General features: G+C 43.0%; 3 protein-coding genes and 1 non-coding gene across 15 annotated transcripts; 2 read left to right on the forward strand and 2 right to left on the reverse strand.

Moving 5' to 3' along the window:
- Positions 1–1,998: 1,998 nt before the first annotated feature.
- ZMYM3 (zinc finger MYM-type containing 3) lies at positions 1,999–17,336 on the reverse strand. Of its 9 annotated transcripts, none has more exons than XM_070291782.1 (25): positions 17,221–17,336; positions 14,743–15,428; positions 13,772–13,815; positions 13,379–13,445; positions 12,653–12,947; positions 12,242–12,419; positions 11,668–11,886; positions 11,226–11,376; positions 10,887–11,002; positions 10,639–10,725; positions 10,361–10,511; positions 9,981–10,153; positions 9,615–9,780; positions 8,837–8,934; positions 8,591–8,756; positions 8,204–8,316; positions 7,886–8,060; positions 7,555–7,701; positions 7,004–7,107; positions 6,360–6,528; positions 5,945–6,096; positions 5,251–5,365; positions 4,460–4,714; positions 3,579–3,696; positions 1,999–3,468 (listed from the first exon to the last, which is right to left on the reverse strand). In XM_070291782.1, the coding sequence occupies exons 2-25, from the start codon at positions 15,407–15,409 to the stop codon at positions 3,276–3,278; spliced, it is 4,119 nt and encodes a 1,372-aa protein (XP_070147883.1). In that variant the 5' UTR covers positions 15,410–15,428; positions 17,221–17,336; the 3' UTR covers positions 1,999–3,275. The 9 variants fall into 9 exon arrangements, with proteins under 9 accessions (XP_070147883.1, XP_070147879.1, XP_070147884.1 ...); XM_070291778.1 differs by having other exon boundaries at positions 13,379–13,451; positions 17,221–17,328; XM_070291783.1 differs by lacking the exon at positions 17,221–17,336 and adding an exon at positions 16,803–16,880.
- On the forward strand, positions 16,564–44,424 carry NONO (non-POU domain containing octamer binding). 3 transcript variants are annotated; one of them, XM_070291787.1, is made up of 11 exons: positions 16,564–17,146; positions 36,493–36,652; positions 37,646–37,839; positions 39,132–39,433; positions 40,218–40,313; positions 40,512–40,708; positions 41,053–41,137; positions 41,569–41,671; positions 42,185–42,224; positions 42,446–42,555; positions 43,212–44,424. In XM_070291787.1, the coding sequence occupies exons 2-11, from the start codon at positions 36,502–36,504 to the stop codon at positions 43,344–43,346; spliced, it is 1,413 nt and encodes a 470-aa protein (XP_070147888.1). In that variant the 5' UTR covers positions 16,564–17,146; positions 36,493–36,501; the 3' UTR covers positions 43,347–44,424. The 3 variants fall into 3 exon arrangements, with proteins under 3 accessions (XP_070147888.1, XP_070147886.1, XP_070147887.1); XM_070291785.1 differs by lacking the exon at positions 16,564–17,146 and adding an exon at positions 30,879–31,402; XM_070291786.1 differs by lacking the exon at positions 16,564–17,146 and adding an exon at positions 30,882–31,402 and having other exon boundaries at positions 36,482–36,652.
- LOC138931299 (U6 spliceosomal RNA) lies at positions 21,512–21,618 on the reverse strand. The gene has a single exon (XR_011446541.1). It is a non-coding gene; the product is annotated as a U6 spliceosomal RNA (small nuclear RNA).
- Positions 44,425–44,766: 342 nt separating the features above from the next.
- Positions 44,767–48,530, forward strand: ITGB1BP2 (integrin subunit beta 1 binding protein 2). Of its 2 annotated transcripts, none has more exons than XM_070291788.1 (11): positions 44,767–45,102; positions 45,353–45,402; positions 45,493–45,549; positions 45,627–45,757; positions 46,455–46,549; positions 46,657–46,715; positions 46,858–46,928; positions 47,043–47,142; positions 47,398–47,511; positions 47,710–47,772; positions 48,129–48,530. In XM_070291788.1, exons 1-11 carry the CDS (start codon positions 45,039–45,041, stop codon positions 48,351–48,353), a joined length of 1,029 nt encoding a protein of 342 aa, XP_070147889.1. In that variant the 5' UTR covers positions 44,767–45,038; the 3' UTR covers positions 48,354–48,530. The 2 variants fall into 2 exon arrangements, with proteins under 2 accessions (XP_070147889.1, XP_070147890.1); XM_070291789.1 differs by having other exon boundaries at positions 44,965–45,102; positions 45,627–45,768.
- Positions 48,531–70,411: the final 21,881 nt, after the last annotated feature.

A 70,411-nucleotide genomic window follows, 5' to 3' on the forward strand; every position in this document is an offset into this window, starting at 1 on the left:
GCTAGGGTGTGGGGGAAAATTGAGAGATGTTGGTCAAAGGGTATATACTTCCAGTTCTAATATGAGTAAGTTCTGAGGATCTAATGTGCAGCATGGTGACTATAGTTAACAACACTGTATTATATACTAAAGAGTTACTATGAGAGAGCTTAAAACTTCTCACTACACATACACACAAAAAAAATGGTAAATAAATGACAGGATGGAGGTTTTGGCTAATGCAATGGTGGTAACCATTTTGCAATATATAAGTGTACCAAATCAACACTGTACACCTCAAACTTATGCAGTATTATATGTCAATTATATCTCAATAAAGCTAGAACAAAGTAAGACACTTTATCTCTTTTTTAAGCCTCAGACTCACATTTCCAACTGCCTAGTATATATAATAGCATCTAGCATCATCATTATTGCTCTTCCATACCCATTTTGTCATCTGACCTTTGCAATAATTCTGTGAGCAAGTCAGGGCATTTTTTAGAGGAGACTCAAAAAGTAGGCTTGCCCAAGTTTTAGTTGCAGAACTATGATTAAACTCAAGTTTGGGTATTTTCTTTTATGCCATGTTGCACAGCCCACCACATGGATGTGTCAATGGAGTCTCAAACCAACTGTGATCAAAACCTCAACTTGTTACAACCTCCCCCTACCCTAACTCCCCTGAAAAAACCAACCAACCAACCCCCAAGATAAAACAACAAAACCCTGCCTCTGTTTCCCAACTTGGTTAAAGGAGTGTCACTTTCACTGTTTCAGCCATCTAGGAGCCTGTGGAGGCCTGCTGGGAAAAAGACTTCTAAAAGGACAAACATGTCTGGAAGGCTATGGTCCAAGGCCATTTTTTTTTTTTTTTCCTGCTTGCTATAAGCAGGGTGTCCGGAACCAGAAGGAGCACACAGCCCTTTTTAAAATTGAAAGTCTTTATGCTCAAGGTGAAATTGAACTCTATGTAGGCAAGAGATGTGCTTACGTGTTGAAAGCAAAGAATAACACAGCAACTCCTGGTGAAAAACCTAACAAAACCAGAGGAATCTGGGGAAATGTAATTCGTCCTAATGAACAGCAGCAGGGCTTGTGTCGAATTCCGAAGCAAACTTCATGCTAAGGCCATTGGACACAGAATCTGTGTGAAACTGTATTAAGTAAATAAAAGTGTGGATTTGTTCTGTTTAAAAAAAAAAAAAAAAGATGTCTCACTTTTCCAGTCATCAAGGCCAGAAATGTGGGTTTCATGTTTGATTCTTCCCTCTCTTCCATAGCCTACAGACTTGACCTTCAAAATGTCTGAAACTCATTTTGAATTCATGCTCTTTTTCTTCTCTGTCCCCATTGAAGCTCATAGAATTTTAGCTACAGTCCTTCCACTGATGTCCTGGCCTTCTGATCTACCCTACCTCCGACCCTCCATATTGTCCTGGAGATCTCCTCCCTAAAGCAGCACATCTGATCCCTTCACCCCCTCATCGGAAATCACAGCCTTTGATTGTGCTGGTCCCCAACCCCTCCTACTTCCTGAGACCTGAGTCAACTGCCACCTCCCTCAGTGAACTTACACACAAGCCCCCTGTAAACCTGAAATGATTCCTTATTCCTGGCTCTCCCATAGTACTAGGTATTGTATTTCATTCTGCTAGTCTCACAGCTAACTGTTCACTGTTCTCTCCCCCGTCTAGCCTGGGAACCTGCTGGGGATAGGATCCCAGTCTAGTTCATCTGTCTTCTTTGAAATGTATAATCTGAAACTAGGTCCTTAAACGTAGTAGGTCCTTAATAGATAGCTGCTGCATAAATCTTTCTCTTGAGTGTTTGTAAACTTGTTATAACAAGGACCATATTCCTAGTGGATTCATTCAATGAGATGGGTAAAAATGATTCTCAGCCTGCAGTGGGACACCTCACTTTACACCTTGAGAGATCTGAAGTGGTCCAGCATTGCTCCACTATATCCTTCACCCCTCAAAACATTGCTCTCCCTCCCCAAGAGAAGGCAAAAGACAATTTTAACTCTTTATTTGAAACAAACAATTTCAGAGACAGAAGGTTAGTCGTGACAACAGCTTCTCACTACAACACAAGGTGGGCATGGCTCACTGAAGGGACAGGCCAGGTGCCTCAGAACAATATATACAATTTAAACAGTGGCTAAACTGGTGACAGTTATAAAAACACAAAAAGGAGGCTGGGGAACAGCAAAGCCAACAGGGAAAGAACTAGGTACCCCCTTTGCCAGACGCTAAGAGTTTTCTGCAACTACAGAGGCAAGATGGGGAAGAGAAAAGATGGAGGCAGTGGGGGCAGGACCCATGCCCACAGTTCTTCACCTATCCTTTGACCACAGATCCCATCCTGCATGACTCAGGGCCCCCACAGGCTTGGCCTGGCTCTTACAATGGGGGAAGAACAAGAGTGGGGAACCCAGCCCCAACCTAAGTCAGAAGGTGGTTTTTGCCTTCAGAACTCTGTCCACTGAACTAAAGGGAGGCAGTTACAGAAAGCCGCTAAGCATGTTGACACCATGGCTCATGCCAACCTAAGATGGCAGAGAGAGACAAACACATAAACCAAGGGGACAGGCGTCTTCTCCCCATACTTAAGAGTCATTCTCTGCCTTTGAAGGAAAAAAAAGCATTTAGATTTTTTAAATTGCAGCACCAAGGGTTGGTGCTTGCTGGGGTGGGGAGGAGGAACAAGGTAGTGAGGGGCTTCCAACCACCAATTATCTTGTGGGAGGCAAGAGTGCCTAAGCTCTGTGTTTTAGGTAAATGGTCTCTTCATTACTTTCATAGTTTCTTTTGTATCTTTCATACAAGACCCTTTAGTTTGTGACCAGGGAAGAGTAGAGAAGTGAGTGGGCACAAGGTTGAGAAGGCAGCTGGGTTCTTCCCTCGGCCAAACCTAGGAACAAGGGCCTTGACCTATGTGGGATGGGTCAGGAAACCCAAAGCCAACAGGATCACCAGAGCTATGAACACTTCACTCAGAGTTTGGCCCCAGGAGTTTACTCTGAAACATGAAGAAAATGGCCTAGCTGGTTTTTGCCCACCACTGGGAGACCAGTCTCTCAGTACAGAGGACTGGGGCCTTGTGGTCGTCAAGTGGTTTGGGAGAAGGTAAAAGCCAGGGATTCCTAGGGAAGGCAGGGAATGGATGAGTAGAAAAGGGCAGTCAGGGCCCTTCAAAATGAGTAGCATCGGTTCCTGGGCCTGTCACCCTGTGGGACATGGCCGTGGGACAGACGTTGTGTGGAAGATGGATATGGGAAGCATGTGGGCTCAGTCCAGGTCTTCCTCCCCGGGACGACCCAGCTCCTCATAAATCTCACGCACAGCCAGAATGCGATTGAGCATGCTCTCCAACATGCTGCGGTCCATGGGGATCACAGAATACCAGAGAGGTGACTCAGCGATGCAGGACCGCTCAGGTTGCAGGTAGAACACATCGTTGCGTGTCCGGAGGCTTTCAGGACTGCAATGGTGGGGATGGGAGGGGGGCAGGTGGACAGAGATCAGTAACTGGAAGAAGTAGAGCCCGTGGGTCCCCAGCCTAATGCCATTCCTGTGAACCTGCCAACTCACCATTTTGAGAGATAGAATTCATAGAACTTGACGGGGCAGCGGAGGGGATTCATGCGGTTCTCACGCTGCTCTAAGATGGGGGCTTCATCATCTCTCTTCCGTTTCCCAGGACCTGTGTCTGTGGAGGAGGCAAATGACCTGGACTCATTAAAAGTACAGTCTCAACAAAGGACCTCCAAGAGCACAGTCCAGGGCACAGGTTGAAGGCCTCAGGACACAAAATGGGCTCATGGAGAAATAAAGGCAGCAGAGTCGGTCAGTCTCTCTGCACCAACTCAACATTCTACAGTGTGCTGCTCTGAAGGGCGCCCTGGTTCTCACTGTTAAACACTATCTATCATCTTCCCAAAGTTGATTTCCTAAAGAGGTGATCTCAGAAGTCACATGGACAAACTGACAAAACAGACCCTACTGTAAAATCGGGGCTGCTTTCTGGGATAAATAGTCATGGCTCCAGCACCCCACACATTAGTCCTGGTAGAGTCTCAGGTCCAGAAGGGACCTTGGGAACTGACTCAAGGGCCAGAATAGAAACCAAGGTACTGTGGCAGTTACGCCCAGCAGCAGAGCCATGGAAAGCCTGTCATTCACTCTTGTCAACTCCCCCTTCAGCCAAACACACTCAACAGATTCTCACCTGTCCACCACACCTCCTAAAAAGTAAATTGCCCTGAAATGAGGAAAGGCGACTGGGTGACCTATATGCAACAATCACTTCCCACCAGACTGAAGGACTGGGTGTTGTTCCTTTTTTCTGGAAACCCAGGAATGAAAGGATAGGGAAGCTAGAGATAATGGAGAGGGCCAACCTGGTGGTATGATGGGGCAGGGAAGGGGAAAGCAGAGGGGGAGGAAAAGCAAAGGCGGGGGCAGCATCATACCTCGCCCTTTCCTCTGGCGGACAGGAGCATAGTAGCGGATGCTCACCACCTTGGTGGTGCCCCGAGGGGTGGTACACTTGCGGGACTGCCGCACCACATTGGTGAAGGAGAGCTGCATGTGCTCCTCGGCTGTCTGAAGCCCAAAAAACTTAGTGTTGAAGAACATGAGGGTGTTGAGAAGGACAAAGGGTGAGTAGACCCCCAGCTGCTTACACTCCCAGAGGTGCTCTTCCTCTACTCGAGAGAACACCGTATCTGCAAAGGCAAGGGGGAGAGGCTGTCAGGAGGAACTGGCTACCCACACCTATCCCCTTTACTCCCACACATGCCACTCACAAGCACTGAGCACACCAGACTCGTTTGGTCACTAAAGGACCACCACGTGCAAAATCCTGACACCTTGCTATACTGCACAGGAGGACTGGATTTGTTTGTTGGCTTTTGGTGGGGTTTGGGGGGGATTTTTTTCCCACAGTTTCCACCTGCATTAGAAGCTTCACTCATGTAAACCTTCAGGAGTCCAACTTCTTTCTTTCTTCACTTACCACTCAAACCCTGGTCACTTTTTTGGTCCCAGAGATAGCTCTTCAGACCTAAGTCTTGATCCCCTCCTCATGTTCAAGGACAGGGGCTCTGATTCCCTTAGCTCTAAACCCCAAGGCACCCAACTACATGCTCCTGTACTCAGACCCTTTTGTGAAGAGTGGCAGACCCAAGAGTCCAGGGCTCGGAGTGGTACACTGGAAGAATAGAGCAAAGGGCAGAGGGGTTGCCAAGTCCCTGGCCCTTACTGTTAGGGAGGAGGGTGGGCTGCCAGGTACTCAGAGACTTGTTGAGTTCTTGAACAAAAGTCAGGTAGTAAAGGTCCGTGAAAATGTTCACCATTCGGTTATTTTCCAACAAGTACTGGAAAAAGAAAAACAGACACACATACAGCTAGACTCTGGGCCCTAGAGAAAAGACAATGATGTCAACGGCCTCAGGCATGGCGACCTTGACAGTTAGGAGACCATGGGAAACAGTTGCTCGATTAAGTGATCCAGAGTGGTTTTCCCCAGGTAAACCTACAGCTCTCAAGTGCTGAGGCCCTGCTAGAGGAGAAGAAAGTTTAGAAGAGATGTATCACAGCTGCTTCTTCACAAGCCCAGACCCCCTTGTCAGCTAAGGCATGTTTGGCTTCTCCCCATGGAAACCAAACATTACCCCACCATTCAGGAGACCCCGCTCTGCCCATCCGTCCCCTCTGAGCATGGGTTTGAGGACAAAGCAACCCAGACAGCAATGAATATTGCTCCTTGGTCAACAGTCTTAAAGTGCAGCTCTGATTTTGGTAGAGTATTGTCATTTCTTGTCCTGTCTGGAGTAGGAGATGCCTGCTCAAGGCAGCAGATGAGGTGAGGAACAGGAAGTGGGACAGAATCATTTCAGGTAGGACCCTGCCTACTGTGCTGAGTTACGACATGTGAGGCAGCATGTCAGTGGTACCTGTTGGATGCCAAGACACAGATAATAGATGCTATCAGGTTCGTATCGTTCACCGTTGGGTCGAGTAATTTCTCTCACAAACTGGGCTAAACCGTAGTTGAGTTCAGCAGCTGAGCAGGCCAGAATATCCTCCTTGATACGCATAGGTTTGGCTGCAGAGATACACAGTGGAGGCAGCTGGCATTAAGACAGCTCCACATGGAGAATTTCCCTTAGCTCCATCATTAACCCCTTCATCCCTTAGTCATGTCCAGCTCCAGAACAAACCCAATAATCACACAAAGAGCCTTCAGCCTTGAAACCTAGATGGCATCTCCCCTTATTCTGCAACTCCTCCACATCTGCACAGGATGCCCCATGGACACCTTCAGCTGAATCACAGCCCTGCTCCCTCTCCCCTTCCCCTGGTACTTACGGCCAAAGCGCAGCTCATCACCCTTGCTGGTTTCTCCATTGGCATATTTTGACTGCACCCAGCACTTCCAAGCATTGACACCATAGGAATAGTTGAGTCCAGTACAACTAGGCTGGCTGCTCATGGAGTCCCGGGAACAGCTCTCTGAAAGCACCAGCCGCTTTTGACCCTAGAGAGGAAGAGAGAGGAGTGGGTAGCAGAGGTAAGGCCGGGAGCACTGTGGAAGCAAGTCAGGACAGTGTTCACCACCAGGGCGGGGTGGGACCAATGTAAGAACGCAGCAAGCTTCCACAGCACAGGACCCCAGGAACAGCTCTAATGAGCTCTGATGAACTGGGGAGAAACTAGAGTTTGGCTGTACCTTAATGTACACAGTCCCTGGAGAACGGAATGGCAACCCACTCCAGTATTCTTGCCTGGAGAATTCTAAGGACAGAGGAGCCTGGTGGGCTACAGTCCATGGGGTTGCAAAGAGTCGGACATGATTGAGCGAATAACACAACACAATGCACACAGTGGTAGAGAAAGGAGGCTAGGGAAGGGGAAACTAAGGCTTCTGATTTGGCTATGAAAGCCCCACACCCACCCCACTACCCTTCATGCCTCCATCCCTCTTCTGTGGATACAGCAGCTCCAGTCCTCACCTTCCTCATGGCTCGGGGAAGGTCTTGCTCAGTAGACACGTCCTCAGGCCCTACCAGGCCACAATCAAAGAGGAAGTCCACACTGGGGTTAATGTCCAAAGGATCTAGAGGGGAAAGGAAGAAGAAATCGATTTTTTAAGACCTCAACCCTGTAGTCCTCCCACCTCACTCCCACTACTTGTCCACGTGACTTGAGATGAGCCTCCCAGACATCTTCATTGTAGTCAATAGGACAAAGCTATACACAAAGAACGTGCTCACAGGCATGTACACACAAAATTCACAACATTGAGAACATTCCTAACACTACTGAATTATAAACTTAAACATGGTTAAGTTGGTAAATTTTATGTTATGTGTTTTATAACAACTACAAAAAAAAAAAAAAAAAAACAACAAGAGTCAAGTGTAGGAAAGTGTCCTGATATCTCTGGCACTGCTCTCTGTGAGAGTCTTCTGTTTAGGGTCATTCTTGGGGTCACAAGCAACACTTCTTTCCTGACGGTGCACATGCTACTATATGCAGTGGGCACACCCTAAATCCTACTCACTCTTGGGGAAGTCTGCCTCCAAGTCTTGTCCAGGCTCATCCAACACATTGGCCATCTTGACGGCCATGGCCAGGACATCATCCCGAGCTGGCCCAAACAGGTCACAATCTTCCAGAAGTCCCTCTGCACTCTGGTTGCTCACAAGATCTGGGTGGCAGGGAGGTTGGCTCAGTCTCTGCAGCTCCCCCTTGGTGCCCCCAAAAGGCTTTCAGGGGCTGATCCCAACTGTTCCCCAATCCCACCAGGCAACAAGATCACCATTCTCCACCCCCTTAGGCAGACACAGACTGGCAGCACCCTGTCTCCCTCACCACCGCTGCCCATGGCATACCACAAAGGTCAGATGAGGCCTTGTCTAACTCCTCGGCCTCTGCGATCATCTCTGCCATAGCCAGGATATCAGCCTCCAAGGGGTTGGACGGGATCTTCACCTTCAGCTCCTCAATGGTCTCCACAATTTTGTCTGTGCTCTCCAAGGTAGTGGGCAGGAACATGGGCACAGGCACCTGGAGGCATGAATCCCAACTAAATGCCAAGAACCACACTAGTACATGAGATGAACGGCTACTGAGAGGGAGGGAGTGGGGGTGGTGGCCTCCAGCCTGGAAAAGTGAAAGAGGCCCCCAGCAGGAAAGGCAGGAACACTCACCGGGATAGGCATTGAGAAAGGCACCGGGACTTTCTGGCAGTACAGATGCATAGGCACTGGCACAAAGATGGGCACTGGGATGGGCAGCACAATCACCTGTGGCTTCCACTCTTCTGTTGACAGGAAAGGGGTCTTCTCAGAGGCCCTGGCAGATGAGTCACATCCACCCCAGGAACTGATATTTGTTCATCACCCCTAAAAGCTCTAACATGTGCCCAGTATCACAAAGCTGCCCTTGAAACAAATGTTGACAGATGACCCTGGGATTCCAAGACAATATGCAGGACACTTTAGCCATCTAAGAAACTCCCTTGTCCAGCTCCCAGGCACAGGAGGAGGCCTAAGACCATGAAATACAGCCTGTGGCGCCTTGGTACCCTCACTCACCTGTCTGACTCCCTTTGGACTTCATCTCCACCTTGCAGGAGACCCCCCGATTCTGCATCAGTGGTTTACACATGGCAGCTTTGTTTTTGCGGGGTGCTGCTGGGGGTGGCGGCGGTGGTGGTGGAGGAGTAGGAGCAGCGGGGGCTGGTCGGGTCTTCACAGGGATCTGCAAACACAAAGGAACATGAGTACCACTTCTACAGTAACCCCTTTGAGACCATCTTCCCCCTTGGCTCTTGCCTTGACCTTGCCCAGATTTCCATTTTCCTGTAGGGTCTTTATGGTGTTTCTGTTCTCCACTTTGGTTTGAGAGGGTGTCTGGGGCTTTGCCTCAGAAGACTGACCTGTAGATCAAAACAAATGAATGCTCTCATCTGAGGCACTAGCTCTCTGTTTTCCTCACCCCTGCTCCAGGAGGGCTTTGTTAAGAGAACTCCGAATGTGAATGGTAAGTCTAGAATTTTCCCTTCACTCCACCCCAGCTCTAATCTTCTCTAGGTCCCAGCAATAGTGGCCAAAAAGATTCTTTGCTCCTGGCTTCCAAGAAGGATTAAAAACATTGTTTCCCCAATAACCCATAATTTGAGACCTTCCATTAAATGGCCATCAGTTTAGTACCCCTGGAGTGTGGAGGGTCCATGGTGATATTCTAGAAATGACAATAGTCTTCATTCTCCCTAAAGATGTTTACGTTGAGCTTGTGTTGACATTTCCTTCTCTCTGAAAACTAACCACAACCCCTATATGCCCCACTCTACCAGGGCAGGTACCCATTCCTTACAATATATCCCTTATAGAAAATCAGTAGGATCTACCTCTCAGAACCCCTTTTTTAAAGCTCTCAGAACCTTTAAATGAGACTTCTCTAGTACCTGCACAGTTCAGAAGCTAAAAAACAACACAGAAACAGGAGCTCTGGCCAGGGATGAGGTGAAAGCAGGAGAGGAAGAAGAAAGTGGCTGGGCCCAGGGTCAGAGGAGTCCAGGCCAGTTCTAACAGACTGTGCCCCCTGCCCAGGACTCACTGTTCAGGAGGCTCTCAGGCCCACTCTGGGTATCCAGGTTGGGTTGGTTCTGCTGGCTGTAGAAGCGCAGCAGACACTGTTGGTTGCAGAAATGACGGATCTGCCCACGCCAGTGGATGGTCTCCAGCAGCTTCCCCTGGCGCTTACAGGCATGGCACCGGGCAGCCTGAGGGTGTTGACAAAGTGGTCAGACCTGCCTCCCTAAAATGTGCTGGGTCCTTTGCCCTGGGATAATCCATGCCACTCTACAGAAGCTGGGCTAGTCGGAATCCCCTCCCTGGAGATGGACCCACAGCCTGATGGTGGCACAACAGCCCGTGCTCCTTGCTGCCCTTGCCTTCCTTTGTGACATGCAGCCCCCCTTACCTTGCAGTACCACAGCAGGTACTTGCTCTTACAGTCCTCGCTGCAGAAGTCCCAGGTGCTGCCATCCAGCTGCTCAGTGACTCCGCGCTGGCAGGTCTGGGAGCAATAAGTACAAGTGATACAGCATAATCCCAGCTTCTTAGTGAAGTCCTGTTTGTATAGCAGCACACAGCCTGGAAAGGGGGCAACAGAGTCCAGAGACATGAGATCTCCATGTGGCCATGAGACCCAACTTTCTCAAGGCAGTGCACCCAAAACGTCTAACAGCCTCCAGAGTGTCCTAAGCAGAACGGACCACCCTGCAAGCCTACCTTACTTAAATCTGCTGTTCTTCCCAGTTGCAAGGTACAGGACTCTCTGGCCCTTCCCCATCTCCTTACCTTCGCTGCAGAAGCTCTTCTCCACCCCACTGAATCGGAGCTTCTCATGCAGGAGTTTCTCCTGCCGGCAATGCTCACACTGGGACACCACACCCCGGAGGCGCTTAAAGTCCTCACAGCAATCACGACAGCAGAACTGGAACACCTGGTCCTAGGATGGGGCATGGGGTGGGGAAACAGGGCTGCTACATCTGGACCCATCGAGAGCCAAGTGGAAGGACCCCTTCAGACAGACGTCTGGTCATGTAGCAAAATATGGGTGGGGGTGGGGATCTTACCTGCCAGTCCAAGACCTCAGGCTTGCCACTGAAGAGGCTGTGGCAGTAGTGACAGCTCAGGTGAATGCCCCCCTCGGGGCTCGTGCGCTGGAGGGAAGACAAACAAGGGAGGGGCAAGATGTGTGCAGTGGGCTGGCGGAGGGAGGGGAAGTCAGGCTTGCTCTTTGCTCTGCCCAGGCCTACCTACCCCAGATCTCATACCCTCTCTATTGCCACACCCATTATCCCTCGTCCAGGGTCTGGAGTACCTGGAACTTGGTCCAGCAGCTGGGGCTGCAGAATTGGTAGACTGTGCGATCAACCTTGTTGTAGTAACAGGGGTCAGAGAGGCTGCGGCGGCAGAAGCTGCAGGGTCGGGGAGGGCCTGGGGCACAGAGAGAAAAGGAGAGAGAGAGAAGGAGAGGAAGAGAAAGAGAGAGAGAAAGAGAGAACACACAGCAGGTGTAAGGCAGTGCAGAGATGGAACAGGAAATCCATGGGAGAGTGTGGTTGGGGCCGAAGTTGGGCAGCAGGGGTTACTATAGAAGGAGTATGGGAGGTAGAAGGAAGGCCAGCAGGGGTCTCAGAGAAGAGGGCTTTGCACCTACCAGTGAGCCCTGCCTGCTTCACTTTGTAAGAGGTGGTACAGCACAGGGAACAGAACAAGCTGGTCTTGCCATTACGGTCCACATGGGATAGCATCTCAAAGTTCTTACACAGGGTCTTGCACCAGACACATGGGTACACCCGTGTGTTTTTCTGTGAGGATGGGGAAGGAGAGGCTGAGGCTGGATTTGTCCCTTTACTTTTATTTTTAAAATTTTTAAAACATGAGATATTTCAGGCATACAAAAAAAGTATAGATGATGAGATAACAAACACCTGTGTGTCCACCAGCCAGCTTCAAAAATAAAACATAACAGATACAATTGAAACCCCCTTTATTTGTTTTATTTCTCCCAGCCCTCGACCCGTCAGGCACCTTTATTTCTCACCCAAGGACCGCACCCCCTTCCACAGCCCTCTAATGCACTACTCCCTCGGCCCCACCTTCTTGTATGCCCCCAAGCAGGTTGTGTTGCAGAACCGCTTTTGTTGGCCCTCGTGGAAGAGGAGCTCGGGGCCAGGGCTCCCAGTCTTGGCGTAGATGTAAGCCCCGCACTGGTCACAACAGTTGGTTTTCAGTCCCTTGTTGGCCCGGAATTTGGAGAAGCAAGAATCGCTGCAGAGCCGGTGCACCACGCTGCCATTGCTGACCTCATGCAGGACCTGCCACACACACACACACACACACCCTGAGCTGGGGCCTGGCCACCACCACCCACCCTGGTGCAAGGATGGCCCACCCCACCTCACCCTAGACCTTTACAGCAGACAGCGGGCCCAGGGACCCCCCAACCTGCACATCAGGATGTTGACTTGATGCTGAGGTCCTGGGAGGCAAGGACGGCCAGCCGCACACAATCCTGGAGAAGCTCTAGCCTTGAATCCACTCCCTCACAATGGCTGCTTCCCCCTCCCTACATCCCTCATCCACAGGGCCTGGCCCCTGCAGCCCCAGGATTGCAGGGGTGGCTCAGGGCTGGCCAGGCTCTGCAAGTCAGCCCCCATCCAGCTTCCTCACCTCTCCAGTCTTCTGGCATATGCTGCAGCGAGTGGCATCAGCAGGATCCCCAGACTGGGGAATTGGGCGCTGCTGCTGGGCCTCATACAGGGAGAGACAGACGGATGTGCAGAACTCATGGAAGGAGCCTCCCGAACCGGTCTGCGCCACAACTGAGTCCTTGGTGTTCCAGATCTCCCTGGAGGTGGGAACAGGTTTGTACATTTAGTTGATACCACCCCCTCATTTCACGAGCCTCCACCTTCCTCCTCTGGGATCAATGACCACAGAATCAAAAACATTCTCAGACACCCTTCCTATTAGTGAACTGCTCTATCCCATATGGTGCTAGGGTCTTGCCAACAGAATCTGTCTCACCCTTTACTCCCAGCCTGATCCCTGCTCTCCCCATAGCCCCAGACCCTCACGTACTTCTTGCAGAAGGTGCAGGTCTTCTTGCCAGAGGGCTTCTTGGAGAAAGTGGTGAGGCAGGATGAAGAGCAGAAGAGCTGTGGCAGCCCCTTGCGCTGGTAGGCCGTCTGGCCCTTCTGCAGCGGTGTCCGGCAGTGGGCACACGTCATCTTGGTGCCTACTGAAGAGCGCCCAGCCCTCTGTGCCACGCTTGAGCGTAGAGACATGCGAGGAGAGCGCCGGGGCCGGAATGGCACGAAGTCCTCATCGTTTGGGTCATCTACCATGGCATCAGAATCCTCATCTGACACTGGAACTGGGCAGGGGAGGGGGGGGGGTTGCGTGGGGAGAAAAGGCTAAGGGACCAGGCCTCCAGCCATCACCTGACCTGCAGGTAGTTCAGCTGATCCTGGGATCCCCAATCCCCATGGTTCTTGGCTTTCCACTCTGCCCCTATTACACTGGAATCTCAAGCTACTGGTGTCACCATCCCTTAGTTACTCTGCAATGTCCTAGGGAGGGGAAGGTAGGGATCCAAGTGAGAAGATTCGGGGACAGGGATGGCAGAGCTGAAACAGGAAACTCCATTCTCACTGCTCGTTTTCAATTTCCCCCACTGCCCCAGGTTCCCATGCCAATCCAGGGCAGAGATAGGCGCTTCACATTCTGCATGGTGCACAGCACCACAGGAGCTGGGAGATCCATTCCGGCTACATCCCACCCGGTCACACTTCAAGTCCTACTCACTGCTCTCAGTGGAATCCACAACCTCAGGTTTTGGAGGCTCTACTCTTCTAACGCGCTCGCTTCTCTTCTGTACCTTGGAAACATGGGGAGGGAGGAAAGCTGACACCAGGGGCAGGCTAAAGGGCCAGCTGCACTAGTACAGGGTTTGGGGGGTGTACAGAGATGGGAGGGGGAAGAGAGAGTAGGGACCCTGGGCCCAGCCCTTAGGAGTAGGGGAGAAAAGGAGGCTGGACTTTCTCCTTAAGAAGCAATAGACACAAGTGCTCCCTCCCTCCTCCTAACTCTCCTCACACACACTCTCCACAGAACAACATCTGGGAGGGAAAATGAAGGGTCTGCCCTTCCCAGAGCTATAGGGGGAACCAGACTCCTTCCAATCCCCTCCCCCCTCACCCTCTCAGGCGGCTTCTCACTCGCCTTCCCAGTCAGGCCATCTCCTGCAAAGGAAGCAGAAAGCAGCCTAATTCTTGAGCCTGCCCTCACCACCCCCTCCCCGGCTCAACCCCCGCCTCCATTCCTGGGGAAGAACTTACTCAAAACTGAAAGGGAAAACTCACGTGCCTGTGGCTTCTTGAGGCCCCTCTCAGGGTTACCTCGAGCTCTGCACTAAGGGTGGGGGGGGCGGGCTGCAGCTATTCTCCATGAAAAAACAATCCTACCTTCCCACCAGCTTTCTATCCCAATGGTTGGGAGTTAAGGAAATATAGGTAACATCCCTTTCAAGAATTTATAGTTTATCAACAAAAACAAATGCAACCACCTAAAGGTAGCAAGGGGAAAAGAAAGCAATAACGTATGGGGAGGTTCCCCTGCACTCGGGTAGTTATATAAGCCCTAAGACCCTGGTCACAACCTAGGAGAGGCACAGTGCTAGGTAGAACTGGGAAGAAATGCAAGCCTCTTAAGTCTCTATCAGAGACACAATCCTAGGCCCTGCATGTCTACCATTCCTCTGAAAGCACTCTGCACTTGGCTCCAGAACCTAGCATCATTCATCAAACCCAGAAACCCCACTCTCATCTAGAACAAAACAGAAAGATCTTAGAACCAAGAAGCCTGGTGTCCTCCCCCAGTCCTGAAGCAGGACCCTGGTACCAAAAGCCCATCGGGAGAAGAAAAAGGGACTCTCTCCCACAAAATTCAGCCTTCTCAACCCACCCCCTGAAACCTTGCCCCTATTTTTCCTCCAGAGCGTCTCCCTCCCTACTTTCCTTCATCTTCTTCACCACATCTCCATTCCTCCTTTCCAAACCCCTAACTCCTCCATACACATCCCTACTCTCCAACCCCACTTCTTCCCCAAACACACAGCCACCTCCTTACCATCCCCCAGCCTTGATTTTCCAGCTGATCAGGCAACCTACCTGGCAAGGAAGGGTGTGCAGGGGGGCTAGGGCTCCCAGGTTTGGTCTGAGAACTGTTGATTCCATCCCCCAGAGTCTCTCCCACTGAAGGGCTGGGGGGGCCATTTGGGCTCTGTGGTTGCCCTTGGGGAAGCTCCTCCTCCTGCCCAGGGGAGCCCCTTCTCCCTGTAGCTATGGAGGTGGTCTCCTCCTCTTCAATATGTGGGGATTGCAGAGTTATTGGAGAATCTGGAGCCAAAGGCTCTAGTAGCCCCTCAGGTGAAGAGGGATTTGCCCCAGCCCCTGGGTCAGGTGGCACCACCTCAGGGGTCCTGCCCCCTGGTCCAGGCTCTAGGGTCTGATCGCTTGTATCCCATGCAAGGGTCCCCTCAGGACCATGGTCCACCTCTGGGGGAGAAGGGGCTTTATAGAGCAGCCCCCCCAGCCCCAGCAGCTCAGTGGCTCCATCCAGGACTCCAGGGTCTTTTTCCAGGCCAGCAGGGTTATCAAGCAGGTCCAGGGCTCCTGAGGATGGAGAAGGGCCAGGGGGGGCCCATCCTCGAGTTGGGGCAGTCTGAGATTCCAGTAGATCCTCTCCAAATTCCATGTCTACTGGAAGGTCTCCAGCCAAGGGCTTCTCTGGCAGGGTCAATGGGTCAAACGGACTGGGGAAATCACTGGGATCCATGAGGATGACTGGATGTGGGCTGTAGATTAAGGGTAGAAAAGGGGGCAGAAGAGGTGGTCTTCGCCAGAATTCCTTCTTATATAGGCTCTGGGACACACCCCACCATCCACTTGGATTTCTCTTGAACCGCCCCCACCACTATCGACAAGCATTACCACAGGTTTTAGTGCGAATGACCACTCCTCCCCCCAGTACGGCGCCCCCTGTGGGAAGAAGCGTTCCCCGCCTTGGCCCTGTACCCCCACTCTTCAGGCGCTCCACCCGCCCGCCTAGCCCCCGCCACCCCATTTCAACTCCCAGTTCCCCTCCCCCTTCACCTTTCACTCCCCCCGCTCAACTCCGGCTGAACGCCCCCTTAGAGTCTCCCAGGGCCGTAGCCACCAGGAGCCTTTCCCGCCCCCGCGGTCTCAGTTTCTATCTCCCCTCCCCTCTCTCCTAGAGCCCCCCAGTTCCCCAGTCTTTACCCACCCTGTCTGGCCCCACCCCCCCTCCCCGCGTTGCCTAGTCGTCCCTCAGCCCCTTCCCCGCCCCCCCAACAGCCTTTCCTAACCCCTCCCCCCAGTTACCTTTCAGGGTCGCCCACTTCCTCAAGCCCAGTCCCCCTTTCCTATAGCTCCCCTGGTCCTTCTTCTCCTGTTGCCCACCCCCCACCGCAGGCATTTACAGGAAGACATTTTGGAGCTACGGTCTCTCTTCAGACCCCCCTCCCGGCTACTGCGAGCTCTTGCCTGCAGGTTCGGTTCGGCTTAGTCAGGCCCGACCCCTACCTGCGGCAGGGTTAGTGTAACCGCTACAAGCCTAGAACTGCAGTCAGCGACGGCCCCGCGCTCCTTCTCCACCTCCCTCCCTAGCAGCCGGGACAGGGGTCGCGGCCCCTTTAAATGGCAGCGCCGCTCGCGGAGCCCAGCGCTATGCACCAGGCGGGCGGGCGGCGTCAGCAACCAACCCCATTGGCTGGCTCAAGGAGGGGGCTCGCGAGACAGCGCCGGCCCCCGGCGCGAGACTCCCAGCCCAACGGACGCCTGGAAATTGCGGAGTGGAACGTCGGCACTGGAGATGGAGCTCGAGCCCCCGCCCGGGGCCCCGTTAGTTGAGGAAAAGCTAGCCTCCGGAGCTTGGAAGCCTGCCCCTGGGGAAGGAGGCACCCCCTTTTCCACCAAAGGGCCGAGTACACTAACCCACAAAAAACAAATCTACGCACCTGCTTCCCTTACCTGGCTCGAGTCTGGCCCCTCGTCAACACCCGCGCCCGCCCTACCTCCTGGAGCCCACTCTACCCGTGATCCCCTCCTCTCATTCAAATGGTTCCCGGTCCCCTCCCCCTCCTCGTGTCTCTCTCCCCTTCCCACTCGTGTTCAACCCCCCGGCGTCCGCCCCCCTCAACAGTCCCTACCTACGCCATGCAGCAGGCGCCTGCCAAGATTACCCTCCCCCCAACCCCACCTCTCCGGAGCCCGCCCCCTGGGCGACTGTTGGGGTAATGAGTGACAGCGGAGGGTGGGGGGAGGCAGGGACCCAGCCCTCACGTGCCCCTCCTCCTCTTGTCTGCAGCCTCGGGCCCTCCTAACCATTCTGAGACTCAGAGTTGTGGGGTGTCTTAAGCCTGCTCTCCAGCCACCCAGGGCGGGTTAAATGGCTCTGGCTCAATGACAACTCCTATGCAGTAACCGTTACTGCCTGGTGACCCCAAAACCAGGTCCTGCAAAGACACTCCCCCACTCCTTCCACGGTCTTAGGGTAAGTTCTGGGATCTTCTCCCTAAGTCTTCCCCCAAGAGCCCCCTGAGTTATCTCTTCAGTAGTTTTCCTCACCAAGGCCGACAGATTTTCTTCCTCCTTTCTCTGTTTCTCCCTCCTTTCTGTCCTTGTCCCCCACCCCCCACCCCCACCGCGCGCACTCTCTCCCCCAGTCTCTTTTTTGTCTCTGTCTCTCTGTCTCTCTTAGGCACGAGCACGCACGCGCGCGCGCACACACACACAACACACACTCCCCCTCCTGGATGGTCCTTAGCATGTGGGTGTGGCTGGGGTTGAAGCTAGAGAAGTAGGGTAGGGGGAGGGGGTATTAGCATTAGGCCTACTGGCTTTAAAAAAAAAAAATGCGTGCCAGGATCCATTCCCAGACCTCTTTAGAGTTAGAGCACTTTACAATCCCCGCTCTCCACTTCCCCTCTAAGGGCTGGAGAGTATTTAGTATCCTGAGATACTAGAAGAGGCTTGGGCTGGAAGAGAGTCCTGACACATTTTTAGGTTTGATGTCCAGTTCCTGCTCTGGCCTGCCTCTTTGCTCTGGGCCTTTCTTCCTTCCCACACTAAGCCTCTCCTAGCCTTGTAGTCCTTGAGAGTCTTATCCTGCCTTGCCTTGTTCACTTTCTCAGAAACCTTATCCTTCCTGGCTCCCCTCATGGCCTTGAGGTTATCTTTGCTCTCTCCTGTACACAGAGATAAAAGTTAGAATTTTCCCCCTTAGGTTTCCCAAACCCAGCTTTCTCTTTATCTTAACCAGTATACTGTGTAACCATCTCTCACTTTCTTATTTCTCTGTCCCTGTACCTCCTTTTTGCATTTTCAGTTTGTTCCATCTCAGTTGGGCCACCTTGTTCTTTTGTATTGCCAGCCCTTCTCAACACATGCTTGGATCTTTGGCTGCTCTGGTTGTGATCCTTGTGCCTGGTTTCAAGTTGAGGGGAGACAATCTAAAGGGGGTTGATGGTGTATTCAGAAGTATAGTGTGTGGGTTCTGGAGACAGACCAGAACTCTAATCTCAACTCTGTCTTCTTTTTAGCCAGTTGCCTTTGAATACATCACTTGTCAAGTCACTAGGTCTTATTTTTCTCATCTTTTAAACAGAGATAAGAAAACCATCTAAATCTACAATAGGGGACTGGTCAAATCAACTTTGGTTATATTCATACAATAAATGTAATCATTAACAAACACATTTTTGAAAAAACTAATGATGTAGAGCATAGGATTTTTAAGGCAGTGAAACTATTCTGCATGATTCTGTAATGGTGAATACATGTTTGTGACATGGTAGAACTCATAGAATATACAACAAAAGTGAACTCTTACCTGAAGTATGGGTTTTGAATGATATTAATGTGTCATCTTCTGCCGCCCTTTTCTTCTTTTGCCTTTAATGTTTCCCAGCATGAGGGTCTTTTCCAATGGGTGGCAGAGGATGAATGGTTAGATAGCATCACTGACTCAATGGACATGAACTTGATCAAACTCTAGGAGATAGTAGAGGACAGGAAAGCCTGGCGTGCTGCAGTTGATGGGGTGGCAAAGAGTTGGACACGACTTAGGAACTGAACAACAACAACAACAAATGCCTCAGTGTAGGTTCATCAGTTGCAACAGATGTACCACGCTGATGGGGGAGGTTGATAGTTAAGGGAGGCTGTGGAGCTGGGAGGCAGGGAGGGCAGGGAGTATATGGGAACTCTGTACTTTCAGCTCTATTTTGCTGCAAACCTAAAACTACTCTAAAAATAGTCTATTAAAAAAACAAATGATACATGAAAACACTTCTGATATTACATTTTTTACAAAAGGAGTTAAAATATGATGCTAACTTTTAGAAAAATTCTATATATAGGTGTGCTTAGAAAATTACTGCAAAGGGGTTCCCTGATGGCTCAGTGGTAGAGAATCTGCTTGCCAATGCAGGAAACACGGGTTCAATCCCTGATCCAAGATGATCCCACCTGTTGCGGACCAACTAAGTCCTAAACCCGTGGGCCACAGCTGTTGAGCCTGTACTCTAGAGCCCAGGAGCCGCAACTACTGAGGCTTGAGTGCTATAGAGCCCATGCTCTGCAAGAAGAGAAGCCAGCAGAATGAGAAGCCCGAGCACTGCAAGTAGAGAGTAGCCCCTGCTTGCCACAAGGGAAGAAAAGCCCAAGCAGCAGTGAAGACCCAGCACAGCCAAAAATAAATAAATAAATACAATTATATAGAAAAGAAAATGACTGGAAAGAAATAGTGAATCTAATGATACCTCATATAGCAATGCTACTAAGATTAAGTGAGATGTACACTTGCCTGACATATAGCAGGTGTTTAATAGATACTTGTTAGTATTATAAGAGAAACAGCTGATTTCATGAATGATTTGGGACTTCATACACTCGAGCCTTCATGTTGTTAAAATATATGTGTATATATGTATATATATTTCTCTTTGAGTAAGTGAAGATTGCCTGTATTTAATAGGTTTGAGTATGTATTAGCCACAGATGAAGGGCTCTAACATAGAATGAGCTGATGGGGGACAATAGAGCAGGTGTTGAGTAAGACTGTGGCCTGCAATTCAACACTTGTTTCAGCCTTGTTACAGTTATGACATAGTACTGAGTACTATTACTTGTTATTCACCGTTTATAAAGCAGTCCTAAAGTTCTGTAAACACCATAACAGGTAAAAACTCAGTCCCTGTCTTAATGAGAGTTCTTTCATTTTAGTTATATATATACTTTTCTGATTATAAAAATATAAATGTTCACTGTAAAAACATTGAAAAGCATAGAAAGTTTGAAGAAGAAAGCAATGATCACTTTTATCCTACTCATGATACCTGGAGATACAACTACTCTTTTTGATGTATATCCTTCCAGTCCTTTGTTTTCTTTTCACATATGTCTTTTTTCAAAGTAGGAGTTATCTTGTACAGTGTGTTCTACAACATAATTATAATAGCTGTAGATTATTCCATCATTTGCATGTGTCATGCTTTACTTAACTAACTACTGCTGGATGTCAAACTTTTATTATTTTTTCATGACAGGCAAGGCTGCATATAACTTGATTAAACAAATGGTGATACTTCCCTTGTGGCTCAGCTGGTAAAGAATCTGCCTGCAGTTTGGGAGACCTGGGTTCCATCCCAGGCTGGGAAGATCTCCTGGAGAAGGGAACAGCTACCCACTCCAGTATTCTGGCCTGGAGAATTCCATGGACTATTTACATGGGTCACAAAGAGTCAGACACGACTGAGCAACTTTCACTTTCGCTTGGCAGCCCTTTGATTAGAGTCATGTTCACTCTTTTTTTTAAAAAAAATATAAATTTATTTATTTTAATTGGAGGTTAATTACTTTACAATATTGTATTGGTTTTGCCATACATCAACATGAATCCGCCACAGGTATACACGTGTTCCCCATCCTGAACCCCCCTCCCTCCTCCCTCCCCGTACCATCCCTCTGGGTCGTCTCAGTGCACCAGCCCCAAGCATCCAGTATCATGCATCAAACCTGGACTGGCGATTCATTTCATATATGATGTTATACATGTTTTAATGCCATTCTCCCAAATCATCCCACCTCTCCCTCTCCCACAGAGTCCAAAAGACTGTTCTATACATCTGTGTCTCTTTTGCTGTCTCACATACAGGGTTATCATTACCATCTTTCTAAATTTCATATATATGCATTAGTATACTGTATTGGTATTTTTCTTTTTGGCTTACTTCACTCTGTATAATAGGCTCCAGTTTCATCCACCTCATTAGAACTGATTCAAATGTATTCTTTTTAATGGCTGAGTAATACTCCGTTGTGTATATGTACCACAGCTTTCTTATCCATTCATCTGCTGATGGACATCTAGGTTGCTTCCATGTCCTGGCTATTATAAACAGTGCTGCGATGAACATTGGGGTACACACATCTCTTTCAATTCTGGTTTCCTCGGTGTGTATGCCCAGCAGTGGGATTGCTGGGCATATGGCAGTTCTATTTCCAGTTTTTAAAGGAATCTCCCCACTGTTCTCCATAGTGGCTGTACTAGTTTGCATTCCCACCAACAGTATAAGAGGGTTCCCTTTTCTCCATACCCTCTCCAGCATTTATTGCTTGTAGACTTTTGGATTGCAGCCATTCTGACTGGCGTGAAATGGTACCTCAGTGTGGTTTGATTTGCATTTCTCTGATAATGAGTGATGTTGAGCATCTTTTCATGTGTTTGTTAGCCATCTGTATGTCTTCTTTGGAGAAATGTCTCTTTAGTTCTTTGGCCCATATTTTGATTGGGTCGTTTATTTTTCTGGAATTGAGCTGCAGGAGCTGCTTGTATATTTTTGAGATTACTTGTTTGAAAAATATGGAACGCTTCATGAATTTACGTGTCATCCTTGCGCAGGGGCCATGCTAATCTTCTCTGTATTGTTCCAATTTTAGTATATGTGCTGCCGAAGCGAGCGCTAGAGTGATGTTCACTCTTTAGAACCGACTCTGGAAACATGTATTTTTATGTAATGTTCTATACCATTCTAAAGTACCCTTGGGCTTCCCTGGTGGTGCAGATGTCAAAGAGTCCGTCTGCAATGCAGGAGTGAAAGTGAAAATGAAGTCGCTTAGTCGTGTCCCACTCTTTGGGACCCCATGGACTGTAGCCTACCAGGCTCCTCTGTCCGTGGGATTTTCCAGGCAATAGTACTGGAGTGGATTGCCATTTCCTTCTCCAGGGGATCTTCCCAACCCAGGCATCAAACCCAGGCTTCCTGCATTGTAGACAGACGCTTTACCGTCTGAGCCACCAGGGAAGTAACGAGAGTTCAATTCCTGGGTCAGGAAGATCCCCTGGAGAAGGAAATAGCAACCCACTCCAGTATTCTTGCCTGGAGAATCCCATAGACAGAGAAGCCTGGTGGGCTACAATCCATGGGGTCGCAACGAGTCAGATATGACTGAATGACTAAGTGTGTGCGCACACACACACACACACACACACACACACATAAACAAAGTACCCTGGAATGAAGAAAAGGAAATATGCATTTAGGGAGACAATGGGGAAATGCTAGACTGTGAGCTCCTCAACAATAGGGGCCGGTTCTTACTCATCTCTATCTCCAACCTCTAGCATAGTCCCTGGTATGTTTATTGGATGAATTGCTGGACAAATGAGTTACGGAGAAAGGGGGAAAGCCTCAGTGAACTCAAATTGCAGTAACATTTCTATAATATAAGGTTAATAAGGAAAGAAATAAGAGTGAAACAAGAGGGGAGAAAAGGCAGACAGTCAAAGATAAGGAATCTTCATCTTCATCTTTAAAAAGAAGAATACTACTTAGCCATAAAAAAGAATGAAGTAATGCCTTTTGTAGCACCATGGATGGACCTAAAGATTATCATACTAAGTGAAGTAAGTTAGAGAAAGGCAAATACCATGTGATACCACTTATATGTTGAATCTAAAATATGATGCAAATGAACTTATGTATGAAACAGAAGCAAACTCATAGACATAAAGAACAGACTTGTGGTTGCCAAGGGGAGAGAGCTGGAGAAGGGATGGAGTGGGAGTTTTGGGGTTAGCAGATACAAACTATTATACATAGTTAGAATAAACAACAAGGTCATACATACTGTATAGCACAGAGAACTATATTCAATATCCTGTAATAAACCATCATGGAAAAGAATATAAAAAAGAGTGTATATTTACCTATAACTGAATCACTTTGCTGTAAGGAGAAATCAATACAAATTGTAAATCAACTATACTTCAATTTTAAAAAGTAAGCAGAGTCAATAACATTGCTTCAGTGAAAATTAAGAAAAAAATATTCTATTGAGAGCAAAATTCTTTTGTATTGTTAAGAAATTTTAAAAATACAAATTATTTGAATATTTTTTAGAAAAAGAAGGAGAGAAATGTAGCAAAAGGGCACCTATTCCTCCTAATCAGAAAGTCCAATGGTGGCAGTCTTGACTACACTCTTTTTTAATATTAATTAATTTATTTTATATGTGGCTGTGCTGGGTCTTCATTGCTATGGGCAGGCTTTCTCTAGTTGCACCAAGTGCAGGACACTCTCTAGTTATGGCTTCTCTTTGCAGTGACTTCTCTTGTTGCAGAGCATGGGCTCTGGGGCTTGAAGGCTTAATTGCCCCACAGCATGTGGTATCTTCCCAGATCAAGGATCAAACCCCTGTCCCCTGTATTGACAGGCAGATTCTTAACCACTGGACCATTAGGGAAGTCCTACACTCCACTCTTTAACATTCACTCTGACCTGTCCAAACATCTCTCCCAGGTTGGGAAGCAACATATCCTAATTTACTCCACAAAGGGTCAGCTGACTTTATGAGACACACACTCTCAGGTCTATATGGGTCCCAAGATTTCTACAGGGCTTTCTGCTATGGTGCTGTCCCTTGAGAAATCAACTTAGGTTAATATTACTTCTTTGGGTCCAACATATACTTCTTTTTTTTAAAATAGGAGCTTTATTGAGGTGGAATTTATATACTATACAATCTGGCCATTTAAAGTGTATAACTTAATGGATTTTAGTATATTCAGGGATATGTGCAACCATTAATAATCAGTCAATTTTACATTTTCATCATTTTAAAAAGAAATCTTGTATCCTTTAGCTATCTTCCCCCATCTCTCTATCTCCCAAAGCCTTATCCAAGCACTATTCTACTTTTTTGCTCCATAGACTCCCCTATTCTGAACATTGCATGTAAATGGAATCATATAAATATGTGGGCTTTTGTGACTGGCTTTTTTCACTTAGCATAATGTTGTCAAGATTCATCCATGTTGTAGCATGTATCAGAACTTTGTTACTTTTTTATAACTGAATAATATTCCATTGGATGGATATATCACATTTGTTTAACTGTTCATCAGTTGATGTACCTTTTGGCTATTATTAATAATGCTGCTATAAACATTCATTTTTACCAGCTTTTATGTGAATAAATGTTTTCAGTTCTCTCAGGTAGAGTGCCATTTCTGGATCATATGGTAACTTTATGCTTAATTGTTTGAGGAACTGCCAAACTATCTTCCAGAGTAGCTGAACTATTTTATATTCTCACCAAAAGAGTTCCAGTTTCTCTACATCCTTGCTAACTCTTGTTATCTGATTAATCAAAGTCCATTTATTTAGGTCTTCTTTAATTTCTTTCAACAATGTTTTGTAGCTTTCAAAGTATAATTTTGCACTTCTTTTGTTAACTTTGTTCCTAAGCATTTTATTCTTTTTCATATTATTGCAAATAGGATTGTTTCTTATTTTCATTTTCAAATTGTTCATTGCAAGTGTATAGAAATACATTTGACATTTGTATATTGATCTTGTATCCTGCAACCCTGCTGAACTTGTTTGTTATTCTAATCATTTTTTAGTGGATTCCATAGCATTCTCTGTATATAAGATCATGTCATCTCCAAGTAGAGAAAGTTTTACTTTTTCCTTTCCATTTTGTATACCTTTTATTTCTTTTTCTTGCAAATTATCCTGGCTAGAACCTCTAGTACAATGTTGAATACAGGTGGCATCCACTTATAGTTCTTAAGACAGAGTCTTGTAGACTTTTTGATAGCAGCCATTCTGACCAGCCTGAGATGGTACCTCTCTGTGGTTTTGATTTGCATTTCTCTGATTATGAGTGATGCTGAGCATCTTTTTGTGTGTTTGTTAGCCATCTGTATGTCTTCTTTGGAGAAATGTCTCTTTAGTTCTTTGGCCCATTTTTTGATTGGGTTGCTTATTTTTCTGGAATTGAGCTGCAGGAGTTGCTTGTGTATTTTTGAGATTAATTCTTTGTCAGTTGCTTCATTTGCTATTATTTCCTCCCATTCTGAAGGCTGCCCTTGCACCTGGCTTATAGTTTCCTTTGTTGTGCAAAAAACTTTTAAGTTTAATTAGGTCCCATTTGTTTATATTTGCTTTTATTTTTGTTACTCTGGGAGGTGGGTCACAGAGGATCCTGCTCTGATTTACGTCAGAGAGTGTTTTGTCTGTTTTCCTCTAGGAGTTTTATAGTTTCTGGTCTTTCATTTAGATCTTTAATCCATTTTGAGTTTATTTTTGTATATGGTGTTACAAAGTGTTCTAGTTTCATTTTTTTTACAAGTGGTTGACCAGTTTTCCCAGCACCACCTGTTAAAGAGATTGTCTTTTCTCCATTGTATATTCTTGCCTCCTTTGTCAAAGATAAGGTGTCCATAGGTGCATGGATTTATCTCTGGGCTTTCTATTTTATTCCATTGATCTGTATTTCTGTCTTTGTGCCAGTACCATACTCTCTTGATGACTGTTGCTTTGTAGTATAGCCTGTAGTCAGGCAAGTTGATTCCTCCAGTTCCATTCTTCTTTCTCAAGATTGCTTTGGCTATTTGAGGTTTGTTCTAGTTCTGTGAAAAATACCGTTGGTAGCTTGATAGGGATTGCATTGAATCTATAGATTGCTTTGGGTAGTATACTCATTTCACTATATTGATTCTTGGAAAAAGGAACCTTCTTACACTGTTGGTGGAATGCAAACTAGTACAGCCACTATGGAGAACAGTGTGGAGATTCCTTAAAAAACTGGAAATAGAACTGCCATATGACTCAGCAATCCCAGTGCTGGGCATACACACTGAGGAAACCAGAATTGAAAGAGACACGTGTATCCCAATGTTCATCGCAGCACTGTTTACAATAGCCAGGACATGGAAGCAACCTAGATGTCCATCGGCAAACGAATGGATAAGAAAGCTGTGGTACATATACACAATGGAATATTACTCAGCTATTAAAAAGAACTCATTTGAATCAGTTCTAATTAGGTAGATGAAACTGGAGCCTATTATACAGAGCGAAGTAATTCAGAAAGAAAAACACCAATACAGTATATTAATGCATATATATGCAATTTAGAAAAATGGTAACGATGACCCTATATGCGAGATAGCAAAAGAGACACAGATATAAAGAACAGACTTTTGGACTCTGTGGGAGAAGGCGAGGGTGGGTTGATTTGAGATAATAGCATTGAAATATGTATATTATCATATGTGAAATAGATGGCCAGTCCAGGTTCGATGCATGAGACAGGGTGCTCAGGGCTGGTGCACTGGGATAACCCTGAGAGATGGGATGGGGAGGGAGGTGGGAGGGAGGGTCAGGATGGAGAACACATGTACACCCATGGCTGATTCATGTGAATGTATGGCAAAAACCACCACAATATTGTAAAGTAATTAGTTTCCAATTAAAAAAAAAAAAGACAGTCTTGCACACTGGACCATTCACTTTTTTCTTTTTGGCTGTACCACGTGGCATGTGGAATCTTAGTTTCTTGAGGGATGGAACCTGTGGCCCCTGAATTGGAAGTGGAATCTTAACCACTGAACTGCCAGGGAAGTGACACCTTTTAAAAAAATTGATGTTACCTGTTTATTTAGTTACCTGGAAATTTGTGGAGGACAGAACATCCATCCTTAGTACTGAAAAACCCTATATTACTATGTTCGGTGTGCATGCTAAGTCACTTCAGGTGTGTCCAACTCTGTGCAACCCCACTAGGACTGTAGCCCGCCTGGCTCCTCTATCCATGGGATTCTCCAGGCAAGAATACTGGAGTGGGTTGCCATACCCTCCTCCAGGTGGGTCTTCCTGACCCAGGGATCGAACATGTGCCTCCTGCATCTCCTGCATTGGCCAGCAGGTTCTTTACCACTAGCCCCATTATTATGTTCAGCCCCTTGAAAATATTCAAGTATTATGTGATCGATAATGATAATTAGGAAAAAAAGGACTTATCAGAGCCTTGCTTTGACCCTTTTTCCTCTGTTGCTTGGTTGGCTCTTCTCACCTTAAACTCACCTTGACCAAAACTGCACTGATTGACTTTCCCTCTGCTTCCCCTGCTTCCCGTCCTGGCACAACCAATCAGGCACCCAAACCAGAAACCTGCAAATCATTCTAGTCTTCTACTCCTTACCTTCTTAATTGATTAAGTCTCCTTGATCCTACCTTCTAATTATTTAGATTTGGTTTCCTCTTCTCTATCCCTACAAAGACTTCGTTCAGTCCTTCCCCATCTTTCACCTGAAATTATGATTGTATTCTAGCCAGTGTTCTGATCTCCTAGCTTGTCTCTCCCAATCTTTACTACACACTGTTGCCAGAGTGACTGTGGTAGCTGAATAATGCCCCCCCAAATATATCCATGTCCTAATTCATGGAGCCTGTGAATATTACCTTATTTGGCAAAAAAGTAGGACTTTGCAGATGTGATTAAGGATCCTAAGATGAAGAGTATTCCAGGTGGTCCCTAAATGTAATGACAAGTGTGCTTATATGAGAGAGGCAGAGGAAGATTTGACATATAAAGAAGAAGAAAGGGCCCTGTGACCACGGAGGGAGAAATTGGAGCCGTGCAGCCACAAACCAAGGAATACCAGCAGCCACCAGAAGCTGGGTGAGACAAGAAGCACTCCTAGAGCTTCCTGAGTGATCCTGGCCCTGCTGGCACCTTGATTTCATCCCAGTGATACCAATTCCAAACTGCTGGATTCCAGAACTGTGAGAGAATAAATTCCTGTTAAGTCACCAAGTTTGTGGTAATTTTTTAACAGCAACCTCAGTACATTAATACAGTAATCTTTCTGAAGTTCAGACCTATCATATATGGAAAAAAATTTTTGTCTTTGTCTCTCAGTCTCTTTGTCTCTCTCTGTCTCTGTCTCTCTCTCTATGTGTATGTGTGTCCATGTATCTGTGATAGCCTGGAAGAAAATCTACCAAAATGCTAACAGTTGTTTCTTTTAAAAAATTATTTATTTATGGTTGTGCTGGATCTTTGTTGCTGTGTGTGGGCTTTTCTCTAGTTGTGGTGAGTGGGGCTACTCTTCGTTTTGGTGTGCTGGCTTCTCATTGCAGTGGCCTCTCTTGGCACAGACTCTAACAGCACGGGCTTCAGTAGTTGCAGCAGGTGGGCTCAGTTGTACATGTGGCCTCTAGGGTGCATGGGCTTAGTTGCTCTGTGGCATGTGGGATCTTCCCAGACCAGGGATCAAACCCATGTCCCCTGCATTGGATTCTTATCCACTGTACCACCAGAGAAGTCCAACAGCTATTTCTGCATAGTGAATTTTGATGTTTATGTGTGTGTGTGTGTTTAGTCGCTTCAGTTGTGTCCAATTTTTTGTGACCCCATAGACTGTAGCCTGCCAGGCTCCTCTGTCCATGGGATTCTCCAGGCAAGAATACTGAAATGGGTTGCTATTTCCTTCTCCAGGGGATCTTCCTGACCCAGGGATTGAACCTGTGTCTCTTAGGTCTTCTGAATTGATGGGCAGGTTCTTTACCACTAGTGCCACCTGGGAAGCCTATGGATGGTGTTTATGTGTATTCTTGAATGTTTCCTTCAATAAGCATTTATTACTTTTAAAATGAGAATAAAGACATGTTATTTTTACAAAACCCTTAAATCTCTCCATCATCTACAGATTAAAGTAAAAAATTCTAAGCATGGCACAGGCTCTTAATTATTTGTCTTCCTTGGTGGCTGAGACAGTAAAGAGTCTGCCTGCAATGCAGGAGACCTGAGTTTGATCCCTGGGTGGGGAAGATCCCCTGGAGAAGGGAATGGCTACCCACTCCAGTATTCTTGCCTGGAAAATCCCATGGACAGAGGAGCCTGGTGGGCTGCAGTCCATGGGGTTGCAAAGAGTCAGACATGACTGAGCTCCATCATCTACAGATTCAAGTGAAAAATTCTAAGTATGGCACAGGTCCTTAATTATTTAGCCTATATCCATCTCTTCAGTCTAATTTCCAATCACTCAGTCTCCCCACTTCTCTTCAGTCATGACAAATTACTTAAAACATAGGTCGTTCTGTCTCTGAACCTTTGTACACTGGTGTCTCTGACTTCAACCTCTTAGTTAAGATGATTCAAAGGTGCTCTTTTCTGTGAAGCCATTCCTGATCCACTCAAGTAGAGCTGTGTTACCTTTACCTTTTCAGTTCAATTCAGTCGCTCGGTTGTGTCCGACTCTTTGTGACCTTTACCTTTAGCATGATACTATTATTTGATTTGCCTACAGTATTGTTTACATTAACATTTCTCTGCTTATGTTGTGATTGCCTTAAGAAGATACACAAAAGTACAAGTTTTCTTTTGTTATTTTATTTGGTTTTCCAATGGTGTAAACAGCTATGGTAATTAAAAAGTTAATTTAAAATGTTATTGAATCCATAGCTTTTTTGTAACTTTGTTTTTCACTCAATGTATACTAAAAACAATCATGCCAGAATCTGTAAAATATTTGATGTTAAAAGTCCTTATAGATCTTTATGCATTTATATAAAAAGATAGCTAAAGTATTTTTAAAATGAGAAAGCCATGGCCCAGAAAAATATATGTAGCTTAATCCTTCATGTATAAAAAGGCAGAAACTTTTCTCTTTGACCAGGACAGTGTAAATATAGAAAATAGAAATGCAAGAATGCAGTCATAATTGTAACCACTGGGATGAACAGGAGAGAATTTTCTCTTTTTACTCCTGAGTATTTGTTTTTGTTTTCTGTAAGCAGGAAAAATGTCTTTTTCAGGGTAGAGGTATTAATTCGTTTTTCATTATAGAGGTGTTGCCTGCGTGCCAAGTTCCTTTAGTCATGTCTGACGTTTTTCGACCCTGTGGACCATAGCCCACCAGGCTCTTCTGTCCATGGGATTCTCTAGGCAAGAATACTGGAGTGGGTTTGCCATGCCTTCCTCCAGGGGCTCTTCCCCACCCAGGGATTGAAGTCCAGTCTCTTGTGCCTCCTGCATTGGCAGGCGGGTTCTTTACCACTAGCGCCACCCGGGAAGCCCAATAGAGGTAGTATTTATTCTCCAAAAGTTTGGTAATCATTGGTATTGATATGTCCAACATGGTAGCCACTAGCCTTGTGTGACTGCTTGAATTTTAGCTAATTAAAATGCAGTGGAATTAATAATTCAGTTCCTCACGCACACTCCTATTTCAAGTTCTCAATGGCCACATATGGCCAGTAGGTACACCCATATTGAACAGAGCAGAAATAGAACATTTCTGTCATTGCAGGAGGTTCTAGACAATGCAGATTTAGATCACTGTGTCCCCACATAAGGTGGCGCCAGTGGGAAGACCCTGAAACCCTGAGTGTGAGTTAGTGGGAATTAACTACAAAGACCTATCAGGTGAGCAGTTGTAGTCCTCGATTAGCCACAGGGCTAGCTAGGCATTATTGAAAAATTGGCATCCTTTGGAGTACAGAAATCAGTCTGATCTGGAGGCCTAAAATGTATCCATGGCAATGATGACACCTGTTGATTCTCTCTGTAAAGCACGGGAACAATAATGATGTTTGGACTGCTGGGTTCCCTGGTTACCATGGAAATAAGAGTGCTGGTTACAATTCTGAGTAATTACGCAGAGACTGAAGTATCGATCTCCCCTCCTCGCTTCCATCCCTTTCTTTAACCATAACCATAGTGATGACTGTTTCAGCTGGGCTTCATGAGTCCACCTGGCAGCAGGAGAAGCAACTAAAAAATGTGATTAAGTAAGAAGTGTCAGAGTGTAAGTCTTAATGAGGAAATGTGAAAAAAGAAACATGGCGGGGCATTTTTTTTTTCCTGTAGAAAAAAGCGAGATCTACTACACTGAATACAATGACATTGTTACTCTAGCTGTTTGCACAGGCGCAGTGCAGGAATTCTCAGAGCACGCCTACGCGCACATTATCTCTTCTCTTTCCCTCTCTTTCCACTTTCCTCTCTCTCTCCCTTTTTCCCCCTCTCCTCTACCCCTCCCATCACTTGGTCTTTCGGTCTTTCCATTACTTAGTTGACGTCTCTCCTTTCGACCCTCCACTCCCTACCCGTTTATCCCCCTCCCCCTTTCCTTTTCCGCCTCTAGCGGACGCAACTTGCGCAAGCGCACTCGCTAGAAAGCCTCGCTCTTTGTCCCCATCTGTCGTTCACACGAACTCCAGTCTTTCACATTCAGTAGCCAATAAGATCGAAGAAATGGTGGAAAACCGATTCCACCTCTGGAGATAAATGTTGATTGGCATATCAGATAACCAATAGGGAACGCCACTTTGTACCCCTTGGGAGGCACCGATCTCCGCCGTCTCGTTTCCGGCGGTCGCGCGCTCTTTTCTCGGGACGGTAAAGGCCGTGTAGCGTCGCCGTTACTCTGAGCAGAAAACAGTCGGTGAGGGTGAGTATGGGGTCGACTTAGTTCTTGTTCGAGAGAAGAGTAGGATTTCTAGCGACAATCGGTGAAGGAAGAGATGACGGCGAGGCTAGGTTTGAAGGAAGGTGGGCCGTTCGTTCTGCGGCCCCTTGAGGCCTTGTCTCCGCGGCCACACGGTCTCCTCATCCCACCCGCGGAGGCCCATCGCTCTCCGCTGGTCTCGCCTTCTGCTTTAACCTGATTCCCGTTTCCCTTCCCTTGCCGTTTTTTTGTGCAACACATCTTGGAAGCTGAATCTTGTCAGTAAGTTCCCCAATCGTTGAGCCGCCCTGGGCCTGAGGGTGTGGGGTCTATTATCCGAGCGCCCTGAAGTCGCGGCTACAGGAGGAGGCGCTTTGTCGGGCGCTCCTCCTCTCGACCTCGTGAGGCCGTTAGTTCCGGAGGAGAAAGGGGGCCCCCTCCCCTACCCCAGCGATGCTTCTTTGTCAAAACTCTGAGCTGGGAAGTTCATCTGCTAGTCCAGCCCTTGCTGTTTTCCTAGGCAGATTCCTGAAGACTTTTTTTGTCCTGTTGCCTGTCTACTCGACCTGTTTATAACATTACTTTTTAAAAAATGAAAATTAATTTTATGGATTTCCTATCGGGTATTTTACCTTTGGAAAAACTGTTCTCGTAAGCTGCCGCTTTGTGTTCTTAGCAGAAGTCGAGGTTAAAGAGGACTGGGAGGCACTTTGTTATCTTCAGTCAAAGTTGAGGTAGGGGTAGGGTTGTCAGAGATAATACAGGACACCCTGTTAGATTTGAATTTCACGTAAACAACAAATTTTTTTAGTATACATGGAATGGGACACTAAAGATTTTTTTTTTTTCAAAACCTGAAATTCAAATTTAGCTGTAATGTGTTTTTATTTGATACATCTGGCCACTCTTAATAGGGGGATCCTGGCTAGATTTATATTGTGTCTTTGTCCATGTTACTTATTACTAAATGAAAGGTCCTAAGAGATTCTTGGAAAAGGGCCTTACCTGGCCAGTGCCTCCTGCAGCTTTCAGGCTCGTCCACATCCAGGCAGCCATTTCCATCTGGTAGATTTTTACCAGGTTTCCCCCACACACAGTTTCCACTTAAAAGTTGATCCTTTTCCTGAAAATTAAGGGGGCATTTTATTTAGGTTTCAGATATGTGGTGTAGTGTTTGGTTTGTGCAGTTGTGTTGCAAATAGCCCCAGTTTTTCTAACAGCAATATGTATTTGCTCTCAAGAAAGTCCATCAGGGTTAGTCTTTGGGGCAAATAAGTAGACATAAATCCTTACTGTTGACCTTTATGATTTATTCCCTTCTCAGAGGCCCCAGTGGCTAGGGGCAGTGAATTTATTACCCAGATATTTGCACATATTTCCAGATTATATTGGTGGTCATCATCAGAAGTACATTACAGGGACAAATGCTTACTGAATACTTGCTACTTTGTGGGCACTGTTTTAGGTGATTTATACAGTATTATTTTGTGTTCACTGTTGAATGACTTCTTGGGAAATAAACTGAAGGGAAAGAGTAATGATTGGCATTATGGAGACATTTACTCGACACAAAGGTAGGCAGTTTGGTTGTAAAAATAATTTTTGCTAGAATCCAGAAGAGCAAGGGAAGAATGTAATTGATGAAATTTGTCTAACTGGAGCACCGCATATGTAGAAATAGGGGTGGTGATTGTCAGCAAGAACAAGTAGCTGTAATGTCCATTATCTGGTTTGGTCAAAATAACCAGTCCTGTGAGATAGATGTTACCCCCATCTTACAAGTGAGGAAACTAAGACTCAGAGGTTAGGTGACATTTTAGTAAGTGTTTTGAATTCTAAAGTCTAAAATCAAGGTGAGTTCAATTACTCAGTTTATACCATAGCAATGAGCATGAGCTTTAGAGTTCAGCAGACCTGAGTTCTACTCCATGCTTCATCACATTTGTGTGACCTTGGATGTACATCAGTTTTCTTATTCAGAAGATAGTTGTGAGTATTAAATGAGATAATATAGGCTTAGCACAGTGCCTGACATTCAGTGATCAGTTAATATCTGGTATTAACATCTTAACTACCACATTGCACTTTCTAAAATAAAAAATAACTTCCATTGAAGTAATTCTAAATAGTTTAAAACATCCCTATGATCAAAGAGATAATTTCTACTAAGAAATTATAAAATGGCCTTTTTGAATGGAGTGGTGAGGTGTGATTAGGATGTAAATATAGAGTTTTTAATATTTCAGTTTTGAGTGGATCTCTGTAAAGATTTCTAGTAACATATAACATTGTGGGTTCCTGAATGGGATGCAAGATATTGAGGCTGGGGCCACTGACTCTTAAATTAAAGGCTGGAGATTAAAAAGCGAGAATTAAAAGCGAGAAAGACTCTTTGGATTCTAGCCAGAGGTAAGAAGAAATAGTTGGAGAAATGGCTATGAAAATAATTCACGTTTCTGCTATAGGCTTTTGGGATCAGGGGAATGGGGGTGTTTAATATGTAGGACTCATAGGGGAAAACATCTGATGCTAATGCCCACCTTACCTATCCCCAGCTCTATTTTTATGGTTTAATTTCTTGTATCTTATTTTTAAAAACATTTTCTCTTTTTTTTAAGGTGTCAAATTTGCTCTGAAACTGTTGCACTTATTCACAGTATTTAAAGTTGTTAAACTAAAAAAAATAATAATAATAAATAAAGTTGTTAAACTATAAACTATGTGGCAAAAGTCACAAAGGTGTTTAATAAAAATTTATCCTATGGAGATATTTATTGCAGCATTATAATAGGAAAAAGCTGAAAACAGCCTAAATGTCTCATAGGGAGTAGTTTAGTAAATTAGTGTACATCCAGTTGGACTTTATGTGACCATTAAAAATTATAATTAAGTTGACACTAGGAATGAGAAAAGGGTGAATATAAAATAGTGCATTTATGGTTGCAGTTTTGAAATGACAGTATATGTTTTTAAAGGTTAAGAAGCGAAAACGGAAATTGTGGGAGGAATATCTGTTCATAGAGGTGCCCCAAGACTTAGCTGAGAGCATTGGTTTATAATAGTGACAAATTATAAATAACCTAAGTGTCCTGGCACTATAAGGGCTTGGTTGACAGCAGAATACAGAGTCCATTAACAATAAATGTAGAAGATTTAGGGACATGGAGTATACCATTTAGAGTACATACAAATATGTAAATAAGTGACTGAAATGGCATATCAAAATGTCAACAGTGACTTTTTCAGTGGTCAGTCTTTGGGTTTTTGTTTTATTGTTTTCTATGTTAAAGATGTAGTTTGTACTTTATTAATGAAGAACAAAAGACTGATGAAATGATATACATGAGAATTCAAGTTTTGGCTTGAATGTCAGATTTCTAGTGAGGCCAAACTCACAACTATTTAAAATTGCAAATTTTCCCCTTCCACTCCCTGTCCACTTTCCCCTCCTCTCAACTTTTTATTTTCTCCTAGCACTAAACCTCTTAAGTACTATGTAATTTAATTATTATGTATATTTTCTCTCACTGGAAGGTTATCACTGCTGAAGGCAAGACTGTTCATTGATTCATCCCAAGCACCTAGAATAGTGTCTAGCAAATAAGCATTTGGTGAATAGTTATTGAATTAATGTAAAAAATTAATAAAAAAGAAAAAGTCATTTTTATCATTTTGTTACTGGAAAGCCAGTTATAGAGACTATTTCATGGATGTAGTTTTTAAATCTTAAATTATATTCTTAGAATAAATTATTAGAAGTAGAATTCCTGAGTTAAGAAATATGAACATCTTGATACCTCTTGTTACCTGTTGTCTTATAAAACAACTTTATACAGAACTTAACTGCATTGATATTTTCAGTTTTGGTAGGATATGATATAAAAACTGTATCAATGTTAAAGTTTTATACACATAAGTGTCTTGTATATTCCTCATCCAGAATCAACAGCTACCAAGCCTTTGTCACATTTTTTTAATCTGAGGAATATAATTTATTTTAAGGGAATCATGATGTTAATAATACAGTTTTTGGAGAAAAAATCATTTTCTGCATCTTTCTTTCAGTTAAATCTGACTGGAGGGTCTTATGTTTAGGATAAAAGATTCATGATTGATTTTTGTCCTTTAATTTACTGGAAAACTGCCCTTGGATAAGGGAGATAGTCCTCGGCTGATCCATTAGGAAATTTCCATCTTAAAACCATCAACTTTTGTATTCAGCCTGGATTATACCAGGAATTTTCATTTTAATCTTATGAGTTTTTGGCCATGCCTAGTGGCTTACAGGATCTCTATTCCCCAGTCAGGGATTGAAGCCCAGCCACAACAGTGGCTTGGAATCCTAACCACTAGGCAACCAGGGAACTCCCTTATTGATTATAAATGACAAAATTTAAGATTTTATGATTGTATATGTTTGTATTGGATGCTTTTATTACTTTGATAGTCATTTATCTTTCTATTATGGTTAATAATGATATTTAATAATAACAATATATGCTAGTACAGAACTAGTATTTTCACATATTCATCTTCATAGCTACCTTGAGAGGTAGGTGTTTTTATTATCCCTTTTATAACAACTTAAGGAAATGGTTCAAAAGTAATTTACTAGTAAGTGTTAGGACCATGTTTCAAATATAAGTATGTCTAAATCTATACAGCCCATACTTTTCCACAGTATCAACTATAGGCTAGGGCTGCAAGGTGCCAAAGAACAAGACTTACTAGTCCTCGAGATAACGAGAATCTATTTCAATCATTGTATTTTTAAAGTGTGCTTTAATATTATGATAGGGCCATTTTTTAGGGAGTAGATTATTTTGGGAAAGTCACTTCAATGCATGTAGTTATTGAACTGGAAGCTTCCTCAAGTCATTCTTTTGCAAGCTGTTCTTATTTAGTACTTGTCTAGTTTCTGTGTGCAATATAACTGCTAGTGCTGGTGGTTTTAGATGGTTGAATTGTACTCCTTCACCATACCTGTTTGAAATAGTACCATAGGTGATTAATTGACATGTAAGTCACCAGGAAATTAGTGACTGAATATGTTCTAAGCACTGAATGTGTCTGACATTCCAGTTTATTTTTAGGGTACAAAGATGCAGAGCAATAAAACTTTTAACTTGGAGAAACAAAACCACACTCCAAGGAAGCATCATCAACATCACCATCAGCAGCACCACCAGCAGCAACAGCAGCAGCCACCACCTCCACCAATGCCTGCAAATGGGCAGCAAGCCAGCAGCCAGAGTAAGTACATGCTAGGTAATGAAGTAGGAATAGGTTCTGTCTTGGGAATAGTTTCTTGATTTTTAAATTCGACTCTTGGGATTATAAAGGAATGGGCTTTTGTGGCACACCTTTGTTGTTCTTTTCCCTATTTACCTCAATACTTAGGATAGAAAAAGGCTGATTCTCTGAAAAGGAGCAGATATGTAGGATAGCAGTTGAATACAGGTTGCTTCGCTGCATTGGCACATCGTTTTGCTAAACACTGTGGTAATTGTATGACCAGTAGGTAGAGAAAATATAAAGAAGGTTTTTAAGACTTAATGGAGAAGAAATCTGATACTGAGTATTATACTTTTAGCCTAGGGCCTCTGCCTCCCTAGTTTTAATCAGAGTAAAAGATCTTTAAAGATATGTTCTCATCCATTCCACTAACTTTGAGCACCTCTTGCATGCGTCTAAAACTACAAACAACCTCATCTTCCTTATTTCTAAAAATTCCTACAAAGAATACTCTTTCCTAACTCATTTCTTTTCATTACATTACCCCAAGCCTGAAAGAATGGGAACTGTTAAGGTTATGAAGATTGACTTGGGATTGGGAAATAGGGCAGTTTTTTTGTTTTGTTTTGTTTTGTTTTTAATTATGTTTTAAATGTAAAAATCCAGTCACTTCTGACATAGAGCTCCTTGACTTGCTTGGTTTTCTCTTTGACAGTAGCTCTTGTATTGTCTTTCTGTCTCTTGAGTTAGTCTAGGTTGGCTCCTGGACCATAGTAGAGCTGTTGAGAAGTCCGTCCTCCCTCCCTCCACCCCCCAGATCTCTGCATACTGCTTTCACATTCTAAGTGCAATTTAACCACTGATAAGTGGTTAGTGGATAGATTCCATTGGGAAATGGTGTTGACTTCTTTATAGCAATTACATTTCTTATCTAGCAGCAGTTGTAACTCTTTGAGGATATGACTGTAAATCTCTCCCCAATCTTTTAAGTGACTATGTTTCTTCTCTCAGATGAAGGCTTGACTATTGACCTGAAGAATTTTAGGAAACCAGGAGAGAAGACCTTCACCCAGCGTAGTCGGCTGTTTGTGGGCAATCTTCCTCCTGACATCACTGAGGAGGAGATGAGGAAACTGTTTGAGAAATATGGGAAGGCAGGCGAAGTCTTCATTCATAAGGACAAGGGCTTTGGCTTTATCCGCTTGGTAAGCAGCTGTGTGCTCTAAAATGTGGTGAAGCTAGGAAATGATGGCTATGGAAAATTAGGCAGTAGAAATAATTCTCAGATGATGTTTGTAAAAGCTTATAGTTGGTAGAACAGGACAAAATGCAGATTTTATTTTAATTTTTCCTGATAGGTTTTTGTTTCAAGACAACATAGGTTTATTTGCCTAGGACTCTGGGGCTTAAGTATGCCCTTTGGAACTTTTTTTAATTGGGAAATTTCAAGCATATAGAAGTGGAGAGAATAGTGCAGTGAACCTGTACATACTTGTTAACCCAGCTTCAATAACTATCAAGTCATAGTTAATCTTGTTTTTTCTGTACCTTTCCCCTGTTTACTGTCCCCTACAAATACTTTTAGTAAGTTAAGATTTTTTCCTGAAAAAATAGGAAAAGACTTTTAGTAATGATCAAGATTTATATAATTTATTTCCAAAGCCTTTATGCGTGTATTATTTCACTTAAGAGTCCTCAAAACCATGAGGGGACAGTTTTATATCTTTTTTTTTTTTAATCTACTTTGAAATAAAAATTTTAATTGCTAAAATCCACATAATATAACATTTATCATAACCGTTTTTAAGTGTAGATGTCTGATTTTATTTAGGAAATGTGTTTAAGTGTGTGGGGGAAACCTTTTTGGGCATTATCTATCTCCATAAATGAGGAATATAATGTGCTAGTAAGATCACTGGATGTTATAGTCAGAACCAGTCTTCATTCCAGATCTACCACTAACTCAAAACTGTATGGGCAAGTCATTTTTTCTGGGGCTCAGGTTCCTCTTTAAGAATGTGGAGGGGAGGGTCCCATCAAGGTCTGTGGTTCTAAAGAGGTCTCTTGGAGGGTGTAGTGATTCTGATTACTCTGGTACATAGCTAGCTGAAACTAAAATAATTCTGACTTCTGTATTGTAAGAGTAGGTTTTATGCTGGTCATTGTCCAGATTTAACACTTAAGAGAATAGCTTGTCATACTGATGACCATGTAAGTGATGTTAACTCTAGAATTTCCAGTTGATTTATTACAAGGCCATCAGAGCAATTAGGTTAACCAAAGAATTATCTGAAACACATGAATCCGTTCTTCCAGTTCCATCCTTTTTGTTTTGTTTTGTTTTGTTTTTGTATGCTTGTTGCCAAGGGTTTTGGGTTTGGTTTTTTCTTTTTTTGAGACACTGAGGTATTGAGCTATGGTACTTTAGACTCTTGATGGCTGTGTAGGTGGTCATTGTTCAGCTGTTGAGTTATTCTGACTTTTCTCTGCTTCCTAGGAAACACGAACGCTAGCGGAGATTGCCAAAGTAGAACTGGACAACATGCCACTCCGTGGAAAGCAGCTGCGTGTGCGCTTTGCCTGCCATAGTGCATCCCTTACAGTCCGAAACCTTCCTCAGTATGTGTCCAATGAACTGCTGGAGGAGGCCTTTTCTGTGTTCGGCCAGGTGGAGAGGGCTGTAGTCATTGTGGATGATCGAGGCAGGCCCTCAGGAAAAGGCATTGTTGAATTCTCAGGGAAGCCAGCTGCTCGAAAAGCTCTGGACAGATGCAGTGAAGGCTCCTTCCTGCTAACCACGTGAGTGAGGGGTCATTTTCAGAAACATACCTTAAATGCTACTTCCTTCTGTGGTCTGGGGAGTTAACCTCTAAGAACCATGTTCTTGTGTTCATTTAGAAGACTAGATACTATCCAGCTCTCTGGTAGGGTTTTCAGTATAATCTTAAATTAATGGAAATGGTATGAGGATTAAAAGATAGACATTTTCAGTAAGTTGTCATTTAGTCAGTTGTTAAATCTCCCCTTACTGTGAAGTTTTAGAACTCGTAAATTGTTTTGTGCATGCAGTATCTCTCTTAGTATTTATTCCAAGTCATTATTTTGAGTTGTTGTATCTGAGCTAAGTTGAGTTCTGAGCTTACCCAGTTGTATCCGACATTTTTGTGAACTCATAGACTGTAGCTCACCAGGCTTCTCTGTCCGTGTACTTTCCCAGGCAAGAATACTGGAGTGGGTTGCTGTTTCCTTTCCAGGGGATCTTCCCGACCCAGGGCTCAAGCCTGTGGAACCTGTAGCATCTCCTGCATGGCAGGCGAATGATGGCTGCAATGGGGCAGCCCCACACTTAAGTACTTTACCTACTTAAAGGCTGTGTTCAGAGATCTGAACCCTAACCCCAGATTCCACAGAGTTCTATTTAAAGAACTTGGTTACTTGGGACTAGGTGTAAAAGCACCTTCAGAAGTATGTTTAATTGTTTAGTGCTGACCCTTAATTAGTTCATTGTGCCACTGACTCGTAGAGAGGGAAGACTAATGAAGGTTATACTTTGACTAACACTGAGTGTTTTTCTTTCTCCCAGATTTCCTCGACCTGTGACTGTGGAGCCCATGGACCAGTTAGATGATGAAGAGGGACTCCCAGAGAAGCTGGTTATAAAGAATCAGCAATTTCACAAGTATGTGATCCTGACAGATTCCCTGTTAGTTGTTTGCCTATTTATTCTTAAGGAAGCTTGTAATGGGTTGTGTAAAAGAGGCAAGTCTTTGCTGTATGTGTTCAGTGGCAGCCATTGTCTTGGCCCTTGGGAGGAATGTAGTGTTTAGTTGGGAGAATCTTGGACAGAGTTTTAGTAACCCAGAAACCTTGTCAATAGAGAGCGAGAACAGCCACCCAGATTTGCACAGCCTGGCTCCTTTGAGTATGAGTATGCCATGCGCTGGAAGGCACTTATTGAGATGGAAAAGCAGCAGCAGGACCAAGTGGACCGAAACATCAAGGAAGCTCGTGAGAAGCTGGAGATGGAAATGGAGGCTGCTCGCCATGAGCACCAGGTCATGCTGATGAGGCAGGGTGAGTATCTACCTAAGGCTTAAAACTAGAAGAAGGACAAAATAACTTTTTTTCAGGAGTTTCTTTGTATCAATCAATAGAGAAAGGCCTAAACTTCAGCTTTTATTCTCTGAAATATTTTGTTGATCTTGGTAGGCAAATGAGCTTGGAGATGTGGCAGAGGATACTGGATTCTGTGGAGAAGGAAATAATAGGTTTGACTTCATTTTTGGAATCTGGATACCTCGGATGGCCACTCAGGGATTAAATATCCCCTTTGCTTTCTGGATCTTTATTTGTGGAAAATTAATGGGCCTATATGAGGAGGGTGAAGAATACTCTGAATCAGTCTGTTGTTTTTCTAGATTTGATGAGGCGCCAAGAAGAACTTCGGAGGATGGAAGAGCTGCACAATCAAGAAGTGCAAAAACGAAAGCAGCTGGAGCTCAGGTAACTTTTTTTTCCTCCAACCCTTTTTCTCCGACAACTCTAAAAGGTAATGTCTTACTCCTGCTTCTTTACCACCATGCTATCTCATGCATTTGTAAATATGTTGGCAAATATTTCCTGGCTGCTTCTCAAGTTCTCCCTTTAGGTAGATGTTTTGACTGCCCATGGTTCTGTGAATTCTTGGGACTGCGCTAAAGAGGAAAGCAGCTGAGTGATTGGTCTCATGAGGCTGCCTCCTTTGGGAAAGAACTTTTTCCCCTAAAGGACATATCGGGGTTGTTTTAGGGCTGGGCCGACTTAACAGTTGCCTGGAGAACTAAGGTAGTTTTCAGTGGGCTCTTGGATCTCCTTGGCTGAGTGCCCTATTAAGACAGATAATCTGTTCAAGTTCTGGAATGCCTGTGCTTAAATATCTTGGTGACTCTGTGCAGGCAGGAGGAGGAGCGCAGGCGCCGAGAGGAAGAGATGCGGCGGCAACAAGAAGAAATGATGCGACGACAGCAGGAAGGATTCAAGGGAACCTTCCCTGATGCGGTATATCTCTCATGTGCCCATGATACGACAAACTCACCACTAGGATTAGGAAACAATAGGCTATGACCAATTTTTCCATTCTGTGACACTTCTTTTAGAAAGAAGCAGTCATAGGAAGGAAAGGTAAGGTTTGAAGAGGAGCTCTTTTTGCCTCACGGGCAATTTAGGATGAAAAGCTGGGGCTAGTGTGTGCTGTTTAATCTCAGTGACTGCAGGATCAGATAGATTCAGTCCTGTAGCAGCCTTGCCTGGTCTTCTGATGTCCTCAGCAGTTGTTGTACAGGTTGGAGCCCTGAAAGAAATCATGTGTCTCTCCTTTCATCTCTCAATTTGTTCCTAATAGGAAACTCGACTTGTGTCCTAGTAGCTCTAAACTTGAGTTCATTGTACAACTACAGTGAGTTAATTTAAGGAGCTGTTGCAGATGTTCTTTAGTATGTGGTCCTTAGTGGATTGTGGTAGAATGAATGCAGTGCTGTCTTGGACTGTCTTGAGTGTTTTTTTGTTTTCCAGAGAGAGCAGGAGATACGGATGGGTCAGATGGCTATGGGAGGTAAGGGCTTAGGAGATTAATGGTACAGATTTCTTATTTTGTCTCATCTCTGGTGAACTATGTAGCTTCTCCTACCTCGTCCAAATTTAAGGGGCTTGACATTTCTGGAAGCAAATTTTGGTGGGAGGGTAACATGTCTTAGCCCAGAGGTCTTGGCTTGTTTCCCTTGGTGTAGATAAAGTCAATGTCTGTCTCCTCTACTGATCACTACTCTGCTTTAGGTGCTATGGGCATAAACAACAGAGGCGCCATGCCCCCTGCTCCTGTGCCAGCTGGTACCCCAGCTCCTCCAGGACCAGCCACTATGATGCCAGATGGAACCTTGGGATTGGTAAACTGCAGAGCTTTATAGTAGCTAAATGGTGATAGGAGGAAGGACTTTGCCTTCATGGTCCTTGGGCCTGCTACAAATTAAATAGTTTTTAGGATCACTGTTATCTATAAAATGTTAACCTCAAGCTCTTTGAGTCTTGTGCAAACCCAATCTTAAATTATATTTTATCTTCTGACTGGCTAGTCTTGATTGACATTTTTTGCTACCCTGGGTAAATAGGTTCCCTTTTGGAGGGAAGGCAACAAAGGTTAGGCATTATATGAAATACATGTGAGTCCAAAAGATTTGTGGCTCATGCAATCCTGAGGTGGTTTAGTTGTAGTGTCAGAATGTTTACTTTGAATAGGGTTAAATTTGCCTGCCCTTGTCCATATACCTAGTTCAGGAAAAAGGACTTGGCTAACATTTATCCAGCCCAGGAATTTAGTATATAATGTTACCTAGCCTGTAGGAATCAGGATAAAAAGTTAAAGATGGTTGGGTAGACCTGTCAGCAACTTCCTTTTTAGGGTTATCCACTATAGTTTAAACAGGCTTAGTCTCCCCTACCATCAGGAATGTTGAATGGAAGTGGCCTCCAGGGGAGGGAATATGGATGGGTGAGAAGCTAGGGCACAGGTTCTATTATAACATCATTCTCTTTTCTCCTTAAGACCCCACCAACAACTGAACGGTTTGGCCAAGCTGCTACAATGGAAGGAATTGGAGCAATTGGTGGAACCCCTCCTGCATTCAACCGTGCAGCTCCTGGAGCTGAATTTGCTCCAAACAAACGTCGCCGATACTAATAAAATTGCAGTGTCTAGTTTCCCAAAACCCTTAAAAGAAGGACCCTTTTTGGACTTAGCCGAATTCTACTCTGGAAAAGTGTTAGGGATTCCTCCCAATAGTTTAGGTCTTCCCTGCCTGTAGTACTCTAGGGAGTATGTTGGAGGCAGAGGGTAAGGGAGGGGTGATATTTAACAAATCAGTTCTATGTGGTATATCCTTTCACTAATCAATTCTGTGTGGTGCATTCCTAAAATCTCATGTGATTGTTGAGAGCCTGCGAGGGCCAGGGAGCCATGGCAAAATGGATCCAATTAGAGCCCCCATTAATCTTAATCATTCCACTTTTTGTCCATCCTGTTCTATTTGCTTTCTTGAGCCCCCCCCACCCCCCACCCCAGTCGGTAAAGAATCTGCCTGCAATGATGGAGACCTGATTTCGATTCCTGGGTCAGGAAGATCCCCTGGAGAAGGAAATGGCAACCCACTCCAGTATTCTTGCCTGGAGAATCCTGTAGACAGAGGAGCCTGGCAGGCTACAGTCCATGGGGTCACAAGAGTTGGACACGACTTAGTGCACTGTCTCACCCCAGAGATCCTGCCACATATACCACGAAAACGAAACATCCCCCAATGACCTTGGCCCCACTGTTCCAATCACTCCCAGGTGGGAATTCAGGCACATGTCCACAGAGGTCACAGACAACATACATACGGTTCTGTTATGTCCCATATATTACCCTTTCATGTCCCAAGGAAGACATTTTCTCTTAGAGATTTTCATTTAGTATATCTTTAAAAAATCTTGTGTTAAACTTGCCTCCATCTTTTTCTTGGGTAAGGACAACCCAGAAATGGCCCTTTTGTGTCTGTGATGTTGCCATTCACAGCTTTGATAGGCCTAGTACAATCTTGAGAACAGGGTTGCTGTATGCTGAATGTCAGACGGTAGCTCTTAGCTTTGCCTATCTTAGGTAGTTATGCTGTGCATTTTTTATTGGTGTACCATGTTTGATTTGTCCCTAATACCTTTGAAGTTTTTCTGAGAAATGAAATAATGCAACATGAACTTATTAAAATACATTTTAAGCCTTTTAATTTTCTGTGCTGTTTTTGAAGGGGGGAGGAAGGGAAGTTCTGTCTCAGATGAGTACAAGGCTATAAGAATAATCCTTTATGACCTTTTGCTTAAAATATTAATTATCTAGGCAAACATGGGAAAGTTAGATGTATACTATGGTCAAAGTGGTTGAAGATCCGGTGCTATTGGTGGTACACAGAAGTAATGAGGATGGGAGGAAAGCTGCTGCTTTGAAAGAGGAAGAAAATGGGCTGGAGGAATTGGGGTGCCTTCAGCAAACTGGGAGGGGGCTTAAAATTGGTTCTTTGTTTCTGAGCAGGCTTGAACTTGGCATGGTAAATCTAAAACAAGTCTCAGCAATGGTTAGCTGACCTCACCCAGGTTCCAAGCCCTACTCTGCCTGATACTTTTTTCTTAAGCCTCAGAGCTGAAATGTTCCTGAGTTCTTCCCTATTGGCTGGGAAGACCAACTGAAGTTCCCTTGCCCATGTTAGGAGGTGTACGCCTCCTGAACTAAAGATAGAAACAGCTGGCCTTTCCAGGCAGCTAAAAGCCTCCAGACTAAGAGGTGTTCCCCACTCGACAGCCAGACTCCTTGAAATACCCTTTCAGTAATTCTACCAACGCCTCCATGTCTCTACTCTGCCATAACAAAGGCTGTGGGCAGCATTTTGACCCCCAAACCAACCTTCCTGGTGAGTAATCCTGACCTTGCCAGGAGCTCTGTGGGTGCTAAGGGAGTTGTCAGCTGTAGGCAGTCTGTTAAAGGAACAGAAATTTAGTGTGTACCTGCCTTAGTTTAATTGGTCTGGGTGTTCTTCAGTCTTTACTGATATATATATATATATATATATATATTTATACCATAAGGAAAGATTGTCAGCATATAAACCTGGAAAAGTAAGGATTCCTTTCCTTCCTTGATCTTGTTACTGGTATCCACAGATTCCTGTTACCATCACCCTGGGGTCCCAATCTTCCATGATGCACTTAAGGTGAGGAATAGGGAAGGGGGGAGTAGCAAGACCATTTTGCAAAAGAAATGCAGCCAGGAATCTAAGCTGAGCTGGGTGTTTTGTTACCAGGGTTGGTCCTGCTGCCGGAAGCGAACTGTAGATTTCTCTGAGTTTCTAAACATCAAGGTAAATTCTTTACTTTCGGGTATTCTGCCCCCAATAGAAGGATTCCATCCCTAATCTTCTTTCCCTATCTATACTAGGGCTGTACTGTGGGACCACACTGTGCTGAGAAGCTCCCTGAGGGCCCTGGTACAAGCAGTTCACTTCAGGAGCAAAGACCTCCGAATGTGATTCCAAAGTCAGCAGAGACTTTGCGTCGGGAGAGGCCCAAGTAAAGAGGAGGTCCCTGGGTTTTTCGTACATTCATTGAGCTTTTTAGGAGTGATTAATAGGTCATTGAGGTTTGGGAGCTAGAGACCAGAGATATGAGGAGACCCAAGTGTCAGGGCTTGGTGTATGTTTTGTGCCTTAGGGGAAATTTGTCCAGAAATAATGTCCTTTGATCTTAAGATGGTATGGGGTATGATGGGGTAGGTATTTTGAATCAACAGAGTAGATAGCCTCTCACAAACACACACTTTGTTATAATACAAGGGTGATTGTTGAATGAATTGGGTTTTTTTCTTTTTGGGAGAGTTTTAAAATGTTTTATATATTAAGAATGTAGTAGTATTGGCAGCCAGGAGGTTGCCAAGAAGAATAAATCAATTTTGTGGCAATAATATGAGCAACAGAAGAAAGTCTACAGTTAATCAGATGGAGAAAAGGGAATGATGCAGTTGTATAGAAAAATATGGATTTAGAGCAACTGAGTAGATTGGCAAGAGAAGCCCTGGGGAATTCCCCAGGGTTCAAGGATTTGGCATATCCACAGAGAAGAAGATTGGCAATGGGATTGCTATCCATCTTCTCTAACTCTGCCCTACTTTCACCAGACTTCTTCAATTCCAATACCACTGGTGGGAAGGTTGGCACTGTTGGTCACAGTTAGTGGGTCAGGACTAAATCACCGCACCCATACCCCCTAGGTCAGAGTTGCTTCCAAAGTTGCTTCCGCTAAATATATCCCAAGCCCTGGAAATGGCACTGGAACAGAAGGAATTAGACCAAGAACCTGGAGCAGGTAAGTGGGTCCTTAGTAGGACAGGTTTCACAGGCTGGAATTTAGTGAAAGTGGCAGTTGGGTGGAAGAAATGAATAGCGTTCCTGACTCTTGTTTTCTTTGCCCAGGAGTTGACAGTAGCCTGATCCGGATTGGGGCCAGCTGCCAGAACCCAGGATGTGATGCTGTGAGTGAGAGTTTCTGGAGGACTCAAGCGTGTGTTTGAGAGATGTGATGCCCGAGGGATGGCTGGGTATAGATGTGAGGCTGCATACATTTTTATTCATTCTGATCTGATTCTTTTCCTGATTCTCCTTTATCTGTCTTAGGTATACCAAGGCCTAGAGAGTGATGCTACTCCGTGTACCTACCACCCTGGAGCACCTCAATTCCATGAGGGGTGATGAAGGGGACTGGGTGGGCTGTGAGACAGGTTTTTCCCAATATTGACCTTTAGATTGGAGTGCTTGTGGAGAGGGGAAAGGAGATTAAGTGAATTCTATTCCTACCTCAGGGTGAAATCTTGGAGCTGTTGTGGCATCCAGACCCTGGATTTTGGGGCATTCCTGGCACAGCCAGGATGCAGAGTTGGTAGACATGATTGGGGGAAGCAGGTAAGTCCTGACTTTAATGAACCCTTGATTAGAACCCAGTTCCCAAATAATTTCTCCTCCTTGTACCTCATGGCCAAGCTCTGTATCTTCTCCCTTTGCATGGACCAAATAAGATTTCTGCTCCCAGTGGTTTTGCAATATGAGGTCATGTTAATCTTTCTGACATTCCCTTGTTTCTTCTCCACATACACCATGAGAACGCCCCTTGGGATAAGAGTCCATTCTTACCATCCACATTTCACATCTTCTTTTTAGCTGCCAGCATCTTGCCGTCATGATTGGCATCAGACAGATTCCTTAGTAGTGGTGACTATATATGGCCAGATTCCACTTCCTGCATTCAACTGGGTGAAGGCCAGTCAAACTGAGGTGAGGAATCATCTTACAGGCTGAGTCGTCGTATGCAGTTAATATGTAGGCTCCATAGTCCTCTGGTAGAGCTCTAAGGTCAGGGTTATCTGACTGGCCTGTGGATGTAGGAAATACACCACTGGCCTGCTTCTGTGTCATAATAATGTGTTCTGACCTTCTGGGATTGTTCCTACCCCTGTAATTCTTTTCTCTCAGCTTCATGTCCACACTGTCTTTGATGGTAACCGTGTGTTCCAAGCACAGATGAAGCTCTGGGGGGTAAGTGAAGAGAAAGGGGCACAAGAGGGGGAGGCAGATGGGGTAAAAAGAAGGGCTGGACTGGAATGAATAGAGGGTGTCTTGAGGGACGAAGTTGTAGTGGGAAAGTGGAGGTTTTCTCATTTGCTTTGATATTCTCTCTCTCTCTCCCTCTTCTCCCTATTTTCTCCCCTTCCCCCCAACTCCCCTTTCTTTCCTCTTTCTCTCTCTCCCCTACTTATTCCTTCCCTATGTTTTTCCCCATCTTGCATTTTTTATTTTTCTCCCTGTCATTCATCACCACCCTGCCCTGACCCCAATCCCTTTGGTTTCCTCATTTTCTCTTCTGTGTTCCTCTATCTTTCCCTCCTCCTCAGGTCATAGACGTGGAGCAGAGCTCTGTCTCCTTGATGCCATCTCGGGTTGAAATTTCCCTGGTCAAGGCTGACCCAGGATCCTGGGCCCAGCTGGAGCACCCCGATGCACTGGCTGAGAAGGCTAAGGCAGAGGTTGGGTTAGAGATGGATGAGGAAGAGTCTGAGGATTCAGATGATGACTTGAGCTGGACAGAGGAGGAAGAGGAGGAAGCAATGGGAGAATAGTGACACCAGACAGTCAAGTCTAGATAGGATCTCAGTGACTCCCTTAGAATTTCAGAGACCAGGATATGGTTGGCCATGGAGTGTCACTGAGCAACAGGAGGCAGAAGGAGGGGAGAACAAAAGTGTCCAAACCATGCTGTTTTTTCCCGTAAATAAATCTTGTATTCTGCAGTTTCACATAGTGTTGTTCTCTCACCTCACTATCTAAGATTGCATTCATTCCCTCCAGCTTCTGTGTGTGTGTGTAACACACATGTGTGAATACAAGCACATGCAATCAATTCTTCACAACCACCAAGTATTTACTGAGTACTTACTACGTGCCCAGTTACATGTTAGGTGGTTTAGAGGTATCTGAGAAGCAGTAGGCTTATTCATTCCTGTTAGGAAAATTATAGTGTGGTTGCCAAGTCAAGGCTAATCTATATGAGATAATAATAAACATTATCAAGTAGTTTAACTGAGTGCTAAATTGTGCAGTACAATTTTAAAAGCTATAGGAGTTGAGAGAATGGAGTGATTAATGTGGACTGTAGTAGAAAGGGAAAACACCATGGAACAAGTACATTTTTTACAGCTTTAATTAAATATAGTACACATCGTATACAATTTACCCAAGCATAAGTGTAAAATTCAGGGTTTTTTTTTTTTTAGTATACTCAGAGTTGTGCAGCCACAATCAATTTTATTTTTATTTTTTGGCCACACTGCAGCATGTGGGATCTTAGTTCCCCAACCAGAGATTGAACCCATGCCCCTGTAGTAGAGCGCAGAGTGTTAATCACTAGACCACCAGGGAAGTCCCAACCACAATCAATTATAAAAGTTTTTGCCATTCCCAAAAGAAACCCTATACCCATTAGCAGTCACTCCCAATTTCCCCCCAAACTGATACAACCACTGATCTACTTTCTGCCTCTATGGATTTACCTATTCTGGATATTTCATACAATATGTGTTTTTTTGTGACAGACTTCTTTCACTTAGGATAATGTTTTCAAGGTTCATCCATGTTCATCCAACATGATGCTCATCCAACATCAGTACTTTGTTCCTTTTAATGACCAAATGATATTTCACTGTGTGGATATAACACTTGTTTATCTCTTCATCACTTGAGGTATATTTGGGTTGTTTCTACTTTTTGGCTATTATGAGTAATGCTCCTGTAATAATGCTCCCATGAGCATTCATGTTCAAGTTTTTATGTGGACCTATGTTTTCATTTCTCTTAGATATATACCAAGTATACTTGGAGCGTAATTTCTGGGTCAAATGATAACTTTTAACCTTTTGAGGAATTGCCAGACTGTTTTCCAAAGAGGCTGCACCATTTTACATTCCCATCAGCTGTGTATGAGGGTTCCAGTTCTCTACATCTTAGATATCACTTGTTACTTGTCTTATTTAAATTACAGCCATCCTAGTGAGTGTGAAGTAGAATCTCATTGTGGTTTTAATTTGCTTTTTCCTGATGACTAATGATGCTGAGCATCTTTACATGTGCTTGTTGACCATTTTTATATCTTATTTGGAGAAATGGTTAAACCAAACCTTTGCCCATTTGTTAATAGGATTGTTTGTCTTTTTAGTGAGGTTTTTAAAAAATATGTTCTAGAGATAAATCTCTTGTCAGAAACATTTATAAATATTTTCTCCATTCCCTGTGTTGTCTTTTTACTTCCTTGGTGTCTTTTGATACACAAAAGTTGTAAATTCTTAGGAATTCTAATTTATCCATCTTTCCTTTGGTTGCTTATGCTTTTGAGGTCATATCCTAGAAACCATTGCCTAATACATGGTCATGAAAATTCATTCCTGTGTTTTCTAAGAGTTTTATAGTTTCATCTCTTTCATTTTGATCTTTGATCCATCTTTTAAAAAATACTTATTTATTTGGCTACACTTGGGATCTTCATTGTGTTATGTGGGATCTTCCATTGTAGTGCACAGACTCTGGTTATGGCACGTGGGCTCCAGAGCACAGAGACTTCAGTAGTTGTGGCACATGGGCTTAGTTGTTCCATGCCACGTGGGATCTTATTTCCCCCACTAGGGATCAAACCTGCGTCCCCTGCGTTGCCAGGTGAATTCTTAAAAGTTTTTGTATGTGGTATGAGGTAGGGGTCCAACTTTATATTTTTGCCTATAGCTATCCAGTTATCCCAGCATTGTTTGTGGGAAAGACTATTCTGTCCCCACTGAATTGTCCTGGCACCCTAGTTGAAAATCAATTAACCATAAATGTGAGGGTTAAGAAATATATTTTGAGTGGAAATTTGAAGAGTAGGAAATTTGGATAGCTATGGAAGAGTAGGGAAAGCCAGGCTTGGGTAAGAAGGTGTTCTATTTTACTTTTTATGTTTTATTATAAATTCCAAAGGGCTTCCCTGGTGGCTCAGAGGGTAAAGCAATACATTGTCATTGTAAAAGACAACGCAAAAATGTGTAGAGTAAGAATTAAGAACTCCTCTTTGGATTCTCTCCAAACTTAGTCCTTTTGCTGTTTGTAACCACTGCTAACATATCAGAGGATTTCTTTTTTTTGGCCACTTGGTATGCAGGATCTTAGTTCCTTGACCAGGGATCCAACCTGTGCTCCCTGGAGTGAAACCATGGTGCCCTAACCGCTGGACCACCAGGTAATTCCCTCAAGGTTTAAATGAGGGAACAAAAGGGTCAAGTGAAGTGTGGCTAGATTGGGAAGAGCCTAAAATTCTGGATCAAGGATTTTGAATATGATTTTAAAAGAGACTTAAAAAGGCACTATAGACATTTTCTTTTAAAAAAATTGTATTCTATTTATTTGGTTACACTGGGTCCTTGTTGCTGCATGCAGGATTTCTCTAGCTGCTGCATGCAGGATTTCTCTAGTTGCAGCGAGCGGGGGCTATTCTTTGTTGCAGTGCACCAACTTCTTGTTGTGGTGGCTTCTCTTGTTGTGGAGCACAGGCCCTAGGTGCACATGGGCTCGGCTGTGGTGCACAGTCTTAGTTGCCCCGTAGCATAGGACCAGGGATCAAACCTGTGTCCCCTGCATTGGCAGGTGGATTTTTATCCACTGTACAACCAGGAAAGTTCAGCCTTTTCTTTTTAAGTGTAGTTTTTGTTTTTTTTTTTTTTTGGCTGCACCTCACAGCTTGTGGGATCTTAGTTCCCTGACCAGGGATTGAACCCAGAACCATGGCAGTGAAAGCACTAACCACTGGACCATCAGGGAATTCCCTTAAATGTAGATCTTAATTAGAGGAATGATATCTCTTTTTTGGAGTCTCTCTTCAATCAGATTTACTCCCTCAACAGCGTGGCCAAGAATCTGGGATTTCAGATTCTTAGAAACATCAAACTAGGAAGCTTACCAAACCTCAGGTGATCTCAAGTATTTTTCATAGCACCCTTTTATCTCAGTTCAGATTCAAGGAACATAAGGTTTCATTAGTAGCTAGGAGTAAGATGGGGGTGGGAGAATGGACATGGGCAGCAAAGGTGAGGGATTGCAGCATAGCATGGCTGAAGATTTAGAAACTGAGGCAAGATTAGGGGATGTTAGAGAATGCATTAAGAATGTTTCCTCTACCTTTCCTCTACCTTGCAGGAAAGTTTGAGCAGAAATAAAGGGGATTCCTGGACCTCCAGGATATTCAATAATTCTGGCTTAGCTCTCTGCTCTCATTCAAGTACAAATAAAGTTTTCCCCTTGAACTGAACCTTTCAGATCCTTTCTAACTAGGTGGCATGCGGGATCTTAGTTATCCAACCAGGGATCAAACCTGTGCCCCCTACTGTGGAAGCTTGGAGTCTTAACCACTCAACCACTAGGGAAGTCTAGAAGTTTACTTTAAAAAAAAATTCTTTTAAAATAGTTTTATTTATTTTTGTCTGCACTGGGTCTTTGTTGCTGTTCATGGGCTTTCTCTAGTTGTGGCAAGTGAAGGCTACTCTTCATTGCAGTATGTGGGCTTCTCATTGAGGTGGCTTCTTTTGTTGTTGTACAGGCTCTAGGCACATGGACTTCAGTAGTTGCAGCACATGGTCTTAGTAGCTGTAGAACTCAGGCTCAGTGTTTGTGGTACACAGGCTTAGTTGCTCTAAGGCATGTGGAATCTTCCTGGAGCAGAGATCGAACCCTGCATTGGCAGGCAAATTCTTATCCACTTGCGCCACCAGGGAAATCCCAGAAGTTTGTTGTTGTTCAGTTGCTGTCATGTCCGACTCTTTGTGACCCTATGGACTGTAGCACATCAGGCTTCCCTGTCCTTCACTATTTCCAGGAGTTTGCTCAAACTCATGTCCATTGAGTCTGGATGCTATCTAATCATCTTATCTCCCAGCAATCTTGATTCCACCTTGTGATTAATCCAGCCCGGCCTTTTGAATACTTTGCATGTAAGTTAAATACTCTGCATTTTGGTACTCTGCATGTAAGTTAAATAGAGTGACGGTATACAGCCTTGTCATATTCCTTTCTCAGTTTTGGACCAGTCAGTTGTTCCATGTCCAGTTCTCACTGTTGCTTCTTGACCCGTGTATAAGTTTCTCAGGAGACAGGTTAAGTGGTCTAGTATTCCCATCTAAGGATTTTCCATGGTTTGTTGTGATCCACACAGTCAAAGGCTTTGGCATAGTCAATGAAGCAGAAGTAGACGTTCTTCTGGAATTCTCTTGCTTTCTCTGAGATCCAGCAAATGCTGGCAGTTTGATCTCTGGTTCCTCTGCCTTTTCTAAATCCAGCTTGAACATCTGGAAGTTCTTGGTTCATGTACTGCTAAAGTCTATCTAGAAGGATTTTGAGCATCACCTTCCTAGCATGCAAAATGAGCTCAAAAGTTTACTATTTTTTTTAAAGTAGGAACACTTTATTATTATTTATTTATTTTGGTTACACTGGGTCTTTGTTTCGGTGAATGGACTTTCTCTAGGTTGCAGCAAGCAGGAACTACTCTTTATTGCAGTGCTTGGGCTTCTCATTGTGGTGGCTTCTCTTGTTGTGAAGCACAGGCTCTAAGGGGTGTAGGCTTTAGTAGTTGTGACTTGTGGGCTCAGAAGTTGTGGTGCATAGGCTTAGTTGCTCTGCAGCATGTGGAATCTTCCTGGAGCAGGGATCAAACCCATGTCCTCTGTATCAGCACATGGATTCTTATCCAGTGAGCCACCAGGGAAGTCCAAGTTTACTTTTAATGTCATTTTTCTGTGGGTGAAACATCAAAAGGGGCTTTAGAGAATGTATTTTTTAAAATTTAGAGATGTAAAATATATATAGAAGAGTGTATAAAGTACACTAATCTTAAATGTACAACTTTTTTCTATCTTATCAAAATCAGGGGACCAGCAACTACTCAGAATTCCTGGAGAGGATGGAGGTGAGGAATCAAAAATTTCAAGTAACCCTTGTATATAAACTTGATATATAAAGCTTAAAATTTGCAGCATTAATAAAGTAGTATACTAGATCCTTTTACATAGCCCCAAACCCAAAATATGAGTTTCAAGCAGGTGTATAACATTATTAACCACCACTACAACAACAATCATAGCTACCATTTCTGATACAAACTAACCTGCCAACCATTATACTAAGTGCTTTGCATGTATTATTTCATTTAATCATCTACTTCCTACCATCACATCTACATATTTATTCATAATAGCACAAATACTCTCCCTGCCTCCTTTTATAGTTCTCATTTCTTTCCACTGTGCATTGTATCGTATTCCCTCACACCTCTCTGGAAACCTTACACCATTAATTATCCTCTCTCTCCCCTGTTCAGCCTTTCTCTCTCTTTGGATATTTTCATTGACATTTAAACATGTGCAAGTCTCCCCAGTCTTACAAAAACAATTTCCCTTGACTTCATACTCCTCTCTAGCTACTATTAATTCCTTTCTCTCCTTTGTAACCAAACTTCTTAAAATAACTACTCTTTTTTCATTTCCTTCTTCCCTAGTCCATTCACAACACACTTCAATATGTCTTCTAACTCCCTCAGTCTGGGGTGATAAGGTTACCATTGACCGGGCCACCAAGTCACTAAATCCAATGGATACTTTAGTCCCCATCTTACTTGAACTTCAAGCAAAATTTGACATTAATGATGGTTTCTCCCTTGAAGTACATTTCATACATTGGCTTCTATGACCCATCACTCCTCTTGGTTGTCTTCCTACTTCTCTGGCCATTTCTTTCAGTCTCTTTTACAGGCTCCTCCTCTTCTTACTGGCCATTCAATGATGAAGTTCCTCAGGACTCGGTCCTAATCTCAGTCTCTTCGTTGTTGTTGTTCAGTTGCTAAGTTGTGTCCAACTCTTTGTGACCCCATGGACTATAGCACACCAGGCGCCTCTATTCTCCGCTATCTCCCGGAGTTTGTTCAAATTCATCTCCACTGAGTTGGTGATGCTATCTAACCATTTCAACTTCTGCTTCCCCTTTCTCCTTTTGCCTTGAGTCTTTTCCAGCATCAGGATCTTTTCCAATGAGTTGGCTCTTTGCATCAGGTGGCTAAAGTTTTAGAGCTTTAGCATCAGTCCTTCCAATGAATATTCAGAGTTGATTTCCTTTAGAATTGACTGATTTGATCTCCTTGCAGCCCAAGGGACTCTCAAGAGTCTTCTCCACCACCACAATTCGAAAGCAATCAATTCTTTGGCACTCAGCCTTCTTTATGTTCCAACTCCACATCTGTATAAGACTACTGGAAAAGCCATGACTTTGACTATATGAATCCTTGCCCATAAAGTGATGTCTCTTCTTTTTAATATGCTATCTAGGTCTCTTCATATATTGATATATATAACTCTCTTCTAGACACTCTGAATTACACCCATGACTTCAAATACCACCCACAGGCAAATAACTCATGCATTTTTCTCTCTAGACCATATTTTCCCTTTGAGGTCTTGATCTGTATATTATAATAATAATAGCTAATGCAGATTTAGATCAGTATCTGACATATAGTAAGTACCTATGATTAGTGCCACTACTATTCTTTCTTTTCACCAAAAACTTTCACCTTGGCCTATTGGGTAGGTTGAGGTGTTTCTTTTTTTTTTTTTCCCTTGGAGAAGAAGGACACATTTCCAATATCCAATTTTATAATGTTTCAGTAAGAAAATAGGATTCTTTTAGCTGTACCTCATGACTTGTAGGATCTTAGTTCTCCAACCAAGGATTGAACCTGGACTCATAAGCATGGACTACCAGGGAATTCCCAGAAAATAGAATTTTCCTTGACAGTCAGACTTTGCTAGTCTATAACGTGATAACATATTTACCATACAATTGCATCAACTTCAGCATTATGTATGATTGTACTCACCTCCTGAGGGAGTAAACATCATATATAGTAGAATGCCACTGTGTAGGATGCTTCTACCCACATTATTTTACTTAATCCTCACACCTGATCTCTGAGGATTATTATCCCCAGTTTTTATAGATGAGGAAACCAAAGCTCAGAGAAGGACATAGCTTGCTTGAGGTCACATGGCTACTGATTAAAACCTCAGTCATTGTTCAAGAGCCATCTAAGAATATCCAAATATCTAAAATCCAATTAAAATCTTAGAAGAGGAGCTTGATATCACACCACTCTAGCCTAACAGAGTCCCTTTGATTAGTCTCTCTGGGAAACAGCAAGGCTCTTAGTTAGTAATATCTCACATTGATATAATGCTTTCCTAAACTAGGGATCCCCAACCTCTGGGATCTAATGTCTAATGATCTGAGGTAGAGCTGATGTAATAATAATAGAAATAAAGTACGCAATAAATGTAATGTGTTTGAATAATCCTGAAACCATCCCCAAACCTCCTGGTCCACGGAAAAATTGTCTTCCACGAAACCAGTCCCTCATGCCAAAAAGGTTGGGGACCAGTGTCCCAAACAACTTTTCACCTCTGATCACCTCATCTCTAACCTAAGTGGGACCCTTAGGTACTTTACCTGTCACTTCATCTGGATCAGTAATTCTCTCTCAGTTACACCAGATTCAGTGTTACTGATTCTGGGACCCCTGCCTCCACTGTCCCCTCTCTGTCTGCTCCCGAAGTCCCAGAATACTGCTAGAGGGAGAACCAAGCAGGCCAGTGTAAATTCATGCTGTCCAGTTTCAACTTGGCCCTTGCAGCTGCCCAGCAACCCTTTTATTTGTCTCATACATTCCCTGGCACTCTCCCCACAGAGGCTATTCCAGACCTTCCTCTTCTCATATTCCAGCTCCTCCTGTTCCACTCCTTCAGATTAATATACACACTTTCATCAGATGCTTGATAAAAAAGCATTTTAATGGAGAATATAAAACATATATAAAAGTAGACTGAATACTGTAATGAATCCTTTACTAAACACTCAGCTTCAACTAGTATCAACTCTTGGGCACTCTTGTTTCATCTGTTTCCTCTGTCCCATAATATTTTGCAGCAAATTCCAGATATGATGTCATCCCATACCTAAATATTTCATTATGTATCTTTAAAAGGTAAGGATTGTTTTTTGAAAATCATAATTGTAGTACCATTAGCATACATAAAATAAGCAGTATTTCCTTACTGTCATTAAATATCAAGTCAGCATTTAAATTTCCAATAGTTTCATAAATGTCAAAAGAATTTTACAGCTTTTTTGGTTTGAATCAGTATCTAAATAAGATCCACACATTGTGATTGAATATATATTATATGTCACTTTTTTCCTTGCAACTTTTTGTTGAGGAAGTTGGATTGTTTTTCAGTAGAATTTCATAGTCTGGGTTTTGCCAATTCCATCTCTGTTGTATAGGTTCTCTGTTGTATATATTGGTAAGATAAATAATGTCTGTACAATGCATATTCTGTATTCATTGTCCTATTTTCAGCGGTGTGGGGAAATTGTCTACGTGACCAAAGAAATGGAGGGTGTCTGGCCTAGAGACTGACTCAGGAAGAAGCTAGGACCTCTTTAGCAGGAATGAAACAGATGGTTCAATAAATAGTAACGGAGATCCAGGCAAGATAAGATGGGTGAGGGGCCATTCAGTATCAGATTTCTGCTCTGCTGGTATGTAGAGCAGGACAGTCAGGAAAGCAATGATCAGGCTGAAGTCAGAACTAGAAAAGGAGAGGTAGCTCTTGAGGCAGCAGCTGGGATTATTTCTCAGGGGATTACTCTTCTTGCTATACCCTGTTTTCTAAATATATCTTATTCATTTCCACCTCTGTGCCTTTGCCCTGGATGTTTCCTCTGCTTGGAATAGCATCTCCTTTCTCTCTACCCATCCAAATTCTACTTACCTTTAACGACCAGTGCAAGTTCCCTCTTCTCTGTACTTTAGCTTGTAGAGTCATAAAATATCTCTGAAAGGATAAACAAGAGATCAAGAACATTGATTGCTGTCCTGGGAAGGAAACTGGATGGCTAGAGGACAAGGCTGGAAGGGAGAAAGATATTACTGATTTGCTGTAGAAGGGACAGTTAATCTGATGAAAGAGTCTAATATGAAATCTGTGGAAGTAGAAGGAGGGAGATTAGAGTTTATAATTTGAGGAGAAAGAGGAAGGTCTGAAACAGCCTCTATGGGGAGAATGCCAGGGAACATATGAGACAAATAAAAGGGTTGCTGAGCAGCTGCAAGGGCCAAGTTGAAACTGGACAGCATGAATTTATGTTGGTCTGCTTGGTTCTCCCTCTAGCAGTGTTCTGGGACTTTGGGAGCAGAAAGAGACAGAGAGGACAGTAGAGGCAGGTAACACTGAATCTGATGTAATTGGGAGATAATTACTGATCTGGATAAAGTGACAGGTAAAGTACCCGGCGGAGGGGGAGGGGGGTTGTGTCCCACTTAGGTTAGGGAAGAGGTGATCAGAGATGAAAAGTGATTTGGAAAAGTATTGTATCAATATGAGATATCACTGATGAACTAAGGACCTCATTGATTCCCACATAGGCTTGTCAAAGGGATGCTGCTAGGCTAGAGTAGTGTGATTATCTTCTAAAATCCCAGTTGGGTCCTTAGGTTTTAGATATACTTAGATGACTCTTGGACAACTCTTAGCAATGACTGAAGTTTAAACATGTGGCAGTCATCACTGAAACTGGAACTTCTGCAAGATACATGATGGGAAGGGTAATTTTAAAAAAGCTCTTCATTGAGCCTTTACTGTGATCTAAGTACTGTAATAAAATATGTGCATGTGTACATGCACACTTTATCTGTTATTTCTCTTTGTATATATTATATATACATATATCTCAACTGAGAATACATATTCTCCTTTACTTCTCACAATAGTGTATTAAAAGCATGTTTATTATTTTTCTAATAGATGACGAAACTGGGCTTCAGGGAGGTTGCATAATTTTCTCTAGGTCACACATCTATCAAGTGTCAGAACTGGGACTCAAATCCAGGTTTGAGTACAAAGCCTGTAGTCTTTTGTTTCTAACACTACTTTTCAGCAAATACCTCCATCCATTAAATCAGTGTTATTTTGCCAATGACATCCATTATTAAAACTTTAGATTCATTCTCACCAAAAAGATTTATACACTGAATTGAAAGCTTTTGGTGAGTAAGAAGTTAATAGACTAGGGTGGAAGAAAGAGATTCTTAGAGACTGTGAAACCAATTGAAGATAGTTGCAGTAGTCCAAGAGAGAAAGATGAGACCTCAAACTTAAGTGGGTGTGGTAGTAAGAATGGAGGAGAGGATAATGTATATAAGAGATATGTCTTAGTCGATTCATGCTGCTCTAACAAAGTACCATGGACTAGGTGGTTCATAAACAAATAAATTTATTTCTTATAGTTCTGGAGGCTGGAAGTCTGAGATCAGGGTACCAACATAGTCACATTCTGATGAGGGACCTCTACCAAGTGGAGAGGAAAGAGAGCAAGCAATCCCGCTAATCCCATTCATGATCTCTTCTAATCCTAGTTACCTTCCCAAAGCCCCATCTCCTAATACCATCACATTGGAGGGTAGGATTTTAATGTATGAATTTTAGAGGACACAACACTGAGTCCACAACATCAGAAGGAGTGAAAGTAATATATTGGCCATTGCTAGTCTCTGTGTTCCTTAAACTTAATGTAACTTACTCCTTCCTCAGTGCCTCTGTACTACCTGTTTCCCCTACCTGGAATAGTCTTTCTCCAGGTCTTTGAATAGGTGATCGCTTCTTAACATTCACAGCTCAACTATCACCACTCATGATAGGGAAACAATTCATTATCTCAAAAATTAATCAATAAAGGGAGATAATCAAGTATTTATCCTGCCTTTCCTGGATGAACTGGGTAGATGAAGGGACATGTCTTTTTCCAAAACCATTCCAATTAATAAAATGAAATAAAATTAGAATATCACTGTTTTGCAATCCTTGATAAATATTGAGCAAAGATATTAGACATTATGTCTATCCTAGAGTCATATGAAAGGGATGGGATCCGAGTTTGATCTAGTCTTTGGATCCAGGTGCCAAATACATAGAAACCACATAATGCCTGTGCAATTAGCAGAGTGAGAAGCAGAGTGAGAAGCTTCATAGGAGTTCTTCCATTAAACAAAAAAAATCACACCCCTCAGTGAGGCCTTTCTTGACCATCTTCTCTAAATTAGCACCTACTTGCCAAGGTACTATCGCATTACCCTGTTTGATTTTCCCCATATCCATTATCATCTGCTGAGGTTTCCTTACATGAGAAGCAATATAGCATAACAGTGAAGAGGACAAACTATTAATATAACATCAGGCTGCCTGGGTTCAAATCTTGACTACTTACTAGTTATGTGACCTTAAAGTACTTAAGAGCTATAGACCTGTTTCCCCCAACTATAAAATGGGATTAATAACAGTGCCTATATCATAGGGTCATTAGGAGTATTAAATGAGATAAGTCTATCTAATTTAATATCTACCTCATGGCTTATCATAGTACCTAGTACAGGATAAGCATTATAAATGCTAACAATATTGCATAATTATTTTTTTATTGTACATTATTCTCTCATTCACTAGCATATAAGTCTTTCTGCACTATATGCAGCATCTAAAACTGCCTGCGCTTAATATATGTTTGTTGAATGAAAGGCCTGAGTTAGGGTGATAAAGAAAGTAGAAAGGAGATATGTAAGATATTATTTAAAAAGAAGGAAAAAAAAACCTTGGACTTGATTTTTTTTCTGATAAAGAGGGAATGATATAAGATAATTACTCCAAGGCTTCAAACTTAAGTAACAGATAGGTTAGTGCTTTTAACAGAAACAGGAAAACTGGGAACTAGAACTAATATCTTTGAATATTCCAATAGTGAATTTTATTTTAGATACGACACGACTTTGAAATGATGGCAAAGCATGTGAATGGAAATGCTAGCAGGCAGTTAATTAGAAATGCAAAATTAGAGTTCATGAGAAAAATCAGTGCTGAAGATAGATTTCAGTATCTGCATCAATATGACACAAACATTTAACTTACTAGTATGAGCTTCCTTCATCTTTAAAAAACAAAAACATGCAGATGTGAATAAAATGGAAAACACAGTATTTGAACTCTTAAATTGTTCTCAGAAGAAGTCACCATAAGAAATTTGGTGTGTATTCTTACAAACATTTATAAGCATATTGGCATACAGCATGTAGAGACATAGTAAAAGTATGAACGATACCTACATTTTTTTTAATTACTATTATTGTTTTCTTTTACTTTACAATATTGTATTGGTTTTGCCACACATCAACATGAATCTGCCATGGGTGTACACGTGTTCCCAATCCCGAACCCCCGTCCCACCTCCCCCACCACACCATCCCTTCGGGTCATCCCAGTGCACCCACCCCCAAGCGTTTGGTTTTTCTTTTTGGCCAATTTGGAATTATTCTATAAATATTTTTCTGTAGCTTAATTGTTAAGCATATCACTTTATTGTCCTTTAAAATATTTCCACATCAATATATATAGATCTCTGACATTCTTTTTTGCGCTGCATAGTATGGATATGCCATGATTTATTTAACTATTCTGCTATTGGTGAACACTTAAGTTGTTGACAGTTTTTTAATATTACAAATTGCTGCTGCTCCTGCTAAGTCACTTCTGTCATTTCTGACTCTGTGCAACCCCATAGACAGCAGCCCACCAGGCTCTCCCATCCCTGGGGTTCTCCAGGCAAGAACACTGGAGTGCGTTGCTATTTCCTTCTCCAATGCATGAAAGTGAAGTCTCTCAGTTGTGTCCGACTCTTCGCGACCCCATGGACTGCAGCCTACCAGGCTCCTCTGTCTATGGGGTTTTCCAGGCAAGAGTACTAGAGTGGGTTGCCATTGCCTTCTCCAAATATTACAAATTATGCAGCAATTAAAATCATTATACACATATCTTTGAATATTTATGCTAATATTTTTTGAGGATAGAGTCCTAGAAGTGGGATTGCTGGAAAGGAGGTATAAATATCCTTACACATTTGAAGTGTTAGTATATACTGCTCAAAAAAAATAAATAAATAAATACTGCTCAATTTCCCTCCACAAAGGCTGTTTCGGTTTACATGGCCACCCAGCAGTGTGTGAGGTACCAGTTTACCCAAAACCCTCTTCAATATTTTGTTATGAATTAAAATTTTTATCAACAAGATATTCAAATAATGGTATCTCATTTTTATTTTGCATTTCTTCTGGTCTCAGAAAACGGTAAGCATTCTTTACTGAATATAGTAGTCCTCCTTATCCATGGTTTCACATCCCATGATTTTAGTTACCCTCAGTCAAATGTAGTCTGAAAATATTAAATGGACAATTACAGAAATAAGCAACTCATAAGTTTTTAAAAAATATTTTATTGAAGTATAGTTGATTTGCAATGTTGTATTTAATTTCTGCTGTATAGCAAAGTAACTCAGTTATACATGTATATATATATTCTCTTCATATTCTTTTCCATTATGGTTTGTCACAAGATATTGAATATTGTTCTCTGTACTATACAGTATGACCTTATTGTTTATCCATCCTATATATATAATAGTTTGCATCTGCTAATCAAACTCTTAGTCCTTCCCACCTCTACCCTCTCTCTCTTGGCAACCACAAGTCTGTTCTCAGTATCTGTAAGTCAGTTTTTGTTTCATAGATTATGTTCATTTAGTATTTGTCTTTCTCTTTCTGACAGACTTTGCTTAGTATGATAATCTCTAGGTCCATCCATGTTACTGCAAGTGGCATTATTTCATTCTGTTTAATGGCTAATATTCCATTGTGTGTACATACATACCACATCTTCTTTATCCATTCATCTGTCGATGGGCATTTAAGTTGTTTCCAAGTCTTGACTATTGTGAATAGTGCTGCTATGAACATAAGGGTAAATGTATCTTTTCAAATTATAGTTTTGTCTGAGTATATGCCAACAATGGGATTGTAGGATAATATGATAGATAGGTCTATTTTTAGTTTTTTGAGAAATATCCATATGGTTTTCCCTAGTGACTATACAATTTACATTCCCACCAGCCATATAGGAGGGTTCCCTTCTCTCCACACACTCTCCAGCATTTATTACTAGTAGACATTTTTTTTTACCGCACTGAGTGGCTTGCAGAATCTTAATTCCCCAGCCAAGGGTCAGACCTGGGACCTGACAATGAAAACGCTGAGTCCTAACCACTGGAATTCTGCCAGGCACTTAGACTTTTTAGTGATGGCCATTCTGACTGGTGTGAGGTAGTACCTCATTATAGTTTTAATTTGCATTTCTTGAATAATTAAGCAATGATGAGCATCTTTTCATGTGCCTATTGGCCATCTGTATGTTTTGTTCAGAGAAATGTCTGTTTCAATCTTCTGTCCATTTTTCAATTGGATTATTGGTTTTAAATTGAACACAGTTCTGAATAGCAAGATGAAATCTTGTGACATACCACTCTAGGATGTAAATCATGCCTTTGTCCAGCACATCCATGCTGTATACACTGCTGCTGCTGCTACTGCTGCTAAGTCACTTCAGTCGTGTCCGACTCTGTGCTACCCCATAGACGGCAGCCCACCAGGCTGCCCTGTCCCTGGGATTCTCCAAGCAAGAACACTGGATTGGGTTGCCATTTCCTTCTCCAGTGCATGAAAGTGAAAAGTGAAAGTGAAGTCGCTCAGTTGTGTCCGACTTCGGGACCCCATGGACTGCAGCCCACCAGGCTCCTCCGCCCATGGGACTCTCCAGGCAAGAGTACTAGAGTGGGATGCCATTGCCTTCCCCCACTGTATACACTACCCTCCTATTAAACACTTAGGGAGGGATTATTAGTTTTAAATTGAACACAGTTCTGAATAGCAAGATAAGATCTTGTGACATCCCACTCTAGGATGTAAATCATGCCTTTGTCCAGCACATCCATGCTGTATACACTACCCTCCTATTAATCACTTAGGGAGGGGTTGGGGGCAGGAGGAGAAGGGGATGACAGAGGATGAGATGGCTGGATGGCATCACGGACTTGATGGACGTGAGTCTAAGTGAACTCCGGGAGATGGTGATGGACAGGGAGGCCTGGCGTGCTGCGATTCATGGCGTCGCAGAGTCGGACACGACTGAGCAACTGAACTGAACTGAACCTCCTAGAAGTTATCAGATCAACTGTCTCAGTGTCACAGTGCTTGTGTTCAAATAACCCTTATTTTATTTAGTAATGACCCCAAAGTGTAAGAGTAGATGCTGGCAATTCAGATATTCTATTACTGTACCTAATTTATAAAATAGGCTTTATCATAGATACTAATATGTATGGGAAAAAACAGTATATATAAGTTTTGGTACTATCTGTGGTTTCAGGCATCCCCTGGGGGTCTTAGAAAGTATCCCCTGCAATTAAGGGGGGATCACTGTTTCTGTGTACCAGATTTATGGTAAACTCTGTTTCCAGCCCCATATGCCTTGTGCATCCTCTGCTGTACCTGGTGTCTTGGATCTCTGCATAGTTTTTCTGGTGAAATGGCTCCTTCTTATCTGTATCCTCTGTAGTAGATCAAAATTTCTTCCCAGCTACTATTAACATTTCAGCTACAATTTCTCAAATGACATTCCTGCATCGAGAAAATCCCAAGAACTTTATCCTTTCGGGTTTGTACATATTTTGTATATTGTTTTGGTTTACTTTTAGTGGTGCCTCAGAAGAGGTTTGAAATGCAATACTTGTCATAAACTAAATTCTCATACATAACTGCTTCTCTATTCAGTTCCATTGATATATTTGTCTATTCTTGAACTATTTCACAACTTTATATAATAATTTGATATTTGGTAGGCAAAGCCTCCCTCACTTCTTCTATCTTTTAAAAGTTTCTTGGCTATTTTTATATGTTCTTCCAGATGAACTTCAGAACCAACTTGTTTAGTACTCTTATCCCTGTCCTCACAAATCCCAATGAGATTATTATAGAAATTTACACTTACTTGAAAAGTTTTTAAATAATGAAATTTCTCATTCAGGAGTATTATACATCCATCTGTTTGTCAAATATTCATACTTATAGCCTTCAGTAATATTTTGTAATTTTATTCATGTTAGTGTTTTGTATGTTTCTTGTTAGGTTTATTCCTATCATTTTTTTCACTGCTGTGAATGAGATCTTCCCCCCATTGCATTTTCTAATTGGATATTGTTTTTATAGAGAAAAGTTATTGATTTAAAACTTAAACTCTATTTCTATTTAATTTTAATAGTATTTCAGTTCATTCTCTTATATTGTCTATATATCATATATAAACAAGGACATTTTATGATTCTTCCTTTACAGCATTTTAACTTTTGTCTTCATACTTTGGCTAGAACCTGCAGAGCAACATTCAGTATTAGTTGAGAAAACAGGTGAATATTCTTGATTTTGTTCTGACTTTAAGGTGAATGCCACTAGTATTTCACTATTATGATGCTTGCAGTTGTTTTCTTCTTTTTTTAATTAAAAAAGTTTTATTTATGGCTGTGCTGGGTCTTCATTGCTGTGCAGGCTTTTCTCTAGTTGTAGCGAGCAGGGACTACTCTCTAGTTGTGGTGCACAGGCTTCTCATTGTGGTGGCTTCTCTTGTTGCAGAGCACAGCCTCTAGGGCACATGGGCTTCAGAAATTGTAGCACAGGCTCAGTAGTTGTGGCGCATGGGTTTAGTTGATCTGCAGCATGTGGGATCTTCCCAGACCAGGGATTAAACCCAGGTCTCCTGCCTTAGCAGGCGGATTCTTTATCACTGAGCCACCAGGGAAGCCCTGCAGTTGTTTTCTATATTCTCTTTCTTTGGCTGCACTGGGTCTTAGTTGCACCATGTGGGATCTCCAATCTTCATTGCAGCATGCAGGGTCTTTAGTTCTGGCATGCGAACTCTTAGTTGCAGCCTGTGAGATCTAGTTTCCTGACTAGGGATTGAACCCAGGCCCCCTGCATTGGGAGCTCGAAGTCTTAGCCATTGGACCACCAGAGAAATCCCTGTGTCTCTATTTCTGCTTTGCAAATAAATTCACCTGTACCATTTTTTCTAGATTCTCCATATAAGTGATATTATGCGATATTTGTTTTTCTCTTTCTGACTTACTTCATTCTATATGACAGCCTCATTTGTTTTTCCAATATTGAGCTGCATTAACTGTTTTATATTTGGAGATTAATCCCTTGTCAGTTGCTTCATTTGTAAATATTGTCTACCATTCTGAGGGTTTCTTTTCATCTTGTTTATAGTTTCCTATAGTTTATAGTTTCCTGTAAAAAAACCTTTTAAGTTTAATTAGGTCCCATTTGTTTATTTTTGTTTTTATTTCAGTTAATCTAAGACGTGGGTCAGAGAGAATCTTTCTTCAATTTACGTCAAAGGGTGTGCTGTCTGTATTTTCCTGGAAGAGTTTTATATTGCCCAGCCTTACATTTAGACCTTTAATCCATTTTGAGCTTATTTTTATATATAATGTTACAGAGTGTTCTGATTTCATTCTTTTACATGTAGCTGTCCAGGGGATTTCCCTGGTGGTCCTGTAGCTAAGACTCCAAGCTCCCAGTGCAGGGGTCCCAGGTTCAATCCCTGATCAGGTAATTAGATCCCACATGTCCCAAGTAAGAGTTCACATGCTGCAACTAAGAGTTTTCATGCTGCAGGTAAAAAAGAGATCCCGCACATGCCACAGCTAAAGATCCTGCAAGTGGTTTAGTCACTCAGTCGTGTCTGACTCTTTGCAATCCCACAGACTGTAGCCCACCAGGCTTCTCTATCCATGGGATTCTCCAGTCAAGAATACTGGGGTGGATTGCTATTCCCTTTTCCAGAGGATCTTCCTGACCCAGGGATGGAATGCTGGTCTCCTGCATTGCAGGCAGATTCTTTACCATTTGAACTACAGGAAAGTCCTAAAGATTCTGCATGCCACAACTAAAAGATCCTGTGTGCTGCAATGGAAACTGAATATAGGGCATGCCACGACTAAGACCCAACACAGCCAAATAAACAAACAAACATATATAGCTGTCCAGTTTTCCCAGTACCACTTATTGAAGAGACTGTATTTTCTCCATTGTATATTCTTGCCTCCTTTGTCATAGATTAGGTGATCATAGGTGTGTGGGTTAATCTCTGGGCTTTCTATCCTTCCATTGATGTATATTTCTGTGTTCTGTGCCAGTATCATACTATCTTGATTACTGTAGCTTTGTAGTATAGTCTGAGGTTGGGGTGGTGCCTGATTCCTCCAGCTCCATTTTTCTTCCTCAAGATTGCTTTGGCTCTCATGGCCAATTTTGTTTCATCTATATTTTGCTAGCTCCTGCTTCTCTGCCCATGTAAGATTATTCTGAAGCAAATATCAGATATCATATTATTTCATCTCATCCGTAAATATTTTGGTATGTATCTCTAAGATGTAAGAACTTTTCTTAAACATGACAACAAAATCATCACCTCTAAAAAATTCTTATATTCATCAAGTGTATAGTCATTGTTCAAATTTTCCTGATTGTCTCATAAATGTTTGTGTGTTTATTTTTAGTTTGTTTGAATCATGATCCAAGCACAGGTTATATGCTGCAATTGGTTGATATGTTTCTTTTAAAAAAATTATTTATTTATTTTGGGCTACATTGAATCTTAGTTGTGGCATGAGGGATCTTTTGTTGCATTGCTCGGGCTCTTCATTGTGACTTGCAGGCTTCTCTCAAGTTGTGGGGTATGAGCTCAGTAGTTGCAATGCACAGGCTATCTAGTTGTGGCACACTGGCTCAGTAGTTGTGGCATGGGGGCTTACTTGCCCCACAGCATGTGGGAATCTTAGTTCTCTGACCAGGGATCAAACCCATGTCCTCTGTAGTGGAAGGCAGATTCTTAACCACTGGACTACCAGGGAAGTCCCTGTTTCTTAAGTCTCTGAATCTATAGGTGTCCGTTCCTTCTCCCACCATTTTTTTTAGCTCCCATGAGATTTATTAGTTGAAGAAACTGAGTGATTTGTCTCATAGCACTTTCCATAAGAGACATTTTAGTAATTGTATCCCTGTGGTGATATTTTCCTGTTCCTTATATTTCCTAAATACTGATGAGGGCTAGAGACTTGATTAGATTTACATTTCCGTTCTATTTTTTACTCTATTGAGGGACAAGAATATGTCATAGGTAGTATTGTATACTATAAGTAGACACACATTATCTTGTTCCTTTTACAATCTTTTTGATGTTCTGAAGTTTCATTAAAAATGTCCGAGTGGAGATTCCTTTCTTTGTTTTCTTTTTCCTGTTTGGGATTCCTGAGTTTTAAGATTGGCATTTAAAAAAAATCAGTTCTCAGCTATTTCCCTTCAAATGTTATTGTTCTACTGTTTTCTCTATTCTTGGCCTGAACTCCAATTAGACAACACCTGTAAGCATAGGGCTTTTAAAACTTACGTTGTTGGCCACCAGGGGTCAGATGACTTCAGAGTTGGCTGCAGCAATTACCCACTAGAGTTGTGGTTATTCATTGTTTCCTCTGCTTTACTGCCAATGTACCATATATGTTTATATGGACAGAGATACACATGTATCTCCACACACAGTTAAAATATATCTTGAAATTCATTCCTATCAGTATATAATTCACCTCATTTTTTCCTCTGAGGTATAACTTACATACAGTAAAATGTTCAAATCTGAAGTATACATTTTTGTGTATGAATACATCTATGAAACAACCCCCAGCTCAAAACAGACCATTTCTAGCACTACAGAGGCTAGCTCCTCGTGACCTCTTTCAGTCATTATCCAGTTCCAAGATTAACCGCTTTCTGACTTCTATAGTCATAGATTAGTTTTGCCTATATTTGAATTTCATATACATGGAATCATACAGAGTATGAACTCTTTTGAATCTGACTTCTTTCAGCATTGTCTGTGAGCTTTATCTATTTTCAAAGTATCAATAATTTGTTCTTGGGAATTCCCTAATTGTGCAGTGGTTAAGATTCCAAGCTTTCACTACCAGAGGCCTGGGTTTGATTCCTGGTCAGGGAACTAAAATCCCTGCAAGCCATGCAGTGCTGCCAATAACAACAACAACAACAACAATAATAATAATAATTTGTCCTTTTTCATTGCTGTGTAGAATTCTTTCTTAAAATTAACTTTCTCTGTGATGACCTACAGAGAAGTCAATGGCACCCCACTCTAGTACTCTTGCCTAGAAAATCCCATGGACGGAGGAGCCTAGTAGGCTGCAGTCCATGGAGTCACTAAGAGTCAGACACGACTGAGCAACTTCACTTTCGCTTTTCAATTTCATGCATTGGAGAAGGAAATGGCAACCCACTCCAGTGTTCTTGCCTGGAGAATCCCAGGGATGGGCGAGCCTGGTGGGCTGCCATCTATGGGGTCTCACAGAGTCGGACATGACTGAAGCGACTTAGCAGCAGCAGCAGCAGCAGCAGCAGTGATGACCTAGAAGGATGGGATTGGGGGAGGGGAAGGAAGCTCAGGAGGGAGGGGATTATATCTATAATTATGGCTGACTCATGTTGCTGTATGGCAGAAACCAACACAACATTATAAAGCAACTTTCCTCCAATTAAAAACATTAACTTTCATTTTGTGGATATATCATAATGTAGATAACAAATCCTCTATTGATGGATATATAAATGGTTTTCATCTTGGTACAAACACTACTGCAGTACATATGTTTATTCATGCACCCTTATTCATGCACCCTTGCCAATAGGATAAAATCCTAGATATGTATATGCTAGGTGAAATATTCTGTGCATTATTAATTTTAATCGATTTTACCAGATTGTCTTCCAAAGAGGATATATTAATTTATAAATCCATCAGCAGTATATATATGAGTCTGATTCTCATCACCCTTGCTAACTATTAACAATTTATAAATTGAGGCATAGTTGATTTATAATACTATACTAGTTTCAGGTATATAACATAATGATTCAAAATTTTTATAGATTATATAGCATTTAAATTATAGGGACTTCCCTGCTGGTCCAGTGGCTAAAAACTCATGCTTCTGGGTTTGATCCCTGGTCGAGGAACTAGATCCCACATGCCACAACTGAGGGTTTGCATGCTGCAACTAAAGATCCTGCTTGCCACAATGAAGACTGGAGATTCTGTGTGCTACAGCTAAGACCTAGCAGAGCCAAATAAATACATAAATGAATAAGCAGAACTTGAAAAAATTAAATTATTATAAAATATTGGCTATATTCCCTGTGTTGTATAGTATATCCTTGTAGCTTATTTATTTGTTTTTGGCTGCACTGGGTCTTCATTGCCGCACATGGGCTTTCTCTGGTTGCAGCGAGCTGAGGCTACTCTCTAGTTCTGGTATGCAGGCTTCTCATTGCAGTAACTTGTTGTGGAGCACAGGCTCTAGGGCATGCAGGCTTCAATAGTTGTGGCACACAGGCTTAGTTGCCCTGCTGCGTGTGGTATCTTCCTAGACCAGGGATCTGACTCGTGTCCCCTACACTGGCAGGTGGATTCTTAACCACTGGACCACCATGGAAGTCCACGTAGCTTATTTATTTTATACATAATTTTATATTTTAGACTTCACATATAAGTGGCAACAT

This window comes from Ovis canadensis, chromosome X (genome assembly GCF_042477335.2).
Source record: "Ovis canadensis isolate MfBH-ARS-UI-01 breed Bighorn chromosome X, ARS-UI_OviCan_v2, whole genome shotgun sequence".
Lineage (NCBI taxonomy): Eukaryota > Metazoa > Chordata > Mammalia > Artiodactyla > Bovidae > Ovis > Ovis canadensis.

Coding starts and splice junctions, on each gene's coding strand:
- ZMYM3 (XM_070291778.1), bottom strand. CDS start 15,409: ATGGATCCCAGTGATTTCCCCAGTCCGTTTGACCCATTGACCCTGCCA. Junction 8,757..8,836: donor AAAATGGAAATCTGGGCAAG/GTCAAGGCAAGA, acceptor TTGTGTTTGCAG/ATCCCTGTGAAGACCCGACC. Junction 5,366..5,944: donor TGTGTCTTGGCATCCAACAG/GTACCACTGACA, acceptor TTCTTTTTCCAG/TACTTGTTGGAAAATAACCG.
- NONO (XM_070291787.1), top strand. CDS start 36,502: ATGCAGAGCAATAAAACTTTTAACTTGGAGAAACAAAACCACACTCCA. Junction 36,653..37,645: donor GCAGCAAGCCAGCAGCCAGA/GTAAGTACATGC, acceptor TTCTTCTCTCAG/ATGAAGGCTTGACTATTGAC. Junction 40,314..40,511: donor AAGAATCAGCAATTTCACAA/GTATGTGATCCT, acceptor CCTTGTCAATAG/AGAGCGAGAACAGCCACCCA.
- ITGB1BP2 (XM_070291788.1), top strand. CDS start 45,039: ATGTCTCTACTCTGCCATAACAAAGGCTGTGGGCAGCATTTTGACCCC. Junction 46,929..47,042: donor GCACCTCAATTCCATGAGGG/GTGATGAAGGGG, acceptor TTCCTACCTCAG/GGTGAAATCTTGGAGCTGTT. Junction 47,773..48,128: donor CACAGATGAAGCTCTGGGGG/GTAAGTGAAGAG, acceptor CCTCCTCCTCAG/GTCATAGACGTGGAGCAGAG.